Raw genomic sequence first — 60,948 nt, forward strand, 5'->3', positions numbered from 1 at the left:
TTTTACTTGCTGTATTTTCTTCAATATGTCTTTCTAAATTCCCGTCTCTAGCCCGGTTATGGATAGTTAGCCTTTTATTTCTAAAAAGGGTTGCTAAGAAGTAGTGTTTTTGCTTTTCATTCATTGCTCAACATGTTTTCCCAAAAAGTTAGGATTTAGAGAAGGCCACTGTAAGTCTTAACAAGTCAATACTGAAAAGGTTGCTTATTTGCATTGTTGAGTGGTTAAACCGAGGAGAGAAGCGCCTTAGACATAAGGGTTCCGGTTAAGTAGCCTAGACATAGGACCTTAACCCGAGGTTGCGACTATTTTCATCCTAAAACTAAGATATCTCTCATAATAGACATATTAGGGAATGTCTTAGGACTTTGAACTTGCTTTGACATAAGTCAAGTGAAAAGCGTAGTCGTTGGTTCCTTAAGTAAAATGCATATCGTCCTTAGCATATCCTTGATTCTTTGTTGGCTAACTTGAAGTAATTTGGGCTAGGTTTTACCATTATAAGACCAAATCCCAAATCCAAAACCATTATTTGTGACCACTTCCTATTTTACAAAAATCACTCATTTCAACGTTCACTATTCATTAAAACTTTAGAGTTTGGAAATTATCTAGAAATCCTTGAGGATCGATACTTTGATACTCCATCCATTTTATATTACTCTGACAGGTGTGCGCTTGCATCTATAGAATTGTTACCACGCTTAGTGCGTGCGTTCAGCATAAACCCCCAGTCACATATGACGGATCTAAGGACCCTAAAGATTACGTTCAGGTCTTTGAAGGCCTCATGAACTTTCAAGTGGCAACAGATGCTATCAAGTGCCGCGCCTTCCAGATTGCCCTAACTGACAGCGCACGTTTATGGTTGAGGAAAGAGTTCATTAGTCAATTCTCTTCTCGGCATTATGATAGAAAGACAGCAACTCACCTCGTCACCATTAGACAGAAGGAAGGCGAGATGCTTAGAGAGTACGTCACAAGGTTCCAAGAGGAGCAGCTAAAAGTCGCGCACTGCTCCAATGATTCGGCCATGTGTTACTTCCTCACCGGCCTGGCCGATGAGACCCTTACTGTGAAGCTTGGAGAGGAGGCTTCAGCCACATTAGCCGAAGTATTGCAAAAGGCAAAGAAAGTTATCGACGGACAAGAACTCCTCCAGACCAAGACTGGCCGACCTGAAAAGCAGGTCTGTAACGCCCCGCGTTACTCAGGTTAGGTTACCCTCGAGTCTCGGGGCCTCTTTTCTTAGAAATTTTTTTTATTTATTTAATTTAATTGTTCCATTTCATTTTATTTCGAGCTGCTGCAGTAAATATTATGAGTTTTGACGTGTACGTACGTATCTAATTATTGTTTAACGAGGAGTTTGCTTTCTCTGGCAATTATCCTGGGTCGTTGGGCCCAAATTAAGTATCTGGGTAAGTGGGTCTTTCTTGTTTTAAAACAAGAGGGAAATAAAGGGAAAACCCTAGCCCAAGTGGGTCCCTTCTTTTTAAAAACAAAAGAAAAGTAAAGAGAAAACCCTAGCCCCAAACCCGTCCTATTCGTGAAACACCTCCCCCTCCCCGTTTTACTTTTTCGTTATTTCTTCTACCGACACCTCATCCCTCCCTGAAGCGCTCAACGGACGACGACCTCCGATGCAGCGGCTCACCTTCTCCGGTTGACAGAAGCAGACGGCGCGGCAGGCAGCAGTGGCGTGCGACTCCGGGCAGCAGCGGTGCGCGGCGTCAGGCAGCAACGGACGCGCGGATTCCGGCAGCAGCAGGCGTGCGGGGCGTTAGGCAGCAGCAAGTGGCGGCGGCGTGCGTGGGTGCTGTCTTCGGGGTGCTTTCCGGCGGCGCAGCCCTTCCCTCGCGAGCGGGTTCGGTCTCCCTTGGTGGTCGAAAGTCGTGGCGCGGGTCCTTACTGCACACAGTGTCGTTGGTATCGATTTGGTGAGTTTTTTTCTAATAAAAATAGTTCGGACAGTAGCAGTTTTCGATTTCGGCGCCTACCCATAACCATTAGAGGCTCGATATACGCAACCCACATTTATTCGAGTTAGGCCTGAGTTACCCGCACCTAGACGAAGTCGATTTTCGCGGTAATGGACATTGCAAGATCTCTTATAATGAATTTCGATGGCTGGAAATTTTGTATTAATTATTTCGTTTGTCTATTGATGATTAGGTGGTGAATTGACGCAAGATATAGGAGCATAGCAGTGTGTAAGTAGCACCAGGGGGCGAGTGCGTGCGTTATTTAGTGTTAACGGAGTAGTTTTGTGTTGATTTTTAGTTAAAATAATTTATTTCATGCATGTAGGAATTGTTAGACTTGGTTTTGAGGGCTTTTAGTGATTGTGTCGAGTTTCGTGTTACTATTTTTATTGTTAGACATTATAAAAATGCATGGCTTATTATCGTTGGAGGGGACTGGTCTTTTCTAATTATTGTGGTTGGGAGTAATTGGCCTATGACGTTTGTGAACAGGTCGAAGCTGAAATACACGTGGTGATAGTCTGCTATATACTTTTTTTTTTATCGTTTTGTCTTTTTGTTGGAAGCTGTTGTGTTAGTGTTTTGTTTGGTATAATGAAAAGCATGCTGGTAAATTGTGCTGTGAATTGAAATGTGGAAGACGTGCTTATAGGTTGTCTTGGGAGGATTAGTGGAAATTGTCAAGAGTGATGTGATGGGTTAGTGGTTCGTTAACCTGTGGGTCGTCTGAAGAGAAATTGCATACTAGTCGCTTGTTTACGCAAAGCCTTGAGTGGATGCCTTGGGGATAAATAGCAAGGCCGAACCTCAGGTTTCTGTATAGGAGTATTGGGGTCTTGGGGATAAATGTCAAGAACCAATACGTCGGGTAGTCATCGGTACCTTGGGGATAAATGTCAAAGACTGGTGCACAGTTCAAGGCCTTGGGGATAAATGGCAAGGCCGAACGTCAAGTTTCTGTAGAGAAGTATTGGGGTCTTGGGGATAAATGTCAAGGGCCAATACAACTCGAAGAGTTAGACTTGGAGGACTAACGTAAAGTGATGCTTATGAGTAACAGTTCAAGACCTTGGGGATAAATGGCAAGGTCGAACACCAAGCGTGGTAGAGGGAGGTCGGTATCTTGGGAATAAATGTCAAGAGCCGTTACGCCTCGAAGAGTTAGACCTGGAGTACCAACATAGGGGGTAGAACGAGTGTTAGCTCAAGTAGGGCAGGGGCTAGTGAGTCGTGTGGTTGGAGTCCTGGAAATCCCGGCGTTAGGCTGCTTGTATGGTAAGGTTAATCTACTGTTATTATCCCTGGCTGCCTATCTGTTGTTTCTGCTATTGTTTTGATGTGGTTATGATTACGAGTATGCCGTTGTGTTTAGTTAGGGAGGGCTACTTACGGAGTATGTTATGTACTCACCCCCCCCCCCTCTACCTTATTTCTTTCAGCTGTGAATAGGGCCGAACGTGGTAATGACGTGGAGGAGGTTTGACCGAGGAGGGATCACTAGCTGTGTTGGTTAGGGTAGTGGATAATGTCGTGCATTGCCAGCAGCGTTAACATCTTATTGCTAGGGGAAAAACCAGACATTGGGTTAACTCGCGGGACATTTTCTTTTTCGATTCCCGCATCTTAGGTGGATTATTGTTTTGCGGATATTATTACTATTCGAATTACTGGTGTATTCTGGATTACTAGACAAAACGATTATTTCCTTTTGATTGGATTCCTAGCCACTGAGGCGGGCATTATTTTCTTTTGGACATTACATTATTGCGTACCTCCATATTTCAGGTGGCATTAGGAGGACATTACATTTTACGTTACCTTAAATAGAAGGGTTTAGGAAGTATTATAGGACCGTTACCTCGTTAAACGTATCAAAAATTCGGGTCTTTACAAGGTCGACCAGAAAAATCCCAGCCGAGAGAAGAGGAAGGCAGAGTTCAAGTCTAGGGACAAAGGGTCATCCTCCTTCAGCGGCCGAGCTGAGTATCGAAGGTCGGATAGCGGCCCCAACCGGAGCCGACCTTATGAGCGATATACCCCGACCACCATCCCAATCTTCGAAATCCTTACAAACATTGAGGAGACTGGGATGGAAAAGCTACTCAAAGAAGCTCCGAGGGGACCCAGGAAAGCGCAGCAAGGATAAGTATTGTCGGTTTCATCGCGACCATGGCCACAATACATCAAATTGCTGGGAACTGAAGCGCCAGATTGAAGACCTTATTCAAGATGGCTACTTCAAAAAATTCGTTGGCAAACCGAGTTCCAACTTGGCGGAGAAAAAAGAAGAGAGGAAGCGTTCGAGAACGCCCCCTCGCCGAGATGACCGACCTGCGGTCATCAACACTATTTTCGGACGCCCAAGTGGCGGCCAATCTGGAAATAAAAGAAAAGAACTAGCTCGCGAAGCCAGGCGCGAGGTATGCATCATTAGGGAGCAGAGACCGACCTGCTCCATTACCTTTGATGATACCGACCTAGAGGGGGTCCACTTGCCCCATAATGACGCACTGGTGATCGCCCCTCTTATCGATCACGTCCTGGTCAGAAGAGTATTGGTAGATGAAGGTACATCTGCCAACATCTTGTCCCTTCCAACATATCTCGCTCTTGGGTGGACCAGGTCGCAGCTGAAAAGGAGTCTGACGCCCTTGGTTGGATTCTCTGGAGAGTCGGTCTCCCCAGAAGTGTGTATTGACTTGCCGGTCGCGAACGGACAAGATAGTACACAAGTAACGCAGATGGCCGAGTTCATGGTGGTCGACGGTAGGTCAGCCTACAACGCCATCTTTGGGAGACCCATCATCCACTCATTCCGGGTCGTTCCTTCAATGCTTCATCAAGTCTTCAAATACTCAACTCCCAATGGAGTGGACACGGTCCGAGGGGAGCAGAAGACTTCAAGGGAGTGTTATGCCTCCACGCTTAAAGGGTCGTCAGTATGCGCCCTGAAAGAACAAATAATTCGGGACAAGCTGCAAGAGTCTGAGGCCGACCTACCTAGAGAAGCCAAAAGGCAGTTCTCCGCACTAACAGAGGAGCTCGAGCTTGTTCCCTTGCTTAGCCCTGAAAAACAAGCATAGGAACCAAGCTGGGGGCCACTGATAGGGAGGAGCTGATCAACTTCCTCAGGTCCAACTCGGACGTCTTCGCATGGTCTCACGAGGACATGCCAGGCATCGACCCAAAGATCATGGTGCATCGCCTCAACATAGACCCATCATTCCGACCTGTAAAGCAAAAAAGAAGACCTGTAAATAAGGAGAGGAGTGATTTAATTGTTAAGGAAGTTAACAAGCTATTAAAAGCTGAATATATATGAGAAATTATGTATCCCGAGTGGCTCTCTAATGTTGTATTAGTAAAAAAATCCAACGGGAAGTGGAGAATGTTCATGGACGTCACAAATTTAAACAAGGCATGCCCAAAAGATTGCTTCCCCCTGCCGAGGATCGACAGCTCGTGGACGCAACGGCCAGGCACGAGCTACTCAACTTCATGGATGCCTACTCCGGATACAACCAAATCAAATTGCACTTGTCAGACCAAGATCATACCGCGTTCATAACAGACCAAGATCTGTACTGCTACAAGGTGATGCCCTTTGGCCTAAAGAATGCGGGTGCGACCTACCAGAGGATGGTGAACAAAATGTTCGCCAAGCAGATCGGTCGGAATATGGAAGTATATGTGGACGACATGCTTGTCAAGAGCAAGCAGTCAAAGTCGCATCTTTCCGATCTGACCGAAGCCTTTGGAGTACTGCGCAAGTACCAAATGAAGCTCAATCTGACCAAGTGTGCCTTTGGAGTCTCCTCGGGAAAGTTTCTTGGTTTTATGGTAAACAAGCGTGGGATCGAAGCCAACCCAGAGAAGATAAAGGCCGTGCTCGAGATGGAAGCGCCCAAAACTCTGAAACAGCTTCAGTGCCTCAATGGAAGGATTGCCGCTCTGAACAGATTTGTCTCAAGGTCAACGGATAAGTGCCTCCCTTTCTTCAAGGTCTTGAGAAAGAAAGGGCCTTTCGAATGGACGACGGAGTGCGAGCAAGCGTTAGAATAGTTAAAGAACTACCTCTGCTCGGCACCCTTGCTCGCCAAGCCGCTCCCAGGAGACAAACTCTACTTATACCTGGCGGTGTCCGACAGCGCCGTCAGCTCGGCCCTAGTCAAGCAGGAAAGAGTACGACAAAGTCCTATTTATTACACAAGTAAAGCCATGACCGAGGCCGAGACCAGATACCCCCAAATGGAGAAGCTGGCCCTCGCTTTAGTCACCTCGGCCCGAAGACTTAGGTCGTACTTCCAAGTGCACACCGACGTAGTACTTACCAACTTGCCCCTGAAGAACATCTTCCATAAGCCAGAAACATCAGGGCGCTTGATGAAGTGGGCAATGGAGTTGAGTGAATATGACATCCAGTTCGAGCCCAGAACCGCGTTGAAAGGACAAGCAGTAGCAGACTTCATCACGGAGCTCACCCCACCACCTCAGTCAGCCGAGTCATACCTCCCGTGGACGATCTACGTCGACGGGTCTTCCAGTGAGAGGGGGTGCGGAGAAGGAATCCTCTTGCTCGCACCTAGTGGCGCGCAGTTTGAGTATGCCCTGCGGTTCAACTTTCGGACCTCAAATAATGAGGCTGAGTACGAAGCATTTCTGGCAGGGCTACGCGTAGCCAAAGGATTCGGGGCCGTCCACGTCAAGGTCTTTAGTGACTCCCAGTTAATCGTAAATCAGATTAAGGAGGAGTATCAGGCAAAAGACCCCCGAATGGAAAAATATCTAAGTAAAGTCAGATCGCACCTCGCCCACTTCAAGACTTACGAAGTGAATCAAGTTCCAAGATCAGAAAATTCCAATGCAGATGCCTTAGCCAAATTAGCATCAGCATATGAGACCGACCTGGCCAGATCGGTCCCAGTCGAAATCTTGGACAATCCCTAAATCTTGGAGCCGGACGTGATGGAGGTTGACACTCCAGCACCCTCATGGATGGATCCAATCATGGAGTTCATCAAAGGAATTTCGCCGCAAGATTCGAAGGAGCAAAAGAAGATGGAGCGAAAAGTAGCTCATTTCATACTCCGAGACGGAGCATTATACCGACGTGGTTTCTCTCTACCTCTGCTCAAGTGTGTAACTCCTGAAGAAGGGAATTACATCCTTAGAGAAATTCATGAAGGAGTGTGTGGAAACCACTCTGGCGCCAGGTTGTTATCGGCCAAGGTGGTTCAACAAGGGTACTATTGGCCCACCGTCGAGCAGGATGCGAAGCAGTTTGTGAAGACTTGTGATGACTGTCAGCACTTCGCAAACATCATTCATCAGCCTCCCGAACTACTTACGCCCATCTCGGCCCCATGGCCATTCGCACAATGGGGAGTCGACATCATAGGTCATTTTCCCCTAGGCAAAGGACAGACCAAGTTCGCCGTTGTCGCTGTGGACTACTTCACCAAGTGGGCCGAGGCCGAGGCGCTCACCCACATTACAGAACCCAGAATCACGTCGTTCGTATGGACAAACATCGTATGCTACTTTGGTATACCGAATGCCATAGTGGCAGACAACGGGAAGCAATTCGACAATGCAAAGTTCAAGGACTTTTGCAGAAAGTTAGGCATAAGTCATCTCAGTTCATCCCCTGCGCATCCACAAGCAAATGGGCAGGTTGAAGCGATAAACAAAATTATAAAACGAGGACTCAAGCTGAGACTGGACTCTAGAAAGGGAAGATGGGTCGAGGAGCTACCTGAAGTATTATGGTCATATCGGACCACCCCAAGAGAGTCAACTGGCGAAACACCGTTCTTACTGGCCTTTGGCTCTGAAGCTGTTGTTCCAGTAGAGATCGGCATGCCAACAGACAGGGTAGAGCAGTACGAGCCAACAAGGAACGAGGAAGAGCTACTCCTTAACCTTGACTTATTAGAAGGGAAAAGGGAAATGGCTCAGCCGTGCTTAGCAGAGTATCAGAACAGAATGACCAGACATTACAACGCCCGAGTTCGACCTCGAAGCTTCCAAGTCGGACATTTGGTCTTAAGAAAGATTCAGAGTCATATGGGCACCCTTGACCCAAGTTGGGAGGGACCGTTCGAGGTTAAAGGAATAGTCCGACCTGGAACGTATATGCTGGCCGATCGGGAAGGAAGAGTGCTTGTGCATCCATGGAACGCGGAGCACCTGAAGCGTTATTACCCTTGAAATATCAAAATGGTCCTAAAATGGACTTGTAAAAATTTTCAAGGGGCAGAACTTTTAATAAACGGAGTTATTTAATTTCGTGACTCTGAGTTCGAACAGAAATTAAATGGGGGCCACGGACTCCCATAAGACTTAAAAACCGGTAAGTTAAAGGTGCGATGTTGAAGGTTCAAGAAATTCAATCCCCTAAACCCACGGGTTCAAGGTGCGATGTGAATATTAATTATGGACTCAAAATCCAACCCTTTGAACGTTTAAGTTAAAGGTGCGATGTGGAAAGTTCAAATTGTTTAATATTGTTTTTCGGACTTCCGAGTTCGAGGAGAAATATTAAAGACCAATAAAAGAAACTCTCAAATTCAAACCTTAAGTAAAAGGTGCGATGTGAAAATAGTTTATCCCACACTCAATCCTTTAAACTTACGAGTTAGAGGTGCGAGATGAAATTATTCATATATGAGTTCTGACTTACAAGAGCAAGTTTAAAAAGCTCAAAGAAAAAAAAAACAATAAAAGAACAAACGGAAGTGGAGAAATGGAAATTTCATTGATTAAAAGAGCAAAGCCAAAGCTTGTATACCTTGCAGCTCGGTCTAACGACTTACACAAAAATAAATAAATAAATATATAAATATATAAAAAATAAATAAATAAGAAGCTTCAGCTACTCCCGAGGTGGGAGAACAGTTCGCCTTGGGAGCCCAGAAGGTTTATATCCTGAGATCCACCCTGCTGCGAAGGGACCTCCTCCTGGGTGGTGCCGGCCTCGACCTGCTCTTGACTAGGAGCGTCTTCTTCCTCAAGATCGGAGTAGTCAAAGTCCAGCTCTCTAACGTACTTCTCCACTAAAGTGGGGGCCCGGAGTGCCGTTAGGCTCAGACGCCCATTTTTCTGCATACTTCTTCTTCAGCTGGCTAAGGTCGATCTGAAGATGAGGCATGTCGGCAGTAATGCCCTTCATCAGGAACTTGAAACCGGCATCACTGAAGTCTTTAGCAAACCCATCGAAGTCTGGGTGTTGCCTGAATACTTCCTCCAATAGAGCACCATTGGTGAGGCGTTCCTTCATATCTTTGAGCTCGGTCGTAAGGCGCCCAATTGAGGCATCCTTTTCCTCAAGGACTTGAGCAAGGTCGTCCTTCTCCTTCAGGAGCTGGAATTTCTCCTTCTCCAGCCCTTTGGTAATAGCATGGGCTGCTCGGAGGTAGGCCTTGTGTTTCTCACCCTCCTTCTTCAGAAGCTCAGCCTTGGCGTCCACCTCGGCCTTCAGGATACCCACCTCGGAACGAGCCTTCAGTAGCTCGCCCTTCATGGTGGTGGCAGCCTCTAAGGCAGTAGAAGAGTTCTCCTTCTCCTTTGCTACCAAGGCCTCCCTTCCATCCAGCTCGGCTTTGATCATAACCGCTGAATGAATGGAGGCGATGAACGCCTGTGAAAGTCAAAATACACGATGGTTAGACTGAACTATAAGTTAAGAAAATAAATAATAAAAGTAGACATAAAAGCAGGTCTTACCTCGGCAGCGTGGTCGATTGTCCTTTGCAGCACGGACCAAGGGTCACTTACGAACTTGGATGCTCTCCTAAGACAGCGATCCAAGCATGCGGCCGATATGCGAGACACCTGGTCCTTCACCCCGGAGCTTGACGGTTCCATCCTGAACTGCATTCTCACGTCGGATGTTCCCCCCATCCGAGCTTCGGGGTCATCCACCAAATCAGCATGGCTCGTGGGCAGGGTTCCACGAGCTCCGACCTCCGAGGAGGAGGTGGTCTTCTTCTTCTTTCTTCTCTTCCTCAAAGGAGACTCTCCCCTCACCTCGTTTAGGGGAGATACGTCCAGCGCCTCGGACTCCTCCCTTGGGCGCTTCTCTCCGGAGTGATCCCCAGATAAGTCCAGCTCGACCACAGGGGTGGGGACTTCAAAGGATGGCCCAGCGTTACCAGGGGCCTCAAAGCGTGGCACGATAGGGGTTACAGGTTCCGTACCCACAACGGACTTAAGGGCGTGAGCACGGCCCTTGGACTTGCGCTTCACACTGCCAGTGAACCCGCACACCATCGCTGCAAAACATTTAAAGCGAGATGTGAGAAATGGAAGTTGCTATATAAATTCAAAACGAGACCGAGCTCGACTTACCGAGTTCGGAGTTTGGCCTTGAAGCTTTGATTGGACGAACTAAAGGGTTGTAGTCCAATAGCCCCGACTCTAGGAGCAGCTTGTCAGTGACCAAGGTTCCGATCTTCTGGCCCCTTGGGAAGTGATCCTTGTAGTACTTGAGGGTGTCGGGTGGCTTGAGTGAGCTCGGGAATCGGTTTGATTGATACTGCACAAAGCAAGTGAAGGTTTGGGTTAGATGTGAGAGGCAAAACATTAAAAGGAAAAGAAGCAAGAAAGACCCCATACCTAAGTTCCCAAACCTAGTGGGAACATCAAAGAATGTACGACCTGACTCGTCCTTTACCAACCATTCCCCAGAGGCAAAGAACCACTTCCCTACCCATCCTTTGATGGAGGTCGGTCCCTTGACTATACCACCTGCGCCTTTCTTTGCGCACATATAGTACCGACCAGGCTTTTTAGCTATCCTTTTGGCTTCAAAGCATCCAAGAAGCTGCTCAACGTTTAGCAACTCGACCTCGTCCACGTCCCGAGCTCGTAACCAGAAAAGGATGGCCAGTGCAAAAATGACACCCCATCCGTTGGGGGCCACTTGAGCAGGAGCCAATCCAGTTCGGTTAAGGAACTCCTGGGCAAAAGGGTGAAGGGGAAGTCTGAGTCCGTACTCAAACATTTTCAAGTAAAGAGTGACCCATCCCTCTGGAGGATTGTCAGCTTTTTCCCCTTCCTCCGGAACCCTGAGGAGGATGTTGTTTGGAATTTTAAACCCCCTACGGAGGGGTCCGAGATAATGCTCGGGCATTTTAGAAGGGTATTCCAAACCCTGGCCCGAGGTGGAAGTGTCACTGTCCTCCCCATCGTCCGAAAACCTAAAGTTCTCTATCTCTTCCAGCTCGGACTCCAACCTAAGAGCTAAGTCCTCTCCAGAATCACTTGGTTTGGGGGGCGAACTACTTATGGTCCGACCTGCACTACCTAGGCTATCACTACTGGAGGGGGAAGACAAGAAAACTACCATATTTGAAAAGAAGAGTAAAAACAAGGGAAAGTGACTGACCTACAAAGGGTTCGAGCTGGTTTCAGATCGAACTCCAGAAATTCAGGGAATGTAAGGTTTGACCTGAAGTCTCAGAACTATTTATAGTTAATCGGAAAATCCTCTGCGCCGTACACGTGTAATAAACGAGTGGCTAGGATCACCTCGAGATTTGTAACGACGGAATACTCGAGTGCTCCGACAACCTGGCAGATCGAAACGTCTTCCGCAACGGTCATATTCTCCTTACAAATTAAAAGTCCCCACGTGTCCAGAATTGATTCGGATCAACTTCTCTACCAGGTCGAGATCGAACCTGACAGAGAGGGGCCAATGTTTGGGGGTAAAAATACCTTGGACACGTGGAGGACGCTTACTAGTGTTCAAGGATTAAATATCCCAGGTCCACCTCGGCCCTGCCGAAGAGGTCGGGTTCACCCATCCGGAACAGGCTAAGTATGCATGCCGAAGTCCGATCTGTTTGGGGTTCGATCTACTCGGAACCCGACAGGTCCGATATGAGAAAAAACATGTAACCGTCGGTCGTATGTATTGTCGGATCCACCACCTATAAATAGAGGGCTTCATTTCACGCTCAAGTATCGAATCTCATCTCGAACTAAATACCGAATCCAACCTACACTGACTTGAGCGTCGGAGAGTTTGCCCTTTTGTGCAGGTTCACTCTTAAGTTCAGGTCGAGCCGTGGGCCGGGTTCGAGCTTGATTCGTCAAGAGGAGCGTTGTGCAACTCTTTGCATAAACATATATGACTATGTTTCACTTTATAGCATGAGCTTAAGATGTATTTCTAAAAATATGACTAATTTTAAATTTTTTACGAATATAGTATAAATTTGATTTTTCTTAATATTTTATATTACATATAAATATGAACTCGATTTTAATTACATGTGTTTGCACGTGTTTTTTTTTAATGTTCTATAACTAATATTTGATAGTAAGATTTAAAAATTATTCAATAAAATATATTTTAAAGAAAAAATAAATAGAGTTGTGTTGTAAAATGATGAGCAACATGAGGCACCACGAGTACACGACCAACTGGAGAAAAACGTAAATGACAAAATAACAAATTACCAAAATTATATCCTTTTTGAAAATGGAATTTCCCACCAAAATTTTCCTCCAATTTTTACATCACTAATGAACCATGAATTGTTAATTTGTACTACCATGAAGTGTTACAATTGAACACTAATCATAGGTAGAAAATAGACGTATGGGATATTTGAGAATTAAGAACTTGGACATGGTTCAATTTGACACAGACACTAAACAAATGAAGATGTTGACACATGAATTAGAATTTATTAAGACATCTTTTTCTTTTTGACACCCAAGATATGATCTATTTTTTATAATGTTTATAATAGAGCGAAAACTGTACTAATAATCATTTTTTGAAATGGAGTAGAATAATGATTTTTTAAAAAGAAAAAAACAATTAAGATATTATTAAGTAAAAAATAAAATAATAATATAAATTGCTAAATACCAAATGATCTCTAATCTTTTTTTTAGTTCTCAATTTTGTCTTTAAAATTTTAAAATTCTTAATTTTACTCTTAATGTACTAAAAATTATCCATAGATCAATCGATACGAAAATCACTTAAAATTTGTTAGCAAAATGCTTATGTATCATTAAATTATTATTTTATTAACATATTTTGATACATGAACATGTCACAAAGAAAAAATGAACTTTGTTAGTGGGTTGATGAGCCAGACTTTTTTTAATACAACAAGTGGAGTGGGAAGATTCGAACTCGTGACCTTTTGATCGGAGATAAGTGTCAATTACTACTGAACTAAATTAATGTTGACAGACCGAATTTTTTGTGTCAAGTAGTTGTGACATGTTAATAAATTAAAAAAGTAATTAATATTTAATAGCATAAACTTTTTATTTACAATTTTAATATTTATTTTTACAAAGTAAACTAACAAATGTCAAACGGTATAACGAGAAGTAGTGTATATTAATTAAAAGACAAAGATGCCACTTGGGCTACAGTCCTTGACAAGATTTAAAAGTCAAATTGGTAAATTTGTAGACCAATGACACGTGGCTGATTGTTGGATGCCAAATTTTGCCCCTGCATCCGCCGGTTTGTGATGAAATTCAATTTTGGGAAAGGAAAGGGCAAGTTGGTCAATATCTGAAATCAAAGCAGCGTCATCCCCCGTATCTCCAGCCAAAGAAGCTCGATCCATCAACGAACCACACTAAAAGATTCAAAATGTCGATGTGATAAAAATGTCGATGTCCCGATTTTACGGATATATCGATGGACATATCGATGTCGATGGATATTTCGAGAAAAAATACAGAAATTGTGGATATTGATGTAAATGTTTTGAATTAGTAAATAAAATTTTAATGGTAGCTTAATTATCTCATAATTGTTCAATTTTGATCATCATATCTAAATATATCAATATTTGTAATGCTCCGAGCCCAGGTTAGAGCCCAAGATTCGAAATCCGGATTTGGCACCTCCCTGCCCCGGCATTCCCCTACGACCCGACCGCGTCATCGTCTAGTTCTAAGCTACTTAGAAGAGGGTAGACTGCCCTACAGACCAACACGAGTCCTTTCAGGATGCTTTGTCCTCACTCACATGCCAAAGATTGCTCCAGGTCAAACACGCTTAACTTTAGAGTTCTTATAATTGAGTTACAGAAAAGGAATGTGTACCTTGTTAGTATAAGTAGTAACTATTATTTCTTTTAAGCTTTCTTAACCATACTTTCTCATTTGGATGTGGTATCAGTTCATTCTAGTCGGGTGTTACATAAATTATTTGAATTAGTAAATTAAAGTTATTGTTGACGGATTATGTTCTATCAATAATTTCTAATCAAATCTAATCTTTAGTTCAATAATTAAACAATATATGTGAAATAGGTATAAAATTTGAAAAATAAAATTTATATTATATACAAATAATTGTGATATAGTTTAACTAATACCAAACATGATATTTTCTGTTAATTCAAATAAAAATATAATCTGGGGCCAAATTTGAAGGAAAACCTCCTTAATTTGTTTTAGAAAAGATTTGATTTTTTAGTCAGATTTACTTATTTGTTATGAGGTTTGCCTTAGAGATAAAAAGATGGAAACAAACCTTGGTTTTTGTGACGCTAATGAACAATAAAAATTGTTGAAAATAAAAAGAAAAATGTCACAAAAGGTTAAAAAAAACACGTTTTTGGTGGGAAAAAAATCAATTCCTACGTTATCTCACTCAAACAAGCTATACATATATTTTCAAATTATTTAATCGAAATATCAATCAACACCACTAGTGAGTATATATTTTCAAATTATTAAAAAAAATCAATTTATCGATTATGAGTAAAAAAAAAAAAAAAGGAAACGACATTGCCTCGACATTTCCTCGATATTTCCTCGACATGTCGTCGACATTGGGGGAAAAAGGACATTCTCCCCCCATGTCGATGTCGAGGTGCTCAACACGTCGAACGACATGTCGACGTGTCGCTCGAAATTTGAAACCCTAAATTGATTTTTACGGTATCATTTGGACTTGGAGGGTGATTTTGAAAAATCAATGATACTTAATTATCTTATTTCAAAACCACTCATTCTATCATTACTTCCATACACACCATTAGCTAATGGGAAAAATTTATCCTTTCAAGTTTGATAATTATTTAATTTAAGAAAACTAAAAGAAAAAGGAAACAGTTACAAATGAATTAAAAAAAAAAATAGTGAGTCATAATACAGAGATTCCCTCTGTAGCCTCCATTTTATACATGGTATAAATATATAGATATAGATTGCAAACTTCTCGCTATATTTGCCTCCATCGTTGATATTCGATCCTTGTGGATACCAAAACCTAGCTCGAGAATAGTTCTGAAAATGACAATTTCTCTAATAGGTGGATCTCTCTTATTTGCAGCATTGATACTTGTGAGTAAGAGCTTACTTGTATTAGATTGTCCAATATTCGATTCTTGTGGATACCAAAACCTAGCTCGAGAATAGTTCTGAAAATGACAATTTCTCTAATAGGTGGATCTCTCTTATTTGTAGCATCGATACTTGTGAGTAAAAGCTTACTTGTATTATTTGTTGGACAATCTAGAAGGATGGATTCAACAATTATTCAAGAGAGAGAAACCCAACTTGGGAAATGAAGATAATTTCGATAGAAAATTTACTAGGAATATTACTTAGGTTAGCACTCCTCCCTCCTCCCTTGCTGACTTGACCACCGTTAAATGTTTTGACGATAAGAGAAAAAGGTAAAAACACAAATAACTTTTTTATGTTTTAAAAACTAAAAGATTGACAAATTTTGAATAGTGGTCGACATAGAGATAGGTTCTGACTAGTGAGCATCCAAATATTGTGGCTAATCCAACAAAGAACATACACTTTTTTTTTTATAGAAGGGGGTTTTTATTCCCTAATACAGGTTGGTTTCAAGTGTGAAATCATGCTCGGACTTGTAACTTGAAATCCAGCCTCAGGATTCTTCTTCCCTATGCAGGTTGTTTCCGAGCACGAAATCCTACTTGAATTCGTCATTCAGAATTCAGCCATGGGATTTTTCTTTCCTGAGGCAGTTGTGTCTAAGCATGAAATCCTACTCGGTTTATTACTCGAAATTCGACCCCAAAATTTTTCTTCCCTATGGCAGTTTCTTCCAAGTGCGAAATCTTACTCGGATTCGTCAATCGGAGTCCAAGCGTGGGATTTTTCTTCCCTAAGGCAATCTAGGATTCGCTAAGCTCCTTCACCGTTTTTCACGGGAATGGGAACTGAAATTCTCCCTACACCAGATTCCATTACTCTTTTAGTTTATGTCGAGTTGTGCGCACTTTCCGAGGTGTGGTTAGCTATGATACAATGCGCCCTATTGCTGCACATTGCGACATTATCGCGCATCGTTTCTCGTGTGCCCCTCACTGTTGGATTTGTTGGGTTTAGTGCCCTAAGCTCGTGAGTTTGTAACTTTCTAAACATTTTATTTATTATTAATAAAAGTTATTTTATTATTTCTTTGCATTACTCGTATAATAATAAACAAAGATCCAAGGTTTTTTAATGTAACTGGAATAGTATATATTTGATATACATTATATATTTAATATACAGTGTATATATTTGATATACAGTATATATTAGATACACAAGTCTGGAACAATATATATTTGATATAGAGTATATATTTAATATATAGTGTATATTTTATATACAATATATATTCGATATACAAGTGGATAATGTTCCATTAATAACCTAAATGGTCTATAGTACATGGATAAGGTTGGATACCTTATCCTGATAACACTATTGATACGACCCACTTTGTAATAGTTACAAATTACTTTATCCAGGTCGTTCATGTAGAGACATGCGAGTGGGGCTATCCTATACAATGGGTTTGTATAAGACTGTACCGCGTAATAATTAATCTTTTGCTCTAACACCGTTAATCAATAGATTGTTATCTCATAGGATGACCAGGTAACTCGATCTTAATCCTGAGTGAGTTATGGACTCATGCCTATAAGGGATCTTCCTTTGATTTGTATGGGTGAGAGTCGCCTAGGTTGCTGACTCAATAATCCTTCCATTTTGGGGACGAGACCGAGTGGGGATCTGAGAACATAACTAGGCAAGATGGAATTCACTTCTTTCCGACTTTAGGGAAGTAGATGAGTGTTCCCTTACATGCTGACTCCGGGACTTGAACAGGGGACCCCACCCTCTCTTTGGCTCGAAAGGGACTTCTGGTTATTGGTCGGATGATAACCGGCTTGTTCATTAGAGGAGTAGTAGTATTTAAGGAGCAAGATGTACTCAGGGGTAAAACGATAATTTGACCTAGCTAGAGTTACGAGCACTCGTAAAGGATTTACTTGCCGTTAATGATCGTACATCCGTGGATACAAAAATATTATGCAGCGAGAAGAGTACAGCTGTGGGTCTTTAGTGGAGTGACCTGCAGTTAACAAATGTTGATTAACTTGGTTAATGAGTTTGACTGATTAATCTCGCATCGTTAGAGTTTTTGATCTATAAGTCCATTACGTCCCCTTCCTAGCTCACAAAGGTTAAACGATGATCAATAACTATGAAATAACTTGAAATGTTCAAATTATATAAGGGAATGTATATAATGTATATAATGTTCAAATTAGATAGCGTTCGGGCAATCATCCCTTTTCAGAGATTTTTGTTTTTGTTCCCCTTTCCTATTATACTGTCAGAATTTTCGGGCTAGGGTGGTTCTCTGACCCACGTACTTCTTCAAGTAACCCCCCTGAATGAGAGTCTCAATTTGGTTTTTCAAGTTGTAGCATTCCTCGGTCATCAAGGTTAAGCAAGCCGCATCATGTCAACAATCCCTAGCCCAAAGGTAGTCGATTCATAAGTAAACTATGAATTTACGCAAGTCCTTGCCTGACTTCTGTTTGAGGATGAGGAGATTTTTCTTTGTTTGACGACTCTTGTAGATATTGTAAAACTAATCAGCGAACAGGACTGCCAACTATTGGAACGAAGGGATTGATTATGAGGTTATGTTCTGGAACCATTGGCATGCTGGTCGGATCAGGGTTCCGGCGAAACCTTTTCACAACTTTGAATCGCTGTAGCCTACTCCCTTCATGGCGTCGCGGTAAACTGTAGCGTGATCAACTAGGTCTTTCGTTTCGTCGTATTTGTCCATTTAAGGAGTGTTGAACCCCGACCGTTAGGTAGGTTGACTACAAGGATGTTATCGATGAAGGGCTCGTGTTCGAACTAGAGTTCCTCTAGGGGTGGGCCCCACCCTTGTGCCTTAAGAGATGACGCGGGCTCACGAGTACATTCCCATCCAAAGGCACGCTGCGCACTCCATCAACTGTTCTTCTGCAATGGGGTTTGTCCCCTTTGTCATATGAGGCCGCACGATTCGTGCCCACGTATATCATAACACCACTAATATTGACAAATTAGTTATAAAGACAAAACTAATTATAGTATGAATAGAGAGAGTATAGTGTACTTGTTCCTGCACAGATTTAGTATGCACAAGCAAAGTAGCTTATCCCTTATGATAGGTGAATTCCCGTGAGCACTCCGAAGCCTGTCACTAATGAAGTTCGATAGTGAGTATTGTATCTCAGAAGGAATTCGAACATACCGGAGTGTCGGGATCCTCTGCCCTTTTATAGGTGGTAGCATACGACAAAATTTGGTAAGGGAGTTGTCCAAGATTCTATCATCGCAATAATGCTAGTTGCACTTGGTCAATCATGCTGTTATAGTGTGCTAACGACAGAATGCACTGGGAGGCTGACTTGCCCTTCTTCGACAGATCCAACGATACTAGCCCGACCCATTTTCCAGACATTCGACACATGGCAGACGAGTGTTCTCCCACAGTTCTCACGTCATACTATAATTTTCCCCATCCTAATTTACCTTGGTAATAATAATAATAATAATAATAATAAATAGGAGCATACAATATAAAATGATAAAATGGGAAATATGGTGTCCGCCATTAGCTTTACAAACCAAAAAATGCCCTCCCACCTGGGGTTCATCCCCACGTCCCATCCCCCAAAATCAACGACCCATTCCCATATGCAGCCAAACAATGGCAGATCCGTAATTAACCCCAAAAACCCCTTTACCCTTTTCCGTCATTTCACATTCCTCTATAAAACCTCCCAAACCGCTTCCTCTTCCCCACTCCCAACTCCTATTCTCAGAGATGCATTCCGCCAAACCACTCCCTAACTCGCCGTCGCCTCTCCAATTCCCGTCGCCGGTCACCCTCCTTCAGGCGACCAGAATCCTCTTTCCGGCGTCCCCAATAATCCCCAGGGCCGCCACATCCATCTCCGGCCGCCGCCACAATCAGACATCGCTTCCGCCGGCGGAGGGCGACGATGACTCCGTCGCCGCGTTCTGGGACTACCAGTTTCTGTTCGTGTCGCAGCGATCGGAGACCGCAGAGCCGGCCGTGCTCCGGGCGGTGGACGGCGCGGTGCCGGCGGACTTCCCCGGCGGCACGTACTACCTGGCCGGGCCGGGGCTGTTCGCCGACGACCACGGCTCGACGGTGCACCCGCTGGACGGCCACGGTTACCTGAGGGCGTTCGGTTTCGAGAACAAGGAGGTGAAGTTTACGGCGAAGTACGTACGGACGGAGGCGCAGATGGAGGAGCACGAGGCGGCGACTGACACGTGGCGGTTCACTCACCGGGGGCCGTTCTCGGTGCTGAAGGGAGGGAAGAGGTTGGGGAATACGAAGGTGATGAAGAACGTGGCCAATACCAGCGTTCTCCGCTGGGCCGGCCGCCTGCTCTGCCTCTGGGAGGGCGGCGATCCCTACGAGATTCAACCCGGATCGTTGGATACGATCGGGAAATTCTCGGCCGTTGATGTTGATGACGACGATGATGGTGGTGGTGGATGTGGACGCGGTGGTTCGCCACGTCACGGCGCTGATTTATGGCGTTTTGTTGCGCGGCTTTTGAAGCCTTTGCTCCACGGTTCGTATTTCGTAGCTCCGCTGTGTATTTGATTATTCTTGGTTTTTGTTTTAATTTTAGGTCAAAATAAATTTATTTTAGTATTCATATTTTGGTCAAACTATTTTTGTAACCTTAATTCTATTACTTTTTTTTTTCTATCACAATTTCAACATAGACACTAAAATTAATATATTAATCACAATTTCAACATAGAAACTAAAATTAATGTCTATATTTCTTAAAATGTAAATGAAGGTTTTTAGTATTCATATTTTGGTCAAAATTAATAACTTTTTAAAAGGACGAGAACAAAAATAAACATTTTCAAAGTGGATCTAAAATGAACCGAGACTAAAATGAATATTTTCAAATTACGGAAATTATAATAAACTAAAGCTAATTAATCCTATTTGAATTGTAAATAAAAAAATAACTATTTTGTTTTACAATTACTTTAGCCTAGAATGGGTTTACAATATTGGCCGTATTTGGGCAAAAAGAAATGGTTTATGTTAAATAATTTATTGAAAAGATAAGGAACTAGATATAACATTTAAATTTTTAAGATATTAAAAAAATTAAAGACAATGAGTCAACTTGTTTTGCATGCAAGGGTGTTAGAAAGTCCAAAGAAATGAAAAAAAAATATAGTATAAAACATTGAAGATCATTAAATGAATCCAAATTTTATTATATAGACTAAATTATATAGAAAAAACATATCTTTTAAAAATACTCTTTTTTATCCACAACAATTTCATAAATATTTTAAAAGTACTCTTTGTGCGATCGTTAATATTTTAAATGAAAAACTGAACAGAATATGAAACGACGTTCTAATTAATAGAAGTTTTCTTGGAACAATTAAATGTCAGTAATAACAAAGTTTTCTTGGAACAATTAAATGTCACTAATAACAAAGTTTTCTTGGAGCAATTAAATGGCACTAATAACAAATTTTACCTTTCATTTGGTCAATTATGGGTCCGTCATGTTTCTACTTTTGAAATTTTGAACGGTCATTAAAGATTAAATTTGTGGTTGTGTCCGATAATTACCAACAACTTTTACTAATTACCATGTCATATTAAAAAATATTTGTTTTAGAAATATTTGTTTAAAATATTTACGAAAGATCAAAATAAACTTTTTAAAAAATAGGAGGTATTTTCAAAGCACAAGCAAAATTCAATGGTTTTTTTTTTTTTTGTTGAAATTTAGCCTTCTGTTGTTGTTGTTATTAAAAAGGTCGAAAACCAAAGGAATCAATCAAATACTCCCACAGTCAACAACAACAATTTATTTATATTTTTTTATAAATTTTAAAATTGGTTTTATAGGGGTGGAGTTGGCATTTGAAAGTTAAAAAATATGATTAAACTAATTAAAAAAAATATTAAAAGTGGGGAATGATGAATAAATTAAATTAAATTAATTAGGTGGATGGAATAATTGGCACAGGAGTATTTAAGATGCCGCCCAAGAGGCTGTTGTCTCATTACAAGCTGGACGCCCAAAGGAATCGGCTTCTCATTCTCTCATGCAAAGCTGAAGACATGCTTCTTCCCACCAGCAATTTCACTTTTTATGGTAATTTCCTTTTTAATTCTTTTTCATTTCTTAATTCATAAATTATTATTTTCTTTTTGGCTAAAATACTGGTTCTGTACTTTCAGCTTTGATTTATTTTTGTTCCTGTACTTTCAAAATGTTGTTTGTGTTTGGTCCCTGTATCTTTAAAAAGTGACAATTTTGATTCTTATTTTTAAAATTTTAATACAAATTTTACAAATAACAAAAAACCATTTAATATAAAGCAAGGATTACATTTCAATAAATATATTGTGTGCAATGTGATGTTAAAATTGTGATATAAAAATGAGATTAAAAAAAAATTAAGGGACCAAAATAGTTACTTTTTAAAGTACAGGCACCAAGGCACCAAGATCAATATTTTGAAAGTATAGGAATCAAAATGAACTAAAACTAAATTCAGAGGTCAAAATGACCTTTCTTTTATATTTTCAATAATAATAATAATATATATTTTTTTTTTGGTGGGCAGAATTTGACAGTAATTTCAAGTTGTTACAGAAGCAAGATTTTGTGATCGATGATCACTTGATGATCCATGATTGGGCTTTTACTGATACTCATTATGTCATCTTTGCTAATCGAATTAAGCTCGACGTCATTGGTACGTTATTATTAGATTAAAAGTACTATTTTAGTTCCTATATTTCAAGTTTTGGTTCATTTTGGTCTCGTTATTTAAGTGATTGTATTTTTTAAATATTTATTTTAGTCTCTATACTTTTAAAAAGTGACTATTTTGGTTATTTAATTTTATTTTTAATTTAATTTTTTCTATAATAATTTCAACATGATACTACGCTTAATATGTTTGTTTCTTAAAATGTAACTATGACTTTGTATTAAGGAGTTTTTGTTACGTATACCATTTGTATTAAAATTTCAAAAATAGGGACCATATTTTGGCCCCTTTTTAATTATATGTGAATATTATAATTAGTTGACAATAAAACAAATCACATGATAAAAGAATAATTAAACAAATCATGATGTTTTTTTTTAATTATTTTTCAGATAAATTAAATATATTATTATTAATATTTTGAACTTTAGGAACAATTTGACAAATGGGGACAAAGTTTGAGAAGTATTTCATGGTTAAAAATAACACAACGGTTCGTTGTTTTTTTTCAAATATAGCATAAATGGGACTTTTAATAGGCTCTATCTTGTTAAGAATTTCACATTGAAAAGATCGGCGATTTAACAAAAGTTTATAATATACATAGACTATTCATATCGATTGAAAATGATATATATTAAGGTGCAATGGGAGCGGTTAGCGGAATATCTCCAATGATATCAGCATTATCGGTGAACGGAAGCAAAGCCACGTGTCCAGTTTATTTGCTTCCGAGATTTGCGGAGGACGGAAATAGAGATTGGAGAGAGGCTGTGGAAGTTCCTTCAAGGCTTTGGCTACTTCATGTGGGCAATGCCTTTGAGGTTAGAGATGATGACGGCAACTTGGACATCCAAATCCATGCTTCTGCTTGCTCTTATCAATGGTTCAATTTCAAAAGGTTATTTGGTAAGTTATTTTTTATTTTTTGCCATCATTATATATATGATAGGACCTGATTCGTGATGCACTCACCATTCTCGACTTCATATTGGCTATTAGTTTTTGTTCCTACTCGTTACTTGAATTGAATAACTAGAGTCAAGTTAGGGCTTAGAATTGAAGTTGTTACATATTGACTAAAGTAGATAAAATTGTTATTACCTTTCGTTGATGTGTAAATTTGAATGTGACAAAATTATCAAGTTTGCATCAATCTTCAATATAAAGGGATTCAACGAAACCTGGAAAACATAAATATTACAGTACACCAGTGTGGTGTTTACAATACAATACACATATTTCAATGTTTAAGTTGGAAATTGAGCTTATTAGGTGAAGCGTATTAAGAATTAGGTTTTGTAGCGTACTTTAACTATAATTCTTCTCTCCCTATTTATAGAGGTGAAAAACTTAAGGGCATCTAGACATATCTTCTCTTTTTGAACCCCTGGATGTTGGAATTTCAAATTTGACCAATTGGTTGATTGATGATGGAGGGAATTGTTGAACTTGAACGTGTCCTTGGTCTATACAGCTAGACCTCAATTGGTCGCCTTAAATTGGGTCGTGACCCAGACCGACCCATGGGTAGCTAGGTTGACACACAATCGGCCCATGGGACCTGGTCCACCCACTAGCTAACCGATCGTGGTCTCGTTTTGTCCTCGATTGGTCTCGTTTTGAGGTTGTAGTTATTCAAGACTCATTCATATCTATCTGCACTCCCAATCTTGATTTGTATGGTTTAATTACACTTCTAAATGTTAAACTAAAAGAAAAAGTTAGGATGAGAGAATTCTTATTTGGAGATTAGAATTCGGGTAGGAAACAAATTCTCACGCCATATTTAGTTGTCAATATTTTTGTTTGAATATGTATTAAAAATGGTGGTCGAGGATGCAAAAAACTTTTTTTTTTTCCTTTTTTTAAATTGTTGTTAGAATCTTAATGAAATTTTTAAAGAAAAATCCAGAAAACCTACTCATACCAAAGGGTATAATAATTATCATAAGATTCTGTAATTCTTAATTATTGATTTATCTTTTATGTTTATTAATTAAGAAATGAGACTAATTTCATTTTTCCATTGCCAGGTTATAATTGGCAGAGTGGAAAACTTGACCCTTCCATTATGAACCTGGATGGAACCAAAACTCAACTCTTGCCTCGCCTTGTCAAGGTATTTCCTTTTTTAAATAATTATCTTAATTATTGAATTTAATTAAACCCGAAAATTATTGATTTATATTCTGATTTTAACTGTACTTGTATTAATTTCTTTAGCTTTTACTTTTGTAATTTTTAAAAATCTAAATTATTACTGGGTCTACAGCTCCCTCATTAGTCATTAATCAATTTTAAAAGCTTTAAATAAATTTTAAATTTAAAAATTTGGTTCATATAATTTGCATATAGTTTAATTTGATTTTAATCGTTTGAGCTTAGTATTAATTTGGTTGTTATGATTTTAAGAGTTTAAATTTCAATTTCATCCTTATATTTGGTTAAAACTTATAAATCGTACTTAAATTCTATTTTACCTATTAGAAAAACTAACCTATTTCCTTCTATTTTTTTATCTAAACGTTAATATAGTCGACTAATATAGCTATGGGGCAATATAATAATAATAATAATGACAAAGAAGATTTGTGAGGTTGGTCTAACATTAAACCACAGGAAAAAAATTAAAATTAAGTCCGAATTATTAGGACTAAATTGAAACTTCTAAAATTATAGGGACTAATTAAATTGCAACTATACAGTGGCTCATTGGTCTAAAGGGGCTAGAATAAATTGAGAAGGAACTAGTTCAAACTCCATGATGGCCACGTACCTTAGGTACTAATTCCTATGTGTTTTTCGGTACCAAATATTATAGGGTCAGACGATTGTTCTGTGAGATAGTCAAGGTGTGCGCAAGCTGGCCCGGACATTGATGGATATATAAAAAAAATTTCAACTATAAGGTTTGACTTAAAAGATTATCTAATGTAGATTCTAAATTTGGCATTAATTGTAGGTTTCCATCAGTTTAAGTAAGAATGGGAAGTGTGAAAAGTGCAGCGTGGAGCCTTTGAACCAATGGACCAAAGCCTCAGATTTTCCGGCGATAAACCCTACATTTTCAGGGCTAAAGAACAACTACTTATACGCTGCAACTTCCTCTGGTAATCGAAGGTCACTCCCGTCGTTTCCGTTCGATACGGTGGTCAAACTCAACACCGTCACCAACTCCGTCCGCTCGTGGTATGCGGGTAATCGGAGATTCGTCGGAGAACCTGTTTTTGTTCCCAAAGGAGATGAAGAGGATGATGGATATGTTCTTGTGGTCGAGGTTAGAAAAACTTGTAAACCATTCTCTCTATTTTTCATCTTATCATTATCTGTTTTATTAACTCAAGATATATTTGAAGAAAGTAATGCAATAGACTACAATTTAAAATTTGGATTTCTTATTTCTTATTTTTTAAAACTATGTTTTGATTCCTAGATAGATAAATATTTAATTGATTAAATTACAAGTTTATTTGCATGGTATCTAATAAGTTTTTAAACTCTAAAAATGACAGTGAGTAATTAAACTTTCACTTTTGTTTTGTTTCTAAGATATAGGTCGTATTTTCAATTTTGTGTCTAATAAATCTATGACCTATTTGATATTTTTTTTCAATTTACAAAGCTAAATTTTGTGTCTAATAGGTTTTTGACTATTCAATTTTGTGTCTAACAAGTTTGTAGATAAAAAAACGTACAATAAGTCATTAAACTTTCAATTTTTGTGTATAATATAGGTCCGACTTTCATTTTTGTGTCTAATATATCTATGACCTATTTGATATTAAAAATTTACAAAGCTAAATTTTGTGTCTAATATGTTTTTGACTTTTCAATTTTGTATCTAATAAATTCGTTGATTAAAAAAAAAGTCTAATAGATCATCAGACTCAAAATTGAGGGCTCAAAATCTTATTTAGACTCCTTTTAATGTAAGGAAATTGTAAGACACCCAAATTGAAATTTGAGGAGTAACTTTTTCTAGTTTTATTGAAACTTAAGCATTTGGAAAAAAAAAAATTGTTTCCGTTTCTCACCAAATCAAATTTCCTTCACTTTTCAGTAAAAAAAATATATATATATACAAAATACAAAATAGTAACCAAATGCCAATATATTTTTTTCTATTAAAAAAAAAGAAACAAGAAAAAAGAAGTGAGAACACGTCACCAAGGCACTTAGGAACGTATTAAAGATCACGAACCCAAAGAGTTTAGATACTAGACTTGTAATTTAAATTTGTTTAATATTTAAGTAACAAAGTGAAAAAATTTCATCTTAGATGCAACATGATTTAGGAATCTATAAAGTAAATGACTTGAGTTTATAAATGCAGTATGCAGTATCAATTCAAAGATGTTATCTTATTATTTTGGAGGCTAAAAAATTTGGAGAAGCTGATGCCATGGTAGCAAAACTTGAAGTCCCAAAGCATCTGAATTTCCCTCTTGGATTCCATGGTTTTTGGGCAGCCAATTCCTAAGGCAAGATTTCATATTGCTGCAAGAAAAAAAAAGGTTGTAATTTGCTATCTTGGGAGATAGAGTATTTGTGCAGATAAAACTTTATGTCGCGTCGAGAAAATATTCGTCGCAATAGCTTCGAATTCTTGTAGTGTGTCTATTGCACCATGGTGTTATAAATATGTACATGTAAATTTATACTGTTGATGTTTAATGTAGATTAGTGGAGGAATTATGGTCCCTCTATCTTTTTTTTCTCTCTCTCTCAATATATGTCTTTTTTTTCTTTTTTTTTTTCTTTTTCCTTTTCCTGTCAAACATTTTGTAATAGTATTCCTATGTGTTCTATTCTATGTAACTAAAAGATGGAGAATGATGTTATCTAATTTTGTGTTTGAATTTACTTCCTAAATGATTTTTGAGGGTTAGAAAGTATATATTATTTTAAATTTAGAGAGGTGGATTGTGCAACAAATATGAGTTTCAATAACAAATAATATTGAATAAAAATAACTATTATAAATTGTAGGAAGCATGATTTTAAGGCGGAAAAAAAAATGGTGGTTTCAAAAATTTTATAAATTTATGACATTTAAAAACTATCACGAAAAGTAAAAAAAAAAAAAATTCTTAATTCACTAGTAGTTAAAAAATGTCATAAAATATTGGGAGGCATGATTTTGGTGGGAAAATAGAGATTTATAGGGTTTTTTTTTTTAATTATGATAGTTTTTAAAAGTTGAAAAAAGACAAAAAGATTACGGTGTTCATGACACTTTAAAATGTCACGAAAGGGGGAGACGATCCCTTTTGGGGGCCAAATACCTCCGATCTCTACCGTAGGTGCCAAAGAAGAATGAGAAGAAGCCCGAAAAAAAGCAAAAAGGAACATAACCTCCGATACGATAAACAGAATAAAACCATATCGAGGTCCTAATTGTACGACTTTGGTATGATGTCATTCCAACGTGGATTCACGTAGAACATCGCGTCACCATACGAACATGGTATATAGGATAAATATGAGGCCCAAACTTAGAAGTGTTGCACCCCCTTGAAATGAGTGCATGTACATCACACCTCCTACGGTGGTTGCCAAAGCTCCAAGTGAACCCGAAATAGGCCATGGACTTGGATCTACCAAATGATAAGAATGCCTCTGAGATTCAATCATAAACCACTTCGCGTTATTAACGGGAAAAAAATGAAGATTTATGAATTTTTCATCATTGGATTAAAATTATTTTTTGAAGAATTACTTTAAAGTTTATTTTTCCAATAAGAAATTCCTGAGAATCACTTTAGAATGTCTTTAAGGTAGTTTAGTTTATAGAAGTAATACAACCAAATATTTTATAGAATGTCTATTCTATGTAACTAAAATAGTTTAACCCAACAATATTTTAATTAAAATTATTTTTACAAAAAGTGTTCTAAAAAGAAATAAATTTTTAAAAAGTGTTTAAATATAAGAATAGAGCTTAGTGTAATAAGTTATAGTTTAGGAGGTTTTTCTTACCTGTATTATTTTCCGTTTTGTTAGAACAAAAGCAGAGAAAATAAAGGAAAATGAAAATAAACGGTCCAAACACAACAATATCGTTATTCTTTAAAACAATTTTATTCTCTCTCTGTACTTAAAAGTATCATGAACAATTATCTCCCACAATAGAACCAAATACCAACTTGTGAATGCAGCGCTCCAATCATAGAACTCAACGAACACTAGTATTTAAGTAACCATACAAAGAAAATGTGAGAATAATTTTTTTGTCACTACAACTGAAATTGAATCACATATTTATAAACTATTTATGGCCATTTAAATAATTATAAACTATTTGATAAAGGACATATCTTTTCACATAAGGTTATCCTTCACAAAAGACACATTTTCTCAAGAAAAGTTATGGTCATTCAAAAAATTATAACAATCTCCCACATGAATAAAATTTATTCAAAACAAAAAATAAATAAATAAATAAGATTACTTAGGAAGAATAACTCCTTTAGGATAAGTAGTCTAATGATTTTGAACTTTATTTAGTAAGTGTTGGAACAATTAGGATTAAAAGAAAAAGATCGTTGTAGCATGGACGAAGTCACTGTACTGAAAGCAATTTCGGCACGACCATAGTGCTACATCGTATGCTTGCCGATTGCTCCCCAAGGTTAACACAACTTCGAACTCAAGCGTTCACTCGTCAGAGCCTAATGGAATCGAAAAACATGATCAGAAAAATGTTGTTACTCTATTTTAAAACAAAAACACGACTCTATTTATGTCGAAACAACACGTTATTTTTTGTAGTTTAAAAAAATAGTAAAGTTAAAAATAGCATACTCTAAATTTAACAACTTTAAAAATAGCTAGAAGACTAAATCTTTTAAGGACAATTTAGCCATTCCTAACAATACTCCACGAATGACTAACTAGTTCTTAAAAAAAAAATCATTTTTTGAGCAATGAAGAAAAATAAACTTAAGGATTAATATCTTATGATTTGAACTAATGCATAGTGAAGTGAGACAACAACCTAAATAATGAAAATGAGTTGTGTCTTGAACTTCTAGTAATTATGATTGAGATCCTCACAACACATTTTATTCCTTGTTTTCCGCGATATAAATCAACTGCTATTAATGGTCATGCACATAAAACCTTGGATCATTATGAAAGCTTTAGAAAGATATCATTTAACTCTTTCATAGTAGGTGACTCACCTTCACAATCACGTTATTGTTTCATCAAGTCTATCACAATAAACCACTAAAAAATTGAGCTATAAAAACTTCATATATCATCCATCAAGTCCATACAAACCACCAAAGTAAAAGGCTATGGATTCTCACACTACAACACAACATAGATGTATTATCCATCAAGTCTATACAGACCACCCAAATAAAGGACTATGGATTTTCATAGTACACCACACACATAAGTGTATCAGTATCATAGAAACTAAAGACTCAAGAATGACCCTCCTTGTTAGGCATTTGGTAAGAGCATCCACTAAGTTCCTCATACTCAACGGAAATAACTTCACATTTCAGCAACTATTCCACAGCTTCATTACTTAGATAAGTCTATCAATTTCCATTTGTTTTCAACCCAAAACGTGGTTAACAGAATTTAATTTCACAGGATTATAATCATAATATCTCAAATTAATTATTCTACCAATAACTAATTTAAATTCATATAATCATGTTAATAAACTTCACCAAGAATATATTTTTCCACAGTTTGATAAATAATTTAAATAACATCATCTCATCGTTAATTGAAATTAGATGTAATTAACCAATAAATTCACAAATTTCACCTTCAAGAATGACTCATGAAACTTCAAAAGGAAATAAAAGCAACAATTATACATCATATAATATACAACTTATTCCTATTAAGATCATAGACCTACTCACAATAAAAATATTCATAATGAATAATTTTATATGTTCAATCAAAATAAGACTATATATTCAAGTATAGTCAAGCAAGATCTCAAACCACCACTAAATTAAGATAAACTTAAATTGAGATACTTCATTACCTCAATTTTCTTCTTCATAATTTTAAACTACATCTTAAAACAACTGTAGCAATTATTTCAATTATAATAAATAATTGCAATATTACAAAGAAGAAAATAGAGAAACTTGTTTTAGCTCATACATAAAATTATCAATAAATATCATGCTCAATTTTTGACAATGATATGAGTAATTGTTAAAAACCTCATCAGACAGTTAAAAGATTTAAAAATTTTACGCTCATAATATAGGAAAAATCAACCTATATAAAACATAATTATGTAGCGAGAAGAATCATCCAAATATTTTCAACTTAATTTTGACATAACCAATTAACAGATTTATATCAAATCATTTATGCATGAAAAATTATATTATCGCACAAGTCTCAATAATATAAAATATGAAATTCACCTATTCAGCTTTCTTTCTTCTTTCCCATATTTGAAAATTTTCCAGTGGTCTCCCCCATGATCGTGGCATTTGCGCATAATCGTGTCTGTCAAACGTGTCAGACCGATCGACAATTCTATAAGATAGAAAGTAGAGAGATTATAAATTTAAAAGAAAATAGCTATCACATAATTATCGTAAGAAGAAAACAAAATGTTAAAGGTTTTGAATTCTCTTTTGAATAAGACAAAAGAGGCTTCTTTCCCCATCTTTTTCCTTCTCGTCTTACCATCGTGCCCCCCATTTTTCTTTTTCTTTTTTTTTTTCAATCCTGAAAGGACGTGTATCCCCGTGTATAAGCAGTAAAACACGTTCTTGAATTTCTTTTGAAATTTAAAACACAGAAAAATATAAAACAGAGAAGAATGTTGGATTTTACCTTTGAAGACTCTTCTTCGTGTAAACCTAATGAGATAACATCATTTGATCTTCCTTGCTAAGTCTCTCAGTCAAGAATCTAGATTGGGTGACCCAATTGCAAGGGATTGAAAGAGTAAGAGAGTTGAGAGATTTTTTAGCCTACCTTTAGGATTCAGCTTACTGTTATATTTATAGAGGAAAAAGCCTATGACCTTAGGATATCTTTCTCTTTTGAATTCCTAATGTAAAAATTTGAAATTTTTCTCATCTATAACACTAGTCCCCACTCTCAAAATACATAGTATTAATTTTGAATCTTTATCCAAAATTAAAAAATATTTATATAATGTATTATCAATATACATTATATACATTCCCTTATATAATTTCAACATTTCAAATTATTTCATAATTATTGATCGTCGTTTTATCCATTTTGAGCTAGCAATGGGACCTAATAGATCTACAGATCAGAAGCACTAATGATGCGACATTAATCAGTCAAACTCATTAACCGAGTTAATCAACATTCGTTAACTCCCCATTTTTTTTCTTTCCTGTCTTTCCTTTCTTCCAGCCACTCTCTTCTTCTTCATTTTTCCCTTTCTTTTCTTTCTTTTCTTCTAGCGGCTCCAAAGACCCCATTTCTTTCAATCTTAACCACCACCTTTGATGTTCCGAGCCATCTTTGACCATCTCCAACCAGCGGTGACCCACCACGGGCATCGGCACATAGCAGCTGGCGACGATAAGATCCGGTGTTCCGTTCAATCAGAACAGATCCGAGACTTCGGTGTAGTGACCACGAGCAAATCCATTCTCGATCTGCATCCCTCAAACAGCGATGGCTTTGCCTCGAGCAGATCTATGGCAACCTCAGCGATACACAAATGGAACGGGCAGATCCACACTAGCGAGATCTGGCGTGTCCCATCTGCGGCGTTCTGCAGATCCGAGGACGTTGGCATATGTCAATAGATTCAGTCGGCAGTGCCATGGTCGCCCGATCTTGGCATCAGAGCTAATTTCCGAAAAGTATCGAACATGGAGGGGCTTGAAGATCTGGATATGATCTACACAAACCATGAACACATCGACCAAATCGACGAGGACTAATAACTCTCCAAAAGAGAGTTATTCTAGGGTTTATTTGGGTGATTTTATGCAAAGAATTGTCGAAGTGTGTCCATTTTACCTCTTAAATATCATAGATAATATTAGAAAGTGGAATCCAAGCTAAAAGTCTCAAGTCTTGAATTCTTTGGCTAACTATTGTGCTAAATGCTCTTATTTCTGGCTTAATTGCATAGGTTTGAAAGTAGAACACAAAGCATGAAGAGAGTGCTAGGCCCAGAGAAGAGTGAATGAAACATCATTAAGTCAGAGCAGACGAAAGCTGGAACGGTGCGACGTGGGAGCATGGAATTACTGTGCAGTAACAGCCAGACACGGGAATTTACCATGTCCATACAAACTTCAGTTGGATGCCCTAAAAACAGGACCCGATGTAAAAGAGACATGTTACCCTAGCCGCCAAAGACAATTCGCAATGGAGACACACTTTTGAGAGCTGAAATGACAAGGAAGAGGAATCTCTCCATTTTCGGGAGAGAAAACTAACGATAGAGGGAGATATTCGACTGTTGCATCGAGCTGTCATCTTCTTTCTCGGGTTTTCTGTTATTTCCTTAAGATGGGTTGTCTAATTCCTTTACCCATTGTATTTTATTCTTTCTCCATGAATTAAACCCCATTTTGGGGGAGATTTACATGCTGTAGCTGATAAGCAACCAAACCTCTAACTGATTTCGTTCATTTCTAAATAGAGCTGTTTTTATTTCTTAAATCTTACCTGACATTGTTGGTCGCTTTGTCTTGTCTACTAGCTTCTGTATTGACCCGGAAGGCTTACGGATCACCGACTTGCTTTATTTGTGATTAGTACATTTCTATAGTAATTTGTGGATGCTCAAGAATGGGATCCCCTAATCATGCCTAGAACTAGTTTTTATTGCTTTGAAACTTAGCAACGGGAGTTGTGGGTATCCATGTTTGGGTGTCTCGGGAGGGAACCAAGTCGAGTTGGGCACTAATGAATGTTTGTAAGTTAGAGGGTAGGTTAAGAAGTCTGTGAAAGCATGTTGAATCTCCCCCAATTTTCCATATCTGTTAACTCTCCATTTCCGTGTTCTGTGTTATTCTCTCTTCTTGTTATCAGCTCTGCGAAGTATGTCTGCTACTGATATCTTTTACTGCTTTGTTTATTATATTTCGTTTAGTTACGACACAAACACATATATTTCTTTGCTTTTACATTTTGGTATTTGCAAACATTGTTTAGATTATTATCCAACGTCCCTATGGATTCGACCTAGCTTCGTACTACAATCGAGAATTTCGTGTATACTTGCACGTGTTGTCAACACGGTTGTGTGGATGCAACAAAGACTCAATCCACGAACACCCGAACTGAACAGATCTACGAAGAACAGATCCTTGGCGATGATGTATGAACAAATCTGAACAGGCTTTCTAACGAACAGCGAAGAACCGATCTGTGACTCGGCACACTCTCCACAACCAGATCTGAACAAATCTGCACATAAAAAAATTAAATAATAATAATAATATTGCTAAGAACCATATCTGTTACTTTGGCATTGGATTTTCTTATCTGAAACTTTGAGGGACAAATCCAACTGTTGGCGACTCTCCAAATTCGAAGCAACTGTGGCTGTGACTCCTGACCCACAAGGACAACATTTGATTTCAGCATCCTCTATGTCAGTACATAAGCAAATCTGGAGTTTTTGGATAAAATTGCTAAGATTTATTTTCATCTAATTGCCCAAAAAAATTTCTTTCTAATTGTTGTAACACTTAGGATTAAAAGAAAAAGATCGATGTGTCATGGACGAAGTCACTGCAATTGCACGACCATGGTGCTACATCGTATGCTCACCAATTGCTCTCCAAAGTTAACACAACTTCAAACTCAAGGTACACTCGTCGAAGCCGAATGGAATCGAAAACATGCTCAGAAAAGTTTTGTTAATCTATTGTAAAAGAAAAACACGACTCTATTTATGTCGAAACAACATGCTATTTTTGGTAGTTTAAAAAAATAACATATTCTAAATTTATCAAATTTAAATTTAAAAATATCTAGAAGACTAAATCTACAATTTATTCCTATAGAATCAGTAGTCATAAGCATCGCAACCCACCCATTGTGCCATAAGCATCGCTGCCTGCCGCCGTAGAAGATGACGTGGGCGTTAATCCATCGGCCGCCCTTTTCTTCGTCCGCACAAGCACAGCAGCGCCAGAAAAGCCGCTAAAAAGAGTTCCATTTGCTTGCCGAATTAAAAAGTTATAGATTTTTGTTTTTCAAATTTAAAAGTTAGATTTTTTAGATGGATAATTGATTCTTCAAATTAAATTTTTTAGATGTTTTAAGATTAAATTGAAGAGAGGATGATGTTTAAGATTAGAGATGGGCGGAGGGAATTGTAGAGAAATTTAGTTTTTAAAAAAATATGATATTTTATATAAGTTTACGAGGCAAGTAGTAAAAAGGGATCAAAAATTAGAATGAGAGAGGTTACACATAAGAATTTTTAATTTTTAAAAAGGGGTCAAAGGTCCCGATGAAATTAAGAAAATGGTAAAAAATATCAATTTCCCAAATTGTGTCATCCAAAATTGAAGTTCTATAACTCTTCCACGATTATAAAATTGAATTTTTGCAATATTCTTCAATCATTTTAGATATATTTTATTTTCTCTTTCATTTTCTTTACTCTATAAGTCTATATGATAATCTCGAAAGCAACTTTAAAAGGTTGAGAATGGGATATGTGAGCTAATTAGTCCATATTTTGAATTCTAGATTTGGGATGTTATAATTTGATTTTGAAGCCATCAGGAATGACAAGACCTTTCTGGCCCAAATGTTTTAATTTTGATCTTAGAAAATTGATTTTCGACCATATTTACTCCTCTCTCTAGTTGTCATACTAATTTTCTTTTGGCCTATATTATTCCCTTATTTTCATTTATGTCCAAATTTTATACATTTTACCAAAAATTCTCTATGGCTAAAACCCTTCTTTATTTATTTCTTGAATAAATAAAATTACACTATTATAACACATGTTTATCAAATTATAAACTATGTTTACTTAATTAAATAACTCACTTAATAATTAATTTAATGGACTTAAATATATAAAATCAAACCAATGAATTAAAATTTTCAGAATTAATTAGGAAAAATTAGAGTAAATCAGCATATCCTTCATTGAAATTAAAGATAGTAGACATGAAATTGAAAACATACAAAAGGGTACAAAAAAGTGAAAATGAAAAGATGGATATAATTTAGACTAATAAATTAAATTTATAAATTCAGATGAATTATTTGATGAAATAAAAAAAATAAAATATGAAATCCGAAATTTATTCATATAATTTGTAATAATTATTAAGTTTTTCCGTTTTCGCCAAACTCCATAACAAGTGTTTGCAAAAAAAAAAAAAAAAAAAAAAAAAAAAAAAAAAGACTCCACAATAAGTGTAATGTTGGTTTACAAATGGTTGGCCTAGAATTGTTGTGTAGTTAGAAAATATAAATGGTCAAATTTTGGAAGAGAGAGAAAGAACAGAAATCTATTCGTAGGTAATTCCGTTTAGCAGAAGCCTATAAAAGGGATTGTGATCTGTTAGAAACATTCATCCACAGGGCGCAAAATCAAAGCAGAGCAACAAGAAGAAGAAGAAAAAAAAAAAGAAAAATGGCCGCCAAGAAGATGAATGCAGTGTTTCTGATGTTCATTGTGGTGGCCGCGACGATCGTGCAGCTTTCAAACGCCGTTGACAAGGCCGAGGCCGAGGAGGAGAAGTTCACCGAGAAGTTCAAGTCATGCTACGAAACTTGCGAGAAGGAGTGCATCGACCAGGGCAATGGCGTTACCTTCTGCGAAGTTAAGTGCGACGAGGATTGCGATGAAAAGGAAGTTGCTGGTACATACTCTCTTCTATTTTCTCTTCTTTTGAAAAAAAAAATAAATTTTAACCTAAACTTTGGCTTAGATTTTAAATTGAAATTTGATATTTTGTAATATTTATTTGAATTTGTCGTGTTTGTTTCGGCAGATAAGTTGCACATTGACCCAGCAAATAATTGAGTGATCAGATAATCAAAAAGAAAGAACAGCTCTCGAAAATGATCAAGTTGATACAGCGGGATCAAGTAGTTTACTTATACCAAAATAAAGTTTGTAAAGATGGAGGATGTTTCCCTCTTTAATTTTTATAATATGATCTGAATATTTCAAGTATATAAAAAGTTGGTCTACCATTTGGTAACGTTGATATGTGAATCAAATCAACCATTTTTACTGTTGTAATTTTTTTTATAAAAAAAGAAACAAAATTAAATTAAATTTTCTCCATATATTGTCGATTTAACTCTATCGTCAATTTGCATTTCTTCTATTATTTTTCTCAACTGAACAAGAAAAGATTTTCATGCCCAATTTGTGATTTTGTCCAAAACAAAAGGAGCAATATTTCACACTTAATATTGCACTTGTCACCACAAAATACCTAAAAAATTGCCTTCCTTAGAAGTTTTCTTCCATAAATTAATTCAAGAATTATTAGTTTTAAAGTATATTATATTTAGTTGCCTAAGAATAACGTGAGTCTCAAAATCTCTAAATCTTTCCGTTATAATAAACTATATATATTTGAGATGTTACAATTTTCTACTTCAATAAAGTTGCATAGTGGTACTTGTCTAGCATTTGTGTATAGGCAATCCTTAACTTTCTTTCTTTGTTACACTTGTATTTTTCTGAATAATTAATGGCTTTTTTTGTCGATCTTTTATTGATGTTATTCAAATTAAATAAATAAATAAATTGCAAGTGTAATGCATCATTAATCTTTTTTGTTGTCAATCCGAACATAATTAATAGGATAAGACACCATGCAATAATAAAAATGTTTACATAGTTTTGTCTAAGATTTTTATTTCAGTTTTGAATTCTATATATATATCTATCAAAAGATATACAATAACAATAGTATCTCCTTCTATACTTCACAAGCAGGTCTCCATTTACTAGCTTCACGGCATTATCCTCACGAGCAAGTCCCACTTGTTGCATGATTTGTATCTCATTTGCTCGATACCTTTAGTCTCGTCTCCCTTGTTTTCTTATTCTGCCTCCACGTGTGCGCGTGTATATATATATATAGATAGATACATACACATACATATATGTATTCAAGTAAGTTTATATTTGAACTCGAAAATATAGTGGCTAGAAAATGATTAGAGCCAGTGAGCGATAATGTAACAATTAAAAAAAAGAAACAATAATAAAAGTTAGAATATTTTGATTTTAATAATAATAATCAAATAGAAAAAAGGTAAAAGGGTCCAACTCAAATTAGTTTTTTTTATCAAAGATCATTTGTCCACTTTTAAAAATCAATGAAAGCATTCGAATTATGGGGTGGAGTTTCCAATTTCATTTCAAAAGTAAGGTTCTAAATGTGTAGATCGTTTTTAATTTCATTTTTTTCTTAATATAACATGTAGGAGTGGGGAATCGAACTCACAAACCTCTTTATCAAAAATATATGAAATGTGGTTGTTTTCTTTCATTTTTCAAAAATCAACAAACCACCTACCAAGTTTAGCTATTAAAATTTATTGATATCTTTCACTCTCTTAAAATTTCCAGCTTGAAACTGAGGAAAAAAATTAGTAACGAAAGAATTCAAAGATGCATGTGGATGGGTAAGTCAAATCTTTTAGTTTCTATCTTTTTTTTAATAAATGATTGCATTACAGATTTGATTTTATTTGTAAAAAGCGTATTAAACAAGAAAGAAGTAATAGGTTAAAAGACAATACATAAAAAAAAAAAAAAGGAAGTATGTATCTCAGATCGAAAAGATCGTGGGTTCAAACCAAGATTTTAAATATCAACGTCGATTTCTTAATTTCATAGAAATATCGATAAAATGTCATAATGATAAATATTTCTCTAAAATTTAGGGAAATTAAAAAATAGTACAAAATATTTAAATTAATAAATAAATATTTTTCAATTTCTAAATAAGTTAAAATTTATTAATATTAATATTACGTATCTATTAGTGACATTTTGTTGATATTTTTTATAGTTTGTCGATATTTTTTTGGTAAATGATGGAAATGTCGATTTAACTCATGTCAATGTCGAACCTATGAATATATAGAAATGTCGACGTATCGATGGATATTATTAATAACATAGCTCGAAACCCAGCTCATATGTTGTTGAGATAATGTCTTCGGAAGGCTGTTTTAGAAACTTATTTATACAATTGTCTAAAATTTTCTAATTTTATACTTTTAGATTTCTGCATATAAGATTTTATTTTAATTCTGATTTTATCCTTATTTATTGCTTTTACATTTATTATAGTTAAGATTTTATTTTAATTCTGATTTTATCCTTATTTATTGCTTTTACATTTATTATAGTTATTTGTTTTTTTTAAATACAAAAGATTTAATTCCATAAATTATTATCATAATTCTTTAAATATTGTGGCTCCATACAAGTTTTGAACACAAATCCCTTAATTCACTCATTCAAAACCTTAATTTGCTTCTTATTGATTTTCTTGATTTACCAATATTATTAATTACAAAAATATCCAAATCATTCTCTCCTCTTTTGTAATGGCCCAACATCTTCTCACCGGTGAACTTCGTATCCTCAATTCTATTATTGCTTGGCTGACTCACTCTCCAACTACAACCCTTGGATATATACAGATATAAACTAAATTCCATATAAACTTCCTAAAATTACTGTTAGCAACACACTCTCCAACTACAACCCTCGAATATATCCGGATATAAACTAAATTCCATATAAATTTCCTAAAATCACGGTTAGTAACTCACTCTCCAACTACAACCCTCGGATATATCCTTATTTTTTAGGCTTCTAAAATAAAATCACTGTTAGCAACTCGCTCTCCAACTACAACTCTCGGCTATATCCGGATATAAACTAAATTCCATATATACAATAGTTCACATGAAATCAGAAATAAAAAACAATCATTGGAGACTCCTTGGGCATGAAAGGAACATTGAAAGGGTTTAAAAGTACAAAAAAAAAGGAAAAAAAGAAAGTTCTCAACATTGTACAAATCTGAAAGAGAAAACTATTAAGATAAATTTGAATGCAAACATTTCGATCGGGATAAATAGAGACGAACTGCTTCCAGCAATTGAGGAGGATCGGAGACGAAGGAACGGCGACCGGAGCCGAAGGAGCGGACGGAAACGGCGAGTTTTTGAATAACAATAACGGAGATGGCGGCGGGATAAGAAGGAGGCACCTAGACGGCGGTGGAGGCAAAGAAATGCAGAGACGGTCGGTCGGAGACGGAAAATAGAGACGATCGGCCGGAGACGGAAACCAAAGGAAGCAGAGACTGTCAGCCGGAGGCGGAAACCAAAGGTAGCAGAAGAGTCGGAGGAAGAGGTTTCAAATTTTTCAAAAATGGATTTGGTATATTTTTTTGTGTGGTTTTGGTTTTTTTTTTTTAATTTTGGAAAGTACAATTAAGCAAAATTTAAAGGATTTAAATTGTAACCTCCAATTTACCAATATGTGATTTTAAAAATTATTTAATATTATAAAAAGATATACTAGTAATTTGTGTGATAGGTATCATCCTAATTAGTGTTGTTTCATGACAAAAGTGTAAACCAAAAATACATAAAAAAGAAAAAAGAAAAAAAAACCAATAAAGAAACTAATAAATAGTCATTGACGATGAATCATCATCAAAGAAAGAATCACCAGTAAGTACATTCAGTTGTAGACTCATTAATTTATTGAATATAAATTAGTATCATATGCAGGATGAAAAAGAAAACGAGTACTGGAAATGATTGGAAATTCTGTAAATAATAGAAGTTCAAGGAACATGCTAGAAAAATAGAGTTAAATTTTATAAATTTTGGGTATTATGTTTAATGGAGTAAATTAGATTCATTATTGAATTTATTTTGGGGGATCTATATCAACCCCCGTAGGATTTTAAATTGTTGATGGTGGATTTTGGAGAGGTCCATGTGCTTTTCGGGTGAGGGCTTGTTCATTGAGGACCAAATGAGTCTGCAACCAGAAAAACTCGACGTCAATACGGTGTCCTACCTAATGCACTCCAACGATAAAGTCAAGAATCGGAGTAAAAGAAATAGGAGTAGACACTAAGGTTTAGTGATAGATTTTTCACTTACTTGATGGCTGACAAGGAAGGACGGTGGTTTGAGGTGCAGTAGCACGTCGGGCTATACAAGACTCTAACGCAGGGTGATGAACGTCCTTGACAATCGGTGGGTGGGGTCTTTGCCTGTGGGTTTGTTCCCTTGCAGTTGCAGGTTTAAAGTCACAGCCCTCGACGTCTCACTCGTACAGTCCTTGAGGTGACCCGCCTGTACGCATACACAATGTACATTTCTAACCGTCTGTGGTCCCGCACCTCGTTGTCGCCCCCCGTGTTTGACGCTTTTCTTGCTCAAATTTCTCCCTCAATAGTTAGCCCTCTTTTAGAGCCAGATTATCTCGTTTGGGATGGCTAGGTCCAAAATCGTTGACGCAGGTTAGAGCGTGATTGGGCTGTAATACGAGGCGCTTGGTGGGGGGATCTTTCCCAAATCCATTATGGGGCCACCAGTCAATTAGAGGCATTATCATGAACATTCGCTCGTATAGCTACATTAATAAGAGGACACGTGTTCGTCGCCATTTTGTAGGCGGTTGCGTCCCTCGTGCGCCGAGTGAAGTAGTGGACGGTGACGGTTGCGATTCTAAGTATCCATTGGGATTCAAGATGCCTCTTTGAAGGGTTTAAATGTTAGAAAACAAAAACTTTATATAAGATCTATGCATGGGAGTAGGCTAAAGAACTATAAGTTATTTCGAATTACCTGAATCCATGAGTAGAGATTCCAAATTCCTGTAGCAATATCAGCGTGGTTTGGGTCTTCCTCAACTATGCAGCCTTAGACCAAAGATGGGCAATACTCCCTATTGGATGGGGAATAGGAGACTAAAGAAGCATAGTATATTGGGGACCATAACCCTGTATTTATAAGTTGATTCTAGGATTTCCCATAATCCCCTAGGATCAACGGGCTGGTATCTGCCCAACGGGCCACACCACATATAGGAAGTTTATGGGCCCTAATTAGACCACTTATTTTTCCCATGAAAAGTAGTACATTTAATTTATCATAAATTGTTACCCATTTAATGGAATCAATTAAATTAATTCCAACAATCTCCCACTTGGGTAACAGAATTCTACGACAAATCATATAAGTTTCAACTTTTAGTGCACAACCAAATACTATTTAAAAAAAACTTCCTTTAATTACAATCTGGTCCATCTTGTATACCAATGTGGGACCAAGGCGGTTTTTGTCACATATATAAGCTCAACTCAACCTTCAATGATCACCACACCAAATATACTTGATGACATAGATCAAGTGTGGAAGAGCAGCATGTGAATTACATTCATAGTGATCTGTTCATGTCTATTCTCAACTGGTCCTTATCGTACTTTATAGAGATCAACGCAATAAACACACATATATATATAAATACATATTCATTATGAGTTCAAATAAACCATCATCTTTATTCTGCAGAAAAGTATAGAACAACATAGCTGTAATTAAAATTACTCCCACTCAACCAAGGCATTATCTACTGAAATGACACCCATACGGGCTACATGATCATGAAAGACTTTAGGTACTAAGCCTTTAGTAAGATGAACTGCTAGCATGTTATGTGTTCCTATGTGTTCTATAGCTATCAAATTATTTTGAACTCTCTCCTTAACAACAAGATACTTTATGTCAATATGTTTTGACTTTGTCGAGCTCCTGTTGTGATTGGAATATAACACTGCTGAATTATTGTCACAGTAAATTTTTAATGGTCTTTCAATACTGTCAATTATCTTAAGTGCTGTGACAAAATTCCTAATTCATATTCCATGATTCGATGCTTCATAGCACGCCACAAACTCTGCTGCCATTGTTGAAGGAGCTACAAGTGATTGCTTGACACTTTTCCATGAAATGGCTCCTCCTGCCATCATGTAGATATACCCAGATGTGGACCGCTTGCTATCTTGGCATCCAGCAAAATCAGAGTCAGAGAAGCCAAAGATCTCTATATTATCTTATCTCCGATATGTGAGCATGTGATCTTTCGTTCTTTGCAAATATCTCATAACTCTCTTAACTGCTTTCCAGTGTTGCATCTAGATTGCTCATATATTTGCCTAGCATTCCCACTATAAAAGCTATATCAGGCCGGGTGCAAACTTGAGCGTACATAAGACTCCCTACGGCTGATGTGTACGGAATCTTTTGCATCTCACTCCTTTCATGATCACTTTTAGGGCTTTGATTCAAACTGAATTTGTCTCCTTTAGCTATGGGTGTATCTCCTAGCTGACATCCATTCATGTCATACCTACTCAATACTTTATCAATGTAACTCTTTTGTGATAAACCTAAGATACCTTGAGAACGATCTCGCAGTATCTATATACCCAAAACAAAAGAGGCATTGCCAAGATCTTTCATCTCAAAATTTTTTGTCAGAAAGTTCTTGGTTTCTTGTAGCAGGTTTAAATCGCTGCAAGCCAATAAGATGTCATCTACATATAATTCTAGGAAGATATATTTACTCCCACTGTTCTTGCGGTACACACATTCATCAACTACATTAGCTTCAAAACCAAAAGAAGTAATGACATTATGAAATTTGTGGTACCATTCACGGGAAGCTTGCTTGAGTCCATAGATGGATTGTTTTAGTCTACAAACCATTAACTCTGGATTTCTTGATTCAAAGTTCTCTGTTGCTCCATGTAAATGGTTTCAACAATGTCTCCATTGAGAAAAGCTGTCTTAACATCCATCTGATATAACTCTAAGTCAAAATGTGCTACCAGTGCCATAATAATTCTAAAAGAGTCCTTCGAGGAAACTGGAGAGAAAGTCTCTTTATAATCTATACCTTCCTTTTGAGTGAAACCTTTTGCAACATGACGTGCTTTATATCTTTCAATGTTGCCTTTTAAATCCCTTTCGGTTTTAAATATCCATTTACAACCAATAGGTTTCTTTCCTGCAGGCAACTCAACTAGATCCCAAACGCCATTATCACTCATAGATTTCATCTCATCTTGCATAGCCTCAATCCACTTATCTACCTTAGAACTTTTCATTGCCTGTTGAAAATTGATAGGATCATTTTCTGTAAGGCCAATGCTATCCTCATGTTCTTGAAGAAATACAATATAATCATCTGGTATTGCACTTCTCCTTTCTCTAGTGGATCTTCTTATTGACACTCCTTGAGTATGTTGAGGTTGATCTATAGGGAAGGATGATGTGTCCTCAGTGTTATCTTGAGAGGTAATGACATCGAGCGTTGGAACTTTATCTTGAGTGTCATTATCTAAAACTACTTTACTGACAATGGTAGGTAAAGTAACCACATCATTCATGATAGTAGCATTTTCTTCTTCAAAGACAACATCTTTACTTTTATTTCTCCCCTCAAACTCAATATTCTCAAGAAATCGAGCATTTCCCGTCTCGAAAAAAATTCTTGAAGTGGGATTATAGAACTTAAAGCCCCAAGAGCGCTCAGCATACCCAAAAAAGTAGCAACTTATGGTTCTTGAGTCCAGTTTCTTTTCATTTGGCTTATAAGGCCTTGCTTCTGCTGGACATCCCCAAATATGTAAATGCCTTAGGCTGGGTCTTTTTCCTGTCCACAGCTCATATGGGGTTTTGTTTACTACTTTGCTAGGCACTCTGTTAAGTATATATACTGCAGTTTTTAATGCTTCTCCCCAAAGAGACTCTGGCAAAGAAGAATAAGCAATCATACTTCTTACCATATCTTTAAGAGTCCTATTTCGCCTCTCAGCAACTCCATTCATGCTAGGTTTCCCAGGCATCGTGTACTGAGGAACTATGCCACATTGTTCAAGGAAAAGCGCAAAGGGTCATCGACGTTGTTCACCTGATCCATCATATCGACCATAATATTCTCCTCCACGGTCAGATTTGAGAGTTTTAATATTCCTATTAAGTTGAAGTTCAACTTCTACTTTAAAAGATTTGAACATGTCCAGAGCTTGAGATTTCTCATGAATTAAATATAGGTAGCAGTATCTTGAATAATCATCGATGAACGTGATAAAATACTGTTGCCCATTCCATGAAGTCGTATGGAATGGTCCGCATATGTCAGTATGTATCAGTTCTAGGACTTCTTTAGCTCTTTCAGCACCTATATTCCTCTTGTTTGTTTCTTTTCCTTTGATACAATTAACACAAACCTGAAGATCTGTTAGATCAAGTGAATCAAGAATTCCTTCATCCACGAGTCTCTTAATTCTAGTGTTAGAGATATGTCCTAATCGTTTGTGCCATAATGTACCAGAATTTTCATTTAATTTTCGCTTTGCACCGCGTGATGAAATATGCAAGGTTTCATTATCAAAAGGAACATTATCAAGCATATATAAATTATCAATCAATTAACCAGTACCAATAATATTTGAATTATGCAAAAGACTTAGTTTGTTATTTACAAATGAACAAGAATAACCAAATTTGTCCAATGAAGAAACAGAAATTAAATTCCGTCTAAATGACGGAACAACAAAAGTCTCAAACAAATCCAAATGAAAACCAGTTCCTAAAGATAATCTAAATGTTCCTATTGCTTCTACTTTTGCCCTATTGTCGTCAGCCACGTAGATGAAAGCCTCAACATCACTTGGCGGTCGGCTCCAAATGCAACCCTGCATAGATACACTTATGTGAGTAGTAGCACCTGAATCTACCCACCACATATGCATAGGTACAGAAGCTAGATTAATCTCAGAACAAACAAAGGAGAGAAACATACCCTTCTTCAATAGCCATGCAGCATATTTGGCACATTGTTTTTTCATGTGCCCAGTCTTCGTACAGAAGAAACAAGTAGGTCCTGAATCATGTTTCTTTTCCTTTTTCTGCTTAGAAGATTCCGCAGCATTATTCACTCTCTTTCTCTTTACACTCAGCTAGGGGGAACTAACTGTCTAAGATAGTGGCCGTCCAAAAGAGGGAATAAAGAGATAGGAATAGGAAAGGTCCGGAGATGATTTCCTATATGTACTCTCCGATTCTCATTTCCTTCATCATCTTTTTGCACTTTCTTTGTGGTACCTTTTCGTTGTCCTTCATTTTGAGTCATCATTCCGCTTTGAGGTAGAAGCCATGAACACTTTTTGTCTTCTCTCGCTGCATCCTCTCTTCCTCTTGAACACAGTGAGAGATTAGCTCATTCAGGGACCATTTATCCTTCTGAGTGTTGTAACTCACCCTGAAGTGGCTATACTCTGCTGGAAGAGAGTTCAAAACTAAATGCACTAAAAAGTCTTCAGAAACTTCCAACTTCAGTGCCTTAAGTTTTGTTGCAACATTTGACATTTGCATTATGTGATCCCTTATGTTTCCTTTACCAACGTATCTTGAAGAAGTGAGTTTTGCCATAAGGGTACTCGCCTCTGCCTTATCGTTTTTGGTAAAGTACTACTTCATTTCCTTTAGAAAGCTTTTGGCATCGTTGCCTCAACAATAGAGCCTCTAAATGTTTCTGGAATTGAACGCTTCATGATCATTAGACACATGCGATTAGACCTATCCCACTTCTAAATTACAACCTTATTAGGATTTTCCTCAGTTGAAGTAGGACGGTTGACACGACCCGTCCCAGAACACCTACTAGTTCAAGAACGGACCGCGCCGACCATGGACCCCACTAGGTGCAGAGTCTATAGTCGAAAATCTTCTAGACTTTTACACTAACTTTTAGAATCACTTCTATTCTTAAATTTCTTCTAGATACACTATTCATGATGTAACTACAGATGATATGCAATTTTTTAACGACTCTGTGTGGCAGAAGCTGGTCCATTCTCTCTTTAAAACTCAAATACAACCTGAGGGGAAAACAAAAGGTAAAGAGTGAGCTAAAAAGCTCAGTGAGTGATAAATTAATACAAAAAAATAATATTGTAAAACTTCTTTCATAAACAACTGAAGTTTCGAAGTTCTGCAAAACAAACCTTATAAAACCGTTCTAATAAATATTCTCATTAAATCTCATAAAACTTGAGAAACTAAAACTCATAAAGACTTTTTCATAATAAACGTGTAACAGCACGCATTCTCTAAATAAATTTGTAAATCGTTCTCCTGAAACATTAAACAGAACTAGGAAAACACTTTCTAATATCATATAAAACATTTTCTTTCAACCAATAAATAGGTTCAGAAAACTCAACACCACACATGTATCCACATTCTATTCTGGTCTACTAGCGTAGAGTAATCTCAATACGCACAGCAGAATAATTTTATTTCTGGTCTACTGACATAGAGTAATCTCAATATACACAGCAGAATAATTATCTTAACACGTGGAGTAAAATGGTCCCAAAGACCTTCTATTTCTGGGTATACTATAGAAACACATTCACATAGCATACGGGTAATCACCTGGATACAACATTATGGTGGTTTGAAAACTTATTCCTCCATAAAATTCTTAATCTCATAGACTGTTCTAAAATTCTTCTTTCTAAAAATTTTTCTTTCTTTCTCAAATCATTTCTAAAATATTTCTTTCTAACTTTCTCAAATCTTTCTTTCTAAGATCATTTCACAAAATTCTATTTCTCAAACGATTATGAAATCTCTCGATCTTAATAACACTTCATAATAGTTTCTCAAAATCTTTCTGAAATCTTTCTTTCTAAAAACTTCGTACAATCCACTGAAAATATAAAACATTTCTAATTCTTATCATAAACAGTTATTCTAAAAATATTTCCAAATCACTCTTTCTAACAACATTTCGATAAACTTCAAACATATTCCTAAACCACAAATCATTTCTCCAAATTCTAAAACATTTCTAAAATCTCAAACAACCAGAGTCATTTTCTAAATTCTCAGAAACATTTATAAATTTTCCAAACATTTTTAAATTCTCGGAAAAAATAATTTCTCAACAGAAATGCTAAAACACACATAATATATGTACTTTCTTGAAATTCTGTCATGATATACTTCTAAAAACATTTCAAAAATTAACCACTCACAAATTCCAATAATACTATCTAAAACATTTAGTAAAGTAACCACTCACAAATTCCAATAATAATATCCAAAACATTTAATAAAGTAACCACTCACAAGTCAATAATAATATCCAAAAACGTTTAATAAAACAACCACTCACAAATTCTTTAAGGGAGTTGTAAGCTGTACTAATTTCCGCATGACCTGAAATATTGATTTAATACCAAATTATTTCACTTAATTCCAATTTCAACATAACTTAATTAAAACTTTAATCACAATAACTTCAAAATAACTCAATTACCTCAAATTCTTCATTCTCTCTCTTCATTTAAAACTCACTACTTTTTCTTCTTACAAGTGGGTCCCACCAAACCCATTAAATTTCTCTTTCTTCACACTATTTCACGCAAATAGCCCAATTTTTCCAACATTTTCTTCTTTTTTTTTTCCTTTTTTTTTTATTTAATTTAAAAACCACTCTCTCTCCTCTACTATTCATCGTCTTGTTCCTTAACCCAAAACCACCATATCATGGCTTCTTCCCCTCCATTTCTTTTTTTTTTTTAGCTTCTTCTGCAAACTATACCAATCCAGATCTGTGACCAAAACGCATAAATTGAAGCTAACTCATCGATACGCATATTCATGTAAACCAGAAATCCAAGTTCAACACCTATTTCAAGAGATTTCTTCGGCAAAACAACAACCCATAAACTATTTCTCTTCAACCCCTATTTCTTCTCAAACCTTCAAATAAAAACAACTTTAATTACCACTTCTAAGGTTGGTTCTTCAATTCCGCTCACAATCACCATCAATTTCTTCCTCTTCCTTATGTTTCGGTTGAAATTGCCAAGATCCCCTTTTCTTCCTCCTTTTTCCTTTTCATTCTCTTTCTTTTCCTTTATTTTCTTTCTTTTCCTTTCCTCTTCTTTTTTTTTTTTTATCTAATTTTCCTTACCACCAGGTGTCCTCTTACACCACATACACTTGCACCCCATTTTTTTTCAATTTCCCAATTTCTTTTTAAACACGTAAAAATTCATTTTCTTTTTCTTTTTTTATCCAACGACCAAAATGCCCTTATTCCAATTTTTCTTATTATTTATTTTTTTTAACTCCAAACGGTCCTTACAACGGTCCACCCTTAATGCAAGGTCTAAATCCATACACCCAAGTACTATCTGGATGTCTTCTTTCCAGTCCTTAAAATTAGCCCCATTCAGTCTAGGAATGTTGTTGACTTGAGTGGACATATTATCAGAATTAGTAACCTTGACTGTATAAAGAACACAAGCTCAATATAGTAAGTAATGTCACACAGATATATATAAATATTCATGATATTCTAAATAAACTTTATGAGGACAAGTGAGATACCTAATGCAACATTTACATTCAGTCTTTGGACAAAAAAATGTTAATTTGCTAGTGATACTCTCAGGACAATAATAAAACATTAATAACTCATTCCTTTTAGATGATAGCCTTCCTTTGGGCCGACTAACAACTTCAAGGACACAACCTTATGTTATCCATATTTATTATTGCATGTGTATTTGTTGTCTGCCCAAATTGCAACCTTCCTTTAGGCCGATCACAATCCGCATAAGCAAGAAATACACTACATCTAAGAACTTGTTCCAATTTATAAAATAGAGACTACTTTGGTAGCATATTTCACGCATCAAAACATTTAACGAAATTAAACAAATTGTGCTACCAATAAATTAAATATAAATTATTCACCGTAATAGTCAACCTTTAATTAGCACAATAAAAAAAAGTAATAAAAAAAATTGTCCTCCATACTTTTATGCCCAAAATTTTTTTACATATTATAAATATAAAGAATATTTATAAAAATAAATTAAGAGAAAGAAAAGGAAAAGGTGGGAAAAAATTAAAATTAAAATAAAAAAAATCTAAATATTTGTGCTAGGGTCACCTTAGCACAACAGCCTCACCGCGGCACTCCTCCGCAATCTTTTTTTTTTTTCTTTTTTCTTTCCTTCACTCTTTCTTTCTCCCTTCCTAATTGAATCAAGCCATTGTAAAAAAAAATTTCTTTCTTTATTAAATTGAATTTTCACGACCATCTTTGATTTTTTTTTTATTAAACAGTAACTGAATTGATTATAATTCGATTGATTTGAAAAATATTGGGGAGAATAAATTCAGACGACTTTCAAATTAAATTATTCAAAATTGTCCAATAACTAATCAATCCAAATAGTTCTAATAATTCATGCTGTTTAATAATAAATTTGACTATAGGGAAAACCAACAAATTTATTCATAAACAACAATAAAATATTTAGCAAACAACCATGCAAATCAGGCTCTGATACCACTTGTTAGAAAACAAAAACTTTATATAAGATCTATGCATGGGAGTAGGCTAAAGAACTATAAGTTATTTCGAATTACCTGAATCCATGAGTAGAGATTCCAAATTCCTGTAGCAATATCAGCGTCTTCCTCAACTATGCAGCTTAGACCAAAGATGGGCAATCTCTCTATTGGATGGGGAATAGGAGACTAAATAAGCATAGTATATTGGGGACCATAACCCTGTATTTATAAGTTGATTCTAGGGTTTCCCATAATCCCTAGGATCAACGGGCTGGTATCTGCCCAACGGACCACACCACATATAGGAAGTTTATGGGCCCTAATTAGACCACTTATTTTTCCCATGAATAGTATTTAATTTATCATAAATTGTTACCCATTTAATGGAATCAATTAAATTAATTCCAACATTAAAATCCTGCCTCAGGGGTGTCACAACATCATTGCGATGCGGAGCAGCCGACATAATCCCCTAAAGGGTCTCTTCTTTCGAGATAAGAGTTTGGAGTCACCACCAATAATCTACGAGGTGTGATTGGTCACATATTTAAAAAAAACAAGGTTCCGAAAAACATATTTTTTTAGTTTGGGAGTCGACTGAGCCTAAAGAAGGTGTTAGCACCCTACGACACCCGTTCGAAAATGTTATCACATTTTGTCAAAAAAATTATCCTATTATTTTATTTGGTCAAAAAAATATTTTTGTGTTTTGATTGAAATATCTCATGTTATATTAATTCACGATATAAATTAATTGGTATGAGTGGCACAAAAGTCATTAGAAAAATTTTATCACCTCGAGAATATTGGAATGTTTCAATTTCTGTCATTGAAGTTTTCGAAATAATTATTTAGTAAAAACAATGATAAAAAAATAATAAAATCAATTTTATTTTAAGACACCCAAGGATTCAAACTAAAGTTATGAACCCAAGTCCCTTACCAATATGCCAACACCTAGAACTTAAGCTCCTTTTTTTAAAGGTAAACTTTTTATTTTCAAACTTTGTTAAAATAAAATAATAATAATAAATGAAATCTTTTATTTAAAAAGAAAAAAAATAAAATTTTTTATTTATTTGAAGTTTGAAATTCATTTAAAAAAATCTCCAATTTATATAATCAAACTCATTTAAAAAATATCTAGTTCATTTTTCAAAACTTATTTAACAAACCTTTCATTTTAAAAACAAACATTTACTTACCCTTGTAATTTGAGATTTATTAATTTTAAAATAAAATTTTTCTTTTGAATCTTTTATTTACTTAAAAAAAAACTTTACTAACTTCCGTTTAAAGAAAATTTTTCTTTTTAAACTTAGTTTTTAACTAAATCAAATAGAATCAAATAAAAAAATTGAAACAAAATCTTTTATTCAATTTTAAACAACACTTACTTAAAAAAAAAAAGACAAAATTTTACATTAGAGATTGCAAATGGGCTCCAAATGATTGGAGACCAAAGTTTTCCTAAAAAAAAATCATAAAACAAAATCTTCTTTAAAAAAAAACTTTATCCTTCAAAAAAAAAATATATTTTTAAAACAAATTTTAAATGTCAAACTTACGTTAAAATTTGTTTTTTAAAAAACTTTGTTCTTAGATTTTAAACGTGGGATAATATTCTCTTAAAATCTAAATATTTTTAAAGATCCAAATATTTATTTCCTTAAAAAAAAACAATTTCTTTTCCTCAATTTCACCTTATTAAAAAATTTTCCCAATTAAAAAGAAATTTTGTTTGAGCCCGAAGTCGTTGAGCTCGGATAGATAGTAGATCGGAACGTAGAGGATGAGCTATTGGCCGCTGTTCCACACTTTCCCAGACCACTCACGAGACCTGAAAAACAAAGTTAGCACTCCGACGAGCAAGTTAGTTCTAGTCCGAGCTAACTTGCCGATTTTATCTAGGATTGGGTACCTTGCATTTAAGGGTCAAGTTTCTATTAGAAACTTGACCCGACAGGAACTCTGACACGCCCTAAAAACACGGCGTGTTGTCGGGATTGGAAGAGACCAGGTTACGGACTTTACCAAAGGTCGGCTCGTACGTTTAGGTTATACTCTGACTATCGACCTAAACATCTTTGGTTCGATTTCCATATTTCAGACGGGTGTCAACCCAACTCGCCTCTTCGATCATGAAACGTGACAAGCCAAAATTCGTATCCAACAAATTCTTTTTTTTAATAGAACATTTTGTTAAAACAAAATCTTCTTCTTCTTCTTGCAGACCCACCTTTTCTTGGTCGTGATGGAGGAATGTATGGAGGTTGTCAGAGTGTCGCGGGTTCAGTTGCTGCCGATTTGGTCTCGCCGGAGTTCGGGTGTTGGAGTTTGCAAATCTACTCGCAGAAGTCTACTGGGTCGTGGAGGTGCAAATCTGGACGGGAGTGTCGTCGGAGTGTACTGCCGAAGTGGGTCTGTGCCGCCTGGAAAGTCGTCGAAAAACTGGGTGCCACTGGATTCGGGTATTGCTATGTCGCCGAGTTCAAATCTGGGCGAACGGTCTACTATGTTGGTCACCAGAGGTTTGTTGAGCTTGTCGAGTCTTTGTGTCGTGGTCGGAGGTGTTGCCGCCGAGGTGCTGGGGCCGTTCGCACTCGCAGGATTTGGTCGTGCGGCTGCCGGAGATGTAGACTTAAAGTGAGAAGAAGAGGGGAAGAGGTGGGAGATGGAGGAGGAGGATAAAGATGAAGGAAAAGTGGGGTTGGAGAGAGAGAATGGAAGAAAAAGAAAAAGAAAAAAAATGTGAACTTTAATGGGTACGTGGGTTTTCCTAATCAGGAACAAAACCAAATTCTCTTCCTCTACTCTCTACCCTGTGTATTCTCTGTGTTCTTTGTCCTCTTAAATACTAAGGAAAACAACCGTAACCTATGCTAAAACGAGTAAACTAGATAAAAGGGGGAAATATTGTGAATAATAGAATGCCACGTTAGTAGACTTTGACGAGGGAAAAGAGGAAAAACCAAATATTCATATAATTAAAATAAAATAATTTATTTAAATAAAAATCAAATTTATTAAAATCAAATTATTTTTAAAACAAACTATATTTCTTTTAAATTTAATTTAATTAAAAATTTTACTTTAAAACTAATAATAAAGTAAACTTATGTTATTTTTACCAAAATAATTAAATAAAATTTAATAAAATAAATAATAATAAAATTTTAACACAAGAGTGCCGAACCAAATACGGTGTCTATAGCTTGCCAAGGCAAAAGACAAAGTATTGGGAATGCGTAATTTTTATTTACAGAATGGTAGAATGACAGACCTTGCTTGACAGGCTTGACCACAATCTTTGATCGGTTCGAATTAATCAACGAAAAAATAAAGTGCGACGGATCTGGCTTGACACAAGCTTCGACCACGATCTTTGATTGGATTCGATTTAACCAATGGGAAATTAAAAGGCAATGGACCTGGCTTGACACAGGCTTCAACCACGATCTTTGATCGGGTTCAATTTAATCAACAGGGAAATTAAAAGGCAACGGACTTGACTTGACACAGGCTTCGACCACGATCTTTAATGGGGTTCAATTTAACCAACAGAAAAACCAAAGATAAATAAACACGCTTGCTTGAGCAAAAATGAAATGCCACAAAATTTTCTACCCTGTGGCTTTTTGGAGACTTCTTCAAGAAAAATGCATTAAATGCATAAAACTACGTATGAAATATGTGTTTGACGCATGATGATAATAGGAAATTTTATCTTGGATGAAAAAAAAAATAGAGTGAAATCACTTACTTGTGTAATATAAACTTGGGATTGTTCATATAGCCCGATCACCACATTTCGCTTCCTTCTAAAAATCCTTTTAATTGGGTCGAGAGAACACATAACATACTGAGACTTGGCCATCAAACATTCCTTAAATGGGATGAAGACTTTGCCCCTGATAGCTTTATAATGTCATATTTGCCCAATGGTTTAGAGAACAAAAATACTTATCTTTAGGCTTCCTGTGCCCCTATGTTTGATTTCGAGTAAATAAGTAACCGTGGAGAAAGTGAATGTATGCAACTACCGTCATTCATAAATAGAAAGAAACGAATGGAGAACAGACTTTGAGATTTCCAATTATGACAAAGGATACATATCTTAAAGATATTGTTCAAATTTGTAGGCTATAATAGAGAATGGATACACAAAATGATTTTCAAGTAAAATACTGAGATCAAAGTGAAATTTTTTGAATACACGAGAAACTATGCATAATACTTTCGAACAATATTTGAATTGACTGGATTTAAAAACTCGTTGCCATCCATGTTGGCCAGAACTAGTGATTCCCTAGAGAAAATCTTTTTCACCACAAATGATCCTTCATAATTCGAGGTTCATTTACCTCAATGATCTTTCTGCAATGGGAGGATTCTTTTTAGAACCAAATCTCCCTCTCTAAACCTTCTTAGGCGCACTTTCTTGTCATAAGCTTTCATCATTCCTCTTTGGTAAAGTTGTCATTTGCATAATACCGTAACCTCTTTTCTGTTAGCTTTTGGCCTTAATCTCAAATTAATTAATTTTAATTAATTAATTAATTAATGTTTTGATGATAACAAATTTAATTTGTATTTATTGATAATTTTAGTTTTTTAAAATGTCCACATCGTAGAGCTCGTTACAATGATTCCAACGACTATTAGATCATCCAAATCGGAGCTCAAATGGAGAAATTACGATGGAAACAAATTAGAAGGAAAAATACCCGAGAAAATGACGTAGACAGTTCGTAAGCTGACAAGTGGCAAGCTTCTTTTTAAAAAATATATATATTGAAAAAGAAAAGAAAAAGATTAAAAAAATTCAAAAGTTAAAATTAAAAAAATTAAAAAAAAATTTTACATCATTGCTGACATGTCAGTGTTTAAAAAAAAGTTTTGAAAATTATTTACCATTTCTCACATATACATATATATATTATTTTATTATTATTATTATTATTATATAATTCAAAACTTGTTACATCATTATTTATATATATATATATATATATATATATATAATTTTATTTTATCATCATTGTTATATTATTATTATTATTATATTATTATTATTATTATATAGGTATTATTTTATTTTATCATTATATATATATATATATTATTATTATTATTATTATTATTATTATATATAATCTTAATTTATTTTTTCAAAATTATCTCAAACCTTCATTTTTAATAATTAAGATCTAATGGTCCAAAATTAAATTTGATTTTTTTACCATTTTCTTCCCTCTATTTAAACTCAACTTCTCCTTCAAAATTATATAACAATTCTCTTTTCTCAATCATCCATAACTTCAAAATTCTCACTTGTTAATCTCTCCAAGTTCTCAATTTTTCTTTTCATCTTATTTGTGAGAGAAATTTATTGTTGTGAGGATTGAATTTTTGTGAGCTCAAATTTGTACATTTACTCTATTTGAGAGTTTGTAAGTGTGTTTCGAAATTTCCAACTCATTGTAACGGTGTGATCCTCACCGTGGAGAAGATTGTCTTTGCTCATGTGAAGAGGAGTGTACCGGTTTGACTCCTACCGTAGAAAGAGTCAGAATTTCAATTTACAACTCAAGAGGTGCTTGGGAAGTGGAGTAGGACAGTTATGCCGAACCACTATAAAAATTCCCGGTGTCAAATTTCTCTAACTCTCTCTCTTATTTATTTTTTTCAATTAATCTTAGAATTTTATTGTTTGCTTTAAATTTCTTTTGTTTGCCTTAGAATTTATTTTATCTTACTTTGTTAAAATTGCATATCTCAAAAAGTGTATTATTTTTGTTTAAATTGGGCCATTTATTAAAAGTTTATATTTTTTTAATTAAACCCTATTCACCCCCCCCCTAGGATTGCCATACCGATCCAACAATTGGTATCAGAGCAAGGTTGCTCTTCTTTGATAAACTTAATTGTTTTTGAGCTATGGCAACTTTAGGTTTCATCCCTTTTACCGATAGTCAATCTATTACTAAGCCTCCTTTCTTTAATGGTAATAATTATAGTTATTGGAAAAATAGAATGAAATTTTTCTTGTTTTCTATTGACTATGATTTGTGGGATGTTGTTGAAGAGGGATTTAAAATTCCAACAAAAGATGTTGATGGTGTTAAAGTTGTAAAGCCTAAAGAATAATGGTTTATAATTGAAAAGAAAGCATGTTCTTCGAATGCTAAAGCTATTAATTGCTTGTTTTGTGCTTTGAATGAAGTTGAGTATAATAGGGTGTCTATTTGTAAAACCGCTAAAGATATATGAGATAAATTAGAAATTACTCATAAAGGAACTAGTCAAGTAAAAGAAACAAAGATTGACATGTTAGTTCATCAATATGAAATGTTTAAAATTGATGAAAATAAAGCTATTTTCGATATGTTTATTAGATTTACTAACATTGTCAACGCTTTAGAAGGACTTCGAAAAGAATATTCAAATCTTGAGAAGGTAAAGAAGCTCTTATGGTCATTGCCTAAAAAATGGGAGCCTAAAGTCACCATCATTCAAGAGGCAAAGGATCTCAAGACTCTCTCCATGGACGAACTCATTGGTTCATTGATGACGCATGAGATAAAGATCAAGAAAAACATGGAGGATGAGAAGAAAAAGAAAGATAAGAGCATAGCATTAAAGGCAATCACCTTGGAAGTTGACTACGAAGGTGAGAATACCCTTGATGAAGATGATGTGGCATATCTCTCACGTAAGTATAAAAATTTCATCAAGAGGAAGAAACAATTCAAGAAGCATTTCTCCAACTAAAAAGAGTCAAAAAGTGAAAAGAGCAAAAAAGATGAGGTAATTTATTATGAATGCAAAAAATCGGGTCATATTAGAACCGATTGTCCTCTTCTTAAATCATCCAAGAAATCCAAGAAGAAAGCAATGAAGGCTACTTGGGATGATAGTGATGAAAGTGGAAGTGAAAGTGAGAATGAAGAAGTGGCCAACTTTTGCTTCATGGCTCATAGTGACAAAGAGGATGAACAAGATGATGAGGTAAATCTTGACCCCCTTTCTTATGATGAGTTGTTTGAAGCTTTTGAGAATATGCAAAATAATTTAGAAAAACTTGGTTCTAAATATGTTATGCTTAAAACGAAATGCAATGTCTCAACTAGTGAAAATAAGTCTTTACGTGATGATATTGCTTGCTTAAAGAAAAATGAGCATGATGTTGTAAATATCTCTTGTAATAAGCATGTTCTTGATTGTGATGAGAAAAATGCATTACTTGATAAAATTTGATTTCTTGAGCATGATAGTTGTGAAAAGGATAATTTGATTAAATTGCTTAAGAAAAATGAATCAGATGCTTTAGTGGAACTTGATAAGGCTAAAGATTTTATTAAACAATTAACAATAGGTGCTCAACGGTTGGATAAGATAATTGAAATAGGTAAACCTTATGGTGATAAAAGAGGTTTAGGCTATATCAATGAATGCGCTACTCCCTCAAGTTCTAAAACTATCTTTGTTAAAGCATCTCCTAATATGCCTAAGCTTGTTGCACCTAAGGTTGTATCTAAACATACTAAAATTAACTTTGTGCCTATATGTCATTATTGTGGTATTGAAGGTCATATAAGACCCAAGTGCTTTAAATTAAAATATGCTCAAACTACTTCTTTTAGAAGAAATTTCTCTCAAAGGACAAAGTTTCACAATGCTCCAAGAAAGAATTTCTCCAAGAAAAGTAGGATGCATAAATTTGTTGTAAAAAATAATTCACTGCATAATGTTGTTTGCTTTTCATGTGGCAAGTATGTACATAAATCTTATTCTTGTTACTTGTCTAAATCTTATGCTTTCAATAAAAATGCAAAAATTAAATGGATCCCCAAGTTTGTTAATGCTAACCTTCTAGGACCCAAACAAGTATGGGTACCAAAAGATCAAATTTAAATTTTTGTGTTTGTAGGTTTGTTTGAAAGCTTCCAAGAAAAGTAAGTGGTACTTGGATAGTGTTTGCTCGAGGCACATGACGGGAGACCAATCCAAGTTTGTCACTTTCTCCAAAAATGATGGAGGTTTTGTAACCTTTGGTGATAACAAGAAAGGTAAAATAATAGGTAAGGGTAGTATAGGTAATGAATCTTCTATTTTGATTGAAGATGTACTTTTGGTTGATGGTTTAAAGCATGATTTACTTAGTATTAGTCAATTGCGTGATAAAGGATTTAGAGTTGTGTTTGATAAAAAGAATTGCATCATTGAAAATGCTAGTGGTAGAAAAGTTTTATTTGTTGGAAATAGAGATGAAAATGTGTATACTATTAATTTGAATGATTGTCCTATTAGTGATAAATGTTTATCGGTCTTGCATGATGATTCTTGGTTATGACATAGAAGACTAGGACATGCTAGCATGCACTTAATTTCAAATATTTCCAAGAATTCTTTGGTTAGAGGTCTTTCCAAATTTAAATTTGAAAAAGATAAAGTTTGTGATGCTTGTCAAATGGGTAAGCAAACCAAGTCTTCTTTCAAATCTAAAAATATGATCTCTACTACAAGACCCCTACAACTATTACACATGGACTTATTTGGCCCTTCTAGAATTGCTAGTTTTGGAGGGAACTATTATGCATTTGTGATAGTTGATGATTTCTCAAGATTTACTTGGGTTTTGATGCTAAAACATAAGGATGATGCTTTGAAAAGTTTTTCTAGTTTACCGAAAGACTTCAAAATGAAAAATGATTTTTGATTCTAAAATTAGGAGTGATCATAGAGGAGAATTTGATAGTAATGCTTTTGAAAATTTTTGTGAAGAAAATGGATTTTCTCATAATTTCTTCGCTCCAAGAACTCCTCAACAAAACGGTGTGGTTGAAAGGAAAAATCGTACTTTGCAAGAATTTGCTAGGTCAATGTTGCATGAGTATGGTTTACCTTCTTACTTTTGGGCGGAAGTCGTTAACACCGCCTGTTATGTTTTAAATAGAGTTTTAATTATACCTCCTTTAGATAAAACTCCTTATGAACTTTGGCATAACAAAATTCCAAATATTGGGTACTTCAAAGTTTTTGGTTGCAAATGTTTTATTTTGAATAACAAAGAAAAGCTTGGAAATTTTGATTCTAAGACGGATGTTGGTATTTTCCTTGGTTATTCCTCTACTAGTAAAGCTTATAGAGTTTTCAATAAAAGAACTTTGGTACTTGAGGAATCTATGCATGTGGTATTTAATGAATCTTGCAATGTTGTTTCTAATGATTCTTAAATATTTAAATATTTAAATATTTGCTTGGAACTATTGATTTAGGCTTGTGGTATCGTAGAAATGTTGAATTTAATTTGGTAGGATATTCTGATGCGGATTTTGCGGGTAGTTTACTTGACCGAAAGAGTATTAGTGGGACTAGCCAATTTCTTGGTAGTTCCTTAGTTTCTTAGTTTAGTAAAAAGTAAAATTCGAATGTTTTATCCACTACCGAAGCGGAATAAATTGCGGTTGTTATTTGTTGTGCTCAAATTCTTTGGATGCAACGACTCAACTGCCACGTCATACACTTTATGTATTTTTCCTTCCGACTACTTTCTACCATAATTTCTTCGTTTGAGCTCCATTTTGGGTAATTCAAAAGACGTTGAAATCCTTATTTCGAGCTCTATGCTGTGGACACTTCAAAATACTAAAATTGTCAAATAAAAAAAATATGTATTATCACTAAATCATATAATATTATTGAAACTCATAATAAATTTATGTTCTATAATAATAATTCTTACACATCAAAAACAATTAATACTAAGTGTGTTTGTTATCATCAAAACATTAATTAATTAAATTAATTAACCGAGATTAAGTGCCAAAAAGCCAACAAGAGGTGTTCTGCAGCTTTGAAGAGAGTGCGATGTTGAGTCCCTTGTACATTTTTGTGTTTCTCGATGATCAATGAAAAAGATTTGGCTCATGGCCGGCCTTCTTGTTTCTCTTTTTTTTTTCTTAGTTGGAATATTTTGTGTTTTATGAAATGGTGTTGGTTCTAATTTGCTTTGCTCGGCCTAACTTTTATGGAGTCATGGTAACGCATTTACCTCGGCCTAGAGTGTGAAGCACTTGTAAGAGTGGTCATCATGCTAGGTCTTACGGTCACTATGCAAAATCAAGATAGCATAAATAACGTTCTTCTCATTTCATGTAACATTAAAACAGTGTTTACATAACAAGAAATTCGCTTGCACCTTCCTCTAAGAGTAGTACACTCAAAGGTGCTCGGCATTCCAAGGACACCGCAGGGCCTTGTCGTGCAGGTCTTCTAGCACATAAGTTCTCAGGTAGATAATCCCTGTAATCGATACAGGCCCTCCCAATTAGGGCCAAGTGCTTCATCAGTCAGGTTCTTGGTGTTTAGCATCACCCTCCTAAGCACCAGATTTCCGACTTCGAACATGCGTTGCCTCACTCAAGAGTTGTAGTATCTAGCGGCTCGACTCTTGTGTTGGACTACTCGGAGTATACTATTAAATATTATTATAATAATATTTTATATTAAATGATGATGGTTCTAATAAAATAGTATTTTAGTAGATGTAATTTTATTTTAATTATTTATTATTTATTATTTATTAATATTAAATAAATTGTTTTGGTAAAAAAATATTTACTATCAATAATATAGTAATAAAATAAATTATTTTTGTAATTAAAAAAATTAGCACCACAATGTATTTTTGATTAGCTAGAAAGAAGAGGGGGGTATACCAGTAATTGTCATATATCTTATTCCGATTCCAATTCCAGACAGTTTTAGTAAACAGTATCAAAGGAGTTCTGATTCCGATTCCAGAAAATTTGTGGTAAACAACATCAAAGGAATAACATTCTCATTCCGATTGATTTTCATTTCGATCATTTCCATTCCGATTAGGTAAACAGGGAATGAGTGGAAGGGGAGACACAAGAATAGAGATATGGGTGGGAGAGAAATCTATATCTAAATCTAAACTATATATAAAAGGGACTATAGGGAGAAACTTTATCTCTTCCTATTTTGCACTTTAATTTTAATGTTTTCTTTATTATTTTGATGACATTTTGTTATTTCACCTCTCCCTCTCAAATTCCACTCATTCTCTCCTTTATCTCTTTATGCCACCCTCCAAATTTTTCTTTTTTTTCTTATCTTTTTTTTTTTACCTATATTTAAGTTAAAATGAACTAGAAAAAAATAGGAAACGAATGGGAAAAGTTTGAATAAAATTGTTGTCAGTTTATTCCTAAAAATTAATTATAAAATTAGTGACATTATCTTTAATTATATAATTAATAATAGAATTTTGAAAGTTATAATATTTTAATGGTTAGATAATTATGTTTAGAAAAATAAAAATATAAAATATATTAAAATGAATAATTAGATGAATTCATAAATTGAAATTAGTCGG

The 60,948-nt window shown here is 35.8% G+C and overlaps 3 protein-coding genes and 1 pseudogene across 4 annotated transcripts; 3 read left to right on the forward strand and 1 right to left on the reverse strand.

The window, feature by feature from the left end:
- The first annotated feature begins 19,118 nt into the window (after nucleotides 1-19,118).
- On the forward strand, nucleotides 19,119-26,826 carry CCD7 (carotenoid cleavage dioxygenase 7). Its single transcript, XM_022301276.2, has 7 exons — nucleotides 19,119-19,909; nucleotides 21,353-21,481; nucleotides 21,957-22,088; nucleotides 22,749-23,015; nucleotides 24,143-24,228; nucleotides 25,072-25,386; nucleotides 26,443-26,826. The coding sequence occupies exons 1-7, from the start codon at nucleotides 19,126-19,128 to the stop codon at nucleotides 26,587-26,589; spliced, it is 1,860 nt and encodes a 619-aa protein (XP_022156968.1). The 5' UTR covers nucleotides 19,119-19,125; the 3' UTR covers nucleotides 26,590-26,826.
- Nucleotides 26,827-35,640: 8,814 nt separating this feature from the next.
- Nucleotides 35,641-36,391, forward strand: LOC148210246 (uncharacterized). The gene is made up of 2 exons (XM_088126725.1): nucleotides 35,641-35,944; nucleotides 36,077-36,391. Exons 1-2 carry the CDS (start codon nucleotides 35,716-35,718, stop codon nucleotides 36,106-36,108), a joined length of 261 nt encoding a protein of 86 aa, XP_087982851.1. The 5' UTR covers nucleotides 35,641-35,715; the 3' UTR covers nucleotides 36,109-36,391.
- An 8,327-nt stretch (nucleotides 36,392-44,718) lies between these two features.
- On the reverse strand, nucleotides 44,719-48,495 carry LOC148210247 (uncharacterized; annotated as a pseudogene). The gene is made up of 4 exons (XR_015792123.1): nucleotides 48,332-48,495; nucleotides 45,300-45,745; nucleotides 44,962-45,118; nucleotides 44,719-44,854 (listed from the first exon to the last, which is right to left on the reverse strand). The product of XR_015792123.1 is annotated as an uncharacterized LOC148210247 (transcript).
- A 3,300-nt stretch (nucleotides 48,496-51,795) lies between these two features.
- LOC111023806 (uncharacterized) lies at nucleotides 51,796-57,897 on the forward strand. Its single transcript, XM_088126250.1, has 5 exons — nucleotides 51,796-52,187; nucleotides 55,940-56,260; nucleotides 56,390-56,732; nucleotides 56,829-57,071; nucleotides 57,475-57,897. Exons 1-5 carry the CDS (start codon nucleotides 51,796-51,798, stop codon nucleotides 57,895-57,897), a joined length of 1,722 nt encoding a protein of 573 aa, XP_087982376.1.
- The last annotated feature ends 3,051 nt before the right edge of the window (nucleotides 57,898-60,948 follow it).

Source organism: Momordica charantia (assembly GCF_013281855.1).
Source record: "Momordica charantia cultivar OHB3-1 chromosome 7 unlocalized genomic scaffold, Mcharantia_2.0 BLBB01000007.1, whole genome shotgun sequence".
NCBI lineage: Eukaryota > Viridiplantae > Streptophyta > Magnoliopsida > Cucurbitales > Cucurbitaceae > Momordica > Momordica charantia.

What these genes read in the sequence shown, in the direction of transcription:
- CCD7 (XM_022301276.2), top strand. Translation starts at nt 19,126, where the DNA reads ATGCATTCCGCCAAACCACTCCCTAACTCGCCGTCGCCTCTCCAATTC. An exon ending in TTTGAAGCCTTTGCTCCACG is followed by an intron (nt 19,910 to 21,352) that starts GTTCGTATTTCG and finishes TAATTGGCACAG; the next exon opens with GAGTATTTAAGATGCCGCCC. An exon ending in AATTAAGCTCGACGTCATTG is followed by an intron (nt 22,089 to 22,748) that starts GTACGTTATTAT and finishes ATATATATTAAG; the next exon opens with GTGCAATGGGAGCGGTTAGC.
- LOC148210246 (XM_088126725.1), top strand. Translation starts at nt 35,716, where the DNA reads ATGGCCGCCAAGAAGATGAATGCAGTGTTTCTGATGTTCATTGTGGTG. An exon ending in CGATGAAAAGGAAGTTGCTG is followed by an intron (nt 35,945 to 36,076) that starts GTACATACTCTC and finishes TTGTTTCGGCAG; the next exon opens with ATAAGTTGCACATTGACCCA.
- LOC111023806 (XM_088126250.1), top strand. Translation starts at nt 51,796, where the DNA reads ATGGAGGAATGTATGGAGGTTGTCAGAGTGTCGCGGGTTCAGTTGCTG. An exon ending in GCCGGAGATGTAGACTTAAA is followed by an intron (nt 52,188 to 55,939) that starts GTGAGAAGAAGA and finishes TATGTTTATTAG; the next exon opens with ATTTACTAACATTGTCAACG. An exon ending in GTGGCATATCTCTCACGTAA is followed by an intron (nt 56,261 to 56,389) that starts GTATAAAAATTT and finishes GGGTCATATTAG; the next exon opens with AACCGATTGTCCTCTTCTTA.